Below are 72,089 nucleotides of genomic sequence, written 5' to 3' on the forward strand. Positions count from 1 at the left end.
CCCTTAACATTCACCAATTATCATCAAATATAACATCATCAAACCCACCAACTCCTACACCCTCTTCCGATTATACCCCTTCTTTAGATCAATCCTCCACATCAACCCATTCATCATCCACAACTAACCGCGCATAAAGAACGTTTAAAAGAAAATTCCCCAACCACCCGTTTCCTTCCAAATCCGGAATAGCCCGCGATTATGTAAACCCTGACCACATTAATAGCCCAGCCTTTCTCCAAACTACCCTACCCCTCTTCCCCCAATATATCATTAGTCATTCCGAACCTCACACTGAACAACCTCACTATGTCGATGAGCACGTACTAATCCCTACACTTCACTGGAAATCATTTTATTAATTCACAAATCCACTTTGTATACCACTAAATAACACACTTCACGAAATAGAGAAAAATAAACTAGACCTTTGTAGACTCACCACAGCACTAACACCTAGACAATTCACTCACATAGGATATAAAAAGCTACTTAAAACTTTCACTGCACCCCGAGCAAATGATTTTTCTGTTGAATATTATGATCACAACATCATCCAACCTAACCACGACCAAATTTTAGATGACGATAAATTAGCTAACCCTCAACTAACAGAAAAATTTTTCATCAAAACACCCTACATCTTTACACTATGCTCACTAGATGAAAAACACGCCCATAATATTTCCGAAGCACTAATCGACATCCAAGCTTATGAATCATTTCACGATAAATTTCATATTTCTTCACTAACTTTTCACTTCCTCACTCCAAAAGAACAAGATCTGCACTGTTCACACGACATCATGTTACGAACTAAACAAACGCACACTTACACATACTATAGATTTATTCAAAACCATTTTAATTTGCACACACCTTCACGACAACCCCACCATCGTTTTCAGTTTATTAATTCAAAGTACACTTCACCATTTTTCTTAAATTTTACATATTGCAATAAAAATACTAACCTCCACGGCATCCTCCGCAACTACGATCCAGTTACCCAAATGTATATATTTTGCCCCATCACGAAGACCTTCAATGATGAAGAATCAAGACCCTTCATTATCCCGCACGAATTCATACAATCCATCAAAATACCCATACTAGAGTTTTTTCATAATACTAAATATAGCCATAAAATTTACAACCTAATACAAAACACACCTCACGAATTCGCAGCAGGCACAGAAGAACTAAACACCATCAACGCACTTCAATTGCTTTGGCCACTGCTACAAATTAAAAATAATATACGCATACTAGCCAAGTTACTAACAACATCAGAAATGATTCAAGACATCTTCCCACATGGCTTTTTCCCAGACGATTCAGGTAAATATGAATGAAAATAATTTTGACTAATAAATTCAAATTTTACTAACCATTTTCTATCAATGTTTAATTCATTCTTTAAGTCTTCACACCACAATCATCTACAAAATAGAAAAAACACAAATAAAAATACAAACTTGTTATTTCATAAATAAAACTCCTAAATCTTCCACCCTAAATAATGTAGTAAAATTCATACCCAATGTAGTAATTTCATTTATAAATTATTTCCCCAAGAAGCAGTAAAATTAAATACGATAAAAATTTATAATTTTAAACTTCCCCAAAAGCACTAAAATTCAATTTTGATGCAATAAATTCATAAAATGAGAAAGCAGTACTAACTTTTCAATAATTTCATTCATTCGCACAAGAATTCTATCCAAACTCGCACAGCTCGCCCACGAAGAATTGTTTAAATAATGATTTTATGTTTCGAGTTTTCACTAACAACAACTCAAACTAGCATAACAAGTTTTAAATTTTCCCTTAACCCGGATGGAAAGGAATTATATGATAAACCAAACTAACCAATGCAGCTTACTAAACACCACAAATCATAAAATAACAGCATGAATAAGAAAAGAAAACCAACGGTACCCAAACCGGATCAACCCAGCTTAAAACTGGATAATTTGATCTTTTGAAGACTATTATAAAGTCTAAGAAACAAATAATAAAACACAAAAAAGTCTTAAGACAAACCCAAACCAAAAACAATTAGATTTTTGAAAAAAGGACAGAACCAAAGTAACATAAGAAAGACCAGAAAAAACCACGATAAAATGTTATCACATAACAGGACATTTCAAAGAAACAGCATGAAATTATACTCCCATTCCTGGCCTAACCCACCAGAGAAGGACGTCCTGAGCATGCTTATAGCCGGCCTAACCTACCGCGCTACACACACGCTTTGTGACCACACTTCAATTTTTAATAAGAGGTACTCAAGGGTGAGTAACTCTTCAAAATAACTGAACTAAAATAAAAACGGTTTTGTGAAAACAACTAACTAAGATCATGACTAAAAACCAAATTAACAAAAATTTATAAAATGTAAATCATAATATGCAGCATATAGATCATACACAACAACAAAGACGAACATTCAAAGACTAGACGATCCCATCACACTCGAACAAAAGAATGGCTAAACACAACCGAAATGCCGTCCACGATCACGACTCAAAGGATTTAGAGTACGACTTGACTTCGCAGAAAAGGACTTCATTGAACTAGACCAATGACCACCTCGATGTTCAAGTATACGTACAGATCCGAGATTACAAGGCATCCCTTTCAAACATGATCTTCACGCCATTCCCAGACGAGTCTGCACACAAAACAGTTCTCTACTAATACGGAAAAACCTGACATAGCAAACCATTTTGAAATCGGATTGATTTCATTGGGGATCACAGCCATTGCCGAATGACGTAATAACAATTTCCTATCCATGATTCCAGCGTCCTGGAACGTTCTTCTTCAAGAGGAACTGGATAAGAAAATGATATTAAAGACACTAACTTTCAAGGCATCCTCAGAAATTATGACACCATAACCCAAATGTATATATTTTGTCCACTCACCAAGACCTTTAACGTAGAAGAATTCCGACCCTCATTGTCCCACATGAATATATGCAACCTATAGAAATCCCGATATTAGAATTCATTCACAATACTAAATACAATCACAAGCTTTTTAACCTCATTCAACACACCAGTCACGAGTTTTCTGTAGGCATCGAAGAACTAAACAACATAAAAGCACTTCAACTGCTTTGGCCACTGCTCAAAACTAAAAACATCATTCGCATATTAGCAAAACTACTAACCACGTCAGATTAAATTCACGATTTCTTCCCTCATGGTTTTTTCCCCGATAAATAAGTAAGTGTAATTTAAATAATTTCACACTAATAAATTCAAAACAAAGTAACCATTTCCTAATAAATATTTTTTCACTAGTCTTTAGATCACCATCATCTACAAGCAAGAAAACAGAAAACAGAAATAAAAATTGCAAACTCTTTTCTACATTATAAATTTTTCAAATAGCAAACTCTTTTATTTTTCATAAACTATGATTAACTAACAGCAATAAATGACGCAGTAAAATTTCTTCTCCACAGCAGTAAATTCATCAATAAATTCTTTCCCCCGATGTAGTAAATCTAAATACGTTGAAAATAATTTAATAATTTCAATCCCCACAATGCAGTAAAATTAAAATTTTCAGCAGTAAATTTATACAAATGTTAGCAGTACTAACTTTTTCAAGAATCAATCGCACACAAATTCTATCTACAGTCGCACAGCTCGCCCACGACAAACTGTTTAAAATAATGATTTCAAGTTTTAACTTTCACTGATAACAACTCAAACTAATAACAACACGTTTCAAACTTTCTTTTAACCCGGTTGGAAAGGAAATATATAATCCCAACTAACCAACGCAGCTTACTAAACACCATGAAAGACAAACTAGCAGATGACTAAGAAAAGAAAACCCACAGCACACAAACTGGATTAAACGAGCTTAAAGAACCGATAAATTATTCTTTTGAAGAGTATTGATAAGTCTAAAAAAGAACCCATAAAACACCAAAAAATCGAAAGACAAACCCATACCAAACAATTTTATTTTTTGAGAAAAAGACATAACTAAAACAATAAAAGGAAAAAACCAGAAACAAACACGACACAAAAGGTTAACACAAAATAGGACCCCATAAAAAACCAGCATGAAATCATATCCTCACTCCTAGCCTAACCCACCAGAAGAGGACGAAGTCCTGAGCATGCTTAAAAGCCGGCCTAACCCCCCTTGCTAGGATCCACGCTTTGTGACCACACTCCTTATTTTTGTTAAGAGGTACTCAAGTGTGAGTAACTCTTTTAAAACAACTGAAATAAAAATAAAAGCTTTTGCGATAAAAACTAATAGAAAATCATAAGTAAAAGAAAGACTAACTAAACATTTATTTATGTAAAATACATATTGCAGTAATATAAATCATACACAATCACGAAGACAAGCATCAAACAGCTAAGACGACCTCATCACACACAACTTACAGAATGGCTGAACACAACCAATATGCCGCTCACAACCACAGCTCAAAGGATTTAGAGTACGACTTGACTTCGAAGCAAAGGACTTTATTGAAATAGACCAATGACCACCTCGATAATCAAGTATACGTACAGATCCGAGTTACAGGGTAATCCCTCCAAACTCGAGCTTCACGCCATTCCCAATCAAGATCGAAACATAGTTTCATAGCCGATCAAGAACAGACAATCATAGCAAACCATCTTGAAATCGTTGGCGGTCATAGTCATTGTCGAACGACAACAGACAACGTCATGTCGACGATTCTAGCTTCCTGGAGCTGTCTTCTCCAAGAACGGACAAGAAATGATGCTCGCCAAATACCAACGATCATCATCCATCCTTCATTACAGATAGAAGATAAAAGATTCAAAAACTCTGTAAACCCCGGATGGGTGGAACCTGATCCAAACCGTATATTAGTATTGGTTATAATTTAGATAGTTTATCCCTATAAAATGCTGAAGACTAACCAACCATACTCCATCTAACTAACAACCCACTTATTTGTAAGTGCTGAAACTACTTGTAGTTTCAGCACCAGAGCATTCTGAATTTACCTTACAGCTTAGTTGCCTTTTCCAAGAGACCAACTCGTAACAAACCAGTATACTCTAGATCTATTGAGACTAAGAGATACAAGAGTAAGATTAAGATCGGTATTAGACTAAGAAGTTGCACGAATCTATCCGGCCGAAAATAAGATAGCGTGACGAGCAGACGGTGCACCTTATCTGAAATTACTCTTTGAGTTAGACAATCCGTCCCAACTCAGTAAAGAGCAGTCAATTTGGGTTCAATTTTGACTCTACTTAAGCTAATGAGAAAAATTCTGGCAACTATTTACCCCCCTTTTAAACGTTTAAGCTCATGCGAGTTTTACACTTCATCATGAAATGTTCCCTTTTTGCGTTGAAACACCTGCTGGGTACAACATCAGAGTATGTACTCTTAATTGCACCAACAAATTTTATTAAAATTTAATTGCTTTTTCTCTTAGTTCTTTTTGCTGACATCAGACGTACTACGTCAAAAGTTGGTTGCTATCTATTGTTTATGCTAATTAAATTTAATGAACTGACGTACTGAATTAAATGTCTCGCGATTTTCAAAACGATAAATTTAGACAAGTTTTTTGGTTGAACTGAAAAAACAGCACAGAGGGGACGACAAGAGACTTGCACTATTTTAAGTTACAATTGCATAATTGATTAATGAGGGAGAAATGCAAACGTTATTTTTTGGAGAACTGAGTTAAAGTTGGGCAAATTACAGCAGTTATAGAAAGGGTGGGACTTTTCCTGCCAAATTAGCTCTGACTAAAAGCTCGTTACCATTTCACAAAGGCACTTTTGAATTGCAAGGTGATTTTCAAGGCAATTATACAGCCCCGAATAATCGGGTCTTAAGTGGGAAATTGAGGGCCTATTTGAGCTTAAACCTATTTCAAAGCTCTCAAAAATTAGATAGCACTTTTCAAAAGCTGAAATAACAGTGCTTACCAGGAAAAAAAACCACGTCATATTACCTGAAATTAACCAAACAGCAATATTAAAGCAAAATTTCACTCGGCGTCGAAAAATTAAATCTCTGATAAATATTGATCATTTTTTATAATTTCAGTTGCTTCTAATCTATTTTATTACTATTTCAAGGTAGACTCATTTGCTGGTGCGATAAGAGCTTCAATGAAAAAACCGATTATCATCAATTTTTTATTTGATTCTAGTTATTGCATTGATTAAAAACACTGAGCAGTTTTTCAATTTCCCCGACTTTTCTCGTTCTTTGATTAACTACAATATCTTTTTTCACATCAAAATTTACAGATTGAAAAATGAGAGATTTCTGGGAAGATGCTGCGTTGCAAACACTAATGAGTTTTTCGTGCTAAGTGAAGTGTTAATTATTTCTTCAATTCGCCAATTTGTGGTAACTTCCGTGTTTTCAGAATACAAATAATTCACTCCATTAACTTCCCACAAATCATTTTTTGCCAAATTTGCTCTCAAATTGGGCAAATTTATGCGGTAGTTTGTCAATTATTCAATTTCACACTTAGTTTGAGCAGGTTATCTGTTTTTTTTTCCTCGGGCGTTGTTTAGGAAGCTACTGAGGAAAAGTGGGGGAGGGGAAGGAAGACAGGGGAGGGGATGAAGGTGAAATGATTACACCGAATTTCGCCACAGTAACTGGTCAACTTTCAGATAAAAGCTCTTCCCGCTTCTGTTGTTACATCCGTGCTTTATTTCTCTTTTTCACCAATCGAAATCTTTTTTCAGCCCAATACTATTAGTGCACCCATTTTCCCGCTAATCCCATTCCTTTTTCTTCTAGTTCAAATGAAGCTTTTGTTATAATAAGGAGCTATGTAACTATAATTATAATCTCTGTCTGTGGAAGCCAATCGTTACTAAAAAGACAGTACACACTTATATTTCCGACTGTTTCTTATATTTATGTAAATTAAATTTTAACTTTCGAAAAGGTCAAATATGTAAACGTAATTTGACTGAAACCTTTTTCAATAACTAGATTATAACAAATTACCCAGCTTGATAACTAATCGCGGGCCCGTTGTTAATTTAGTTGTCCCCTCTGAAGTCGCTTCTAGTCTCAGTCTCAGCCCACATCCGATTGCCGCCAATGGAGCCCAATTTAATCATTGCTCTTTATTCAGTAGCTCAACTTTCATTTTGAACCCTACAAAACCCGCTGGTAAGTTAATAACTTGTTCTAATTTTTTCATATTTCTCTCTACTGCTACAATTCAGTTTCTTGTCCTACGCCTTCTTTTCTCAGCCACACATGACATGTATCACTCAGAACTTTGCTCCCCGGAGGAACTATTCATTAGCATTTTATCAGCAGTTTATCTAGTGTCCATTAATTCAAGTAGTGTCTCTCGTCTTCCGAAGGTATTCCCAATTGAAATCAAATTTGAGATTGAACTTTGATATAGAAATAAACAGATAATAATTTGAAAACGACGACATTAGATGGTTGTCATGCAAGTTGCGCTAAATAATTGGATGACAAAAATTAAATTAAATAATTTCAATAAGTAAAAGAAATCAATGCAAAATAAAAAAAAATGCAAAATTTTTCTTGCTATTTTTCCGGCTGTTTCTTTTTTGATAAAGGGTGGCGGAATTAATTTAGAAAACTACTCATTTGTTATAGTTACAAAAACGCAAAAATGGTTTTCATCAGTTTTGCATTGTGCGATCCGAAAATTGATATAAAAATTGGAAAAACTAAAAAAACTGAGACAATTTTTGAAAATCAAATTACGAGGGGGAAGACTTAAAAAAAGACTAGCAAATACCGTTTCCATTAATTCAATTGCAAAAATACTTGTTCTGATCAAGGTTTTTAAGCATTGAAACCATGACAACTTAAACTTTTTTCATATCCTGAAACTTTTCTAAGCAAGACACAGTTTGAGATTTAAAGAAATTGTACCGTGAATTGCATCGAAAAAAGTTTTTTAAGCAACATATTCAAAGTTTTGTTGTTTTTCACAGTTTTGTTGTTTTTCACAACTTAAAATGGTTGACAGGAAAAATAGTTTAAAAAAGGCTGTCGTTCAAGCAGTGAATCTTCTGATTTTTGCTAGCGTGACTACTATAGCTTAGCAAGCTTATGACTAATAAATTTCTAAGTTGTTTCGAAGCATGAATCGATCGGGAAAAAATTGAAAGTTCTTAAAACCCTAGTGATAGAAAAACAAAAATTTGTTTATTCTTTGCTTTCTTAAAGCTGGATTTGTTTCAAGACAAATATCAGAATCGATACCAAGTTTTTTCAAGCAAGCGATGGAGCAATAACTCTTGAAAGTTTTTCAATTTTTGATAAATAACAGAAAGAAAGAAAAGTTAAATTTATCCTGTATAGTTTTATCAACTCATCGTTGATAGTTTTATACCAAATATAGTTTTATCAACTCATCGTTGGTTTTCCTTAGGCATATGACTCTAGAGGATGGTGCCATATGACTCAAAATTTACTTATCTAGGTGTTTATCTATGTTTTCTCGCTGCCAGGAAGAGTAAATCAAAACTTTCTTTTTTTCTGAACTAAAAAATACAAAAAATTTTGATGCATCATTAACGGTTTACTTATATGTGTACAAATAAGGTTACATTCCACATTTTTGAAAATCAAATTACGAGGGGGAAGAATTAAAAAAAGACTAGCAAGCCCGTTTCCATTAATTCAATTGCAAAAACACTTGTTCTGATCAAGGGTTTTAAGCATTGAAACTATGACAACTTAAACTTATTTCATATCCTGAAACTTTTCTAAGCAAGACACAGTTTGAGATTTTAAAACATTGTACCGTGAATTGCATCGAAAAAAGTTTTTTAAGCAACATATTCAAAACTTTGTTGTTTTTCACAGTTTTGTTGTTTTTCACAACTTAAAATGGTTGACAGGAATAATAGTTTAAAAAAGGTTGTCGTTCAAGCAATGAATCTTCTGATTTTTGCTAGCGTGACTACTATAGCTTAGCAAGCTTATGACTAATAAATTTCTAAGTTGTTTCGAAGCATGAATCGATCGGGAAAAAATTGAAAGTTCTTAAAACCATAGTGATAGAAAAACAAAAATTTGTTGATTCTTTGCTTTCTTAAAGCTGGATTTGTTTCAAGACAAATATCAGAATCGATACCAAGTTTTTTCAAGCAAGCGATGGAGCAATAACGCTTGAAAGTTTTTCATTTTTTGATAAATAAGAGAAAGAAAGAAAAGTTAAATTTATCCTGTCAACCAAATATAGTTTTATCAACTCATCGTTGATTTTCCTTAGACATATGACTCTAGAGGATGGTGCCATATGACTCAAAATTTACTTATCTAGGTGTTTATCTATGTTTTCTCGCTGTCAGGAAGAGTAAATCAAAACTGTTCTTTTTTTCTGAACTAAAAAATACAAAAAATTTTGATGCATCATTAACGGAAAATTTATATGTATACAAATAAGGTTACATTCCACATGTCACGTGTTTTCCGTCGCACTTCAGCAGTAATAATCAAAGCAAATTAAAATAAACAAACTTCTTTTCAAGTTTCACAAAAAAAAGGATTTGTTCAGTCGTTGATATCTTATCTTGTAAATCACAATTGTCTAGAAAGCCAAGTTTTGGCCTGTAGGTAAAAACCTGAACCTCAAATCTGTTAAATTACAGGTACAGTTTTGAATTTTTATAAAATTATAGAACTTTCAATAAAATTCAATATCTTTTAAGCTAAGCGCTTCTGCATGAAATTGTTTTTTCACTGGAATCTCAACCCCATCAAAATTTGAATATGGGCACAAAAATCCTTTTTTGTTTTGACCTTTTATCTAATTTTCTACAATTTTCTAACAGATTCGTGAAATTGACCAAATGTAAGAAGCCTTGAGCTTCTTGAAGGTTGATTTTTAAAAATGAAGTTGTGACGTGAAAAATCTCTTTTGCATGCTATTGAATTTTTACCAATTTTTACGAAGTTTTAAAGCATTCGTAAGAAAAAAATTCAAATCCTCTAAACTATCAGCTACAGAAAATTGTCAAAATCTTCATAAATACAAAAAGTTAGAAGTTTCAAATTAGCAGTAGAGTTGCAACCTAAAATACGCTGCCTTTAGCATGCAACCAATGATTTTGGTTTTTTTGGTTTTTACAATCATAAGTTGAAATGTAACCAAAATAATGATTCTCAAAATTTAAATAACAATACGTTAAGACACCTGACATGGATCGACACAAAAACTCTAAATTGAAATTCGTCCAGTCATCTGAATTTAAAGCTAACCTAGCATTCCAGTCCTACCTTCCCTTGTCCCTTCTTGCCCTGCACTCTCCGCCCTCCTTGCTCTGCCCTTTTTTGTTTGGCTCTGCCTTACCTTGCGCTGCCCTGCTCCGCCTTGTCTTGCACTACCCTGACCTGCCTTACCTTGCGCTGTGTCCTGATTCGAGCTTGCCCTGCCCTGCCTTACGCTGCCACTCCCTGCTGTGCGATGTCCCGCTCTGCTTTAAGCCGCTCTGCTTTAAGCCGCTCTGCTTTACACTGCCCTGCCCTGCCCTTCCTTGCCTTGTGCTGCCCTGCCTTGCCGTACGTTGCTTGCCTTCCTTGCCCTGCCTTAGGCTGCCTCGCCTTGCGCTGCGTCGCCGTGAGCTGACTTGTCCCTCCTGGCCTTACGCTTCCCCTCCTTCCTCTGTTCTCCCATGCTTTGCCTCACGCTGCTCTGCCTTACGCTGCCCTGCCAATCTTTGCCTTACGCTGACCCTTTTTGCTCTACTTTGCCCCGCTCTGCCTTACCTTGCGCTCTGTCCCGATGTGAGCTGCCCTGCCCTGCCTTACGCTGCCACTCCCTGCTGTGCAATGTTTGGCTCTGCTTTACGCTCTCCTGCCAATCTTTGCCTTACGTTGACGGTCCTTGCTCTACTTTGCCCTGCTCTGCCTTACCTTGCGCTGTCTCCTGATTTGAGCTGCCCTGCCCTGCCTTACGCTGCCACTCCCTGCTGTGCAATGTTTGGCTCCGCCTTACGCTCTCCTGCCAATCTTAGCCTTACGCTGACCGTCCTTGCTCTACTTTGCCCTGCTCTGCCTTACCTTGCGCTGTCTCCTGATTTGAGCTGCCCTGCCCTGCCTTACGCTGCCACTCCCTGCTGTGCAATGTCCAGCTCTGCCTTAAGCTGCCCTGCTTTACGCTGACCTGCCCATACTTGCCTCGTGCTGTGCTGCCCATACTTGCCTCGTGCTGCCCTACCTTGCCTTGAGCTGCCCTGCCTTGCCGTACGTTGCCTGCCTTCCTTACCCTGCCTTACGCTGCCTCGCCGTGCGCTGACTTGTCCCTCCTTGTCCTACGCTGACCCTCCTTGCTCTGCTTTCCTCTGCTTTGCCTCACGCTGCTCTGCCTTACGCTGCCCTGCCAATCTTTGCCTTACGCTGACCCTCCTTACTCTGCTTTGCCTTGCTCTGCATTACCTTGCGCTGTCTCCTGATTTGAGCTGCCCTGCCCTGCCTTACGCTGCCACTCTCTGCTGTGCAACGTCCAGCTCTGCCTTAAGCTGCCCTGCTTCACGCTGACCTACCCATACTTGCCTCGTGCTGCCCATACTTGCCTCGTGCTGCCCTACCTTGCCTTGTGCTGCCCTGCCTTGCCGTACGTTGCCTCGCCGTGCGCTGCCTCGCCGTGCGCTGACTTGTCCCTCCTTGTCTTAGGCTGCCCCTCCTTGCTCTGCTCTCCCCTGCTTTGTCTCACGCTGCTCTGTCTTACACTGCCCTGCCAATCTTTGCCTTACGCTGACCCTCCTTGCTCTGCGCCGCCCTGCTTTGCCATACCATTCTCTACCTTAAGCTGCCCTAATTATCCTTGCCTTGCCATGCTTTGCCTTGCCTTGCCTTGCCGTACCTTGGCTCACTCTGCGCTGCCCTGCGCCTCCATGACTAGCGCCGCGCTGCTCTACGCTCAAAACTAAGGGAAAATTTGTCTGAACAATTGAACTTCGCCTGAATAAAGACCTTAAGTTGAAATTCATCCAATTCTTGGGTTGAAAAAAGCTTCTAGGTTTTTCATGCTTTTCGCTTAATCATGGCTTTTAATGGCTTTTGTTAATCATTGTCCCCCCCATAAAAATTGCTTGAAACTTGTCCGGAAAAATCATATAAGCACTGTACTGATTGTGTAACCCATCCCAAAAAGTAAAATGCCTTTAATTTGCTTCTTTCTATGTTTGTTAAACTTTAAAACAGAAATTGTTATCTTAAGATATTTTGCTTTAATTGGCAATATCTTTCAAAACATAGTATATTTATCAAAACTTCAAATTATAAATAGCATAAAATGAAACCTGTAATGCAAAAAACATTTGTATTACTAATGAAAACATTGTACCCCTCATTATATTCACGGAGTCTGCATTATTTTTAAAGCTTGGAAAGTAATGTGGTAACTTAGCATTTTTTTCAATGTTTTTGAAGGGTTTTTGTTTGCTCATTTGAATTAAATTGCACCATCAACGTTTTTTAGAATTTTTTTTTTTGAAAAATATACTTTTATCAATCCTTATATTTGACAGAAGCCATATTTTGTCACAAGCTAGCTTTGACTTATTGACATTGTCAAAAAACAATCAGCTCGCAGTTTTGAGATCATGCGTCAATCAGTGTATTATAACTAATCATAACGAGTTCTTCTTCAGTTACAGCTAACGTTTGATAATTAGTGAGTTTTTAAAGTCAATCCAAAGTATTATTCCAATATTGTCTGAAACTTTTATTATCGTACCATTCAGTGTTGCAAAACAGTTTTAGATGCTGAAAATTGTAATATATAGCGCCAATTGAAAAATTTTTGTTAGTTTTATTTAGGCAAATTGTTTAGTGAGCTTTTCTTCAAAAACAAATCTCACCAGCAGCGTTTTTTAGGTTTTAAATGAAGAGTTATCAGTTAATAAAAAAATCAATAAAAAATCACGTTTTCATTTCTACCTAGGGTTAACCGTATGTGAATTTTTTCCGAGTCAGTCGAAAATGCTGTTCTATGATCACTTAATTTTTAAACGATTGCCTCCCTCAGTGTAGCCAAACTTTTGCGCTCTCCTCAAATTTTTTAATGCGGCAATCTTATACTCCAATAAAGCGCCAATCTGAAAATTTAGTTTTCAAAAATTTGTTCAAAAATAATTCCGGAAAAAATGAAGAAAAAAAAACTCTTAGCAAGCACATTACACAATTGCTACCTATATTTGGCAAAATCAAAGTTTTATATGCCATCTGAAACTATTTTCTGAGAATTGAGAAAAAAAGTATTGTTCCCCTCACTGCACCCACGGCATCTGCGCTACCCTCGATATTTGCAATCGCGTTCAGACAATTCGGCCACAGACAATTCAGCCAATTTCAAATTCAGACAATTCAGTCAAAATGAGTGAGACAATTCGGCCAAAGACTATTCAGACAGTTTTAAAGTTTTAAAACGTGCGCGCAAAAACTTTTCACATGCGGCAAAACATCAAAGCTTTCATTAGACGACTTATAAGTAATTCCTTTCAAATGCACATAAAACAATTAAAATTAACAGAACCAAAAATGCCTAAGCATAATAAAACTTTATACAACTCATTATGTTTCCAATTTTGGAATAATAGTTAAGCAAAAATCGAACTCTACAAAAAACTGCGCAATACTTAAAAGTTAACCAATTTACACGAAAGCAGACCCGAAATAGGGAATATACAGGCGGTCAAAAAGGATATCAGTTAAAGGGCTGACCACCCCTACCACGTACTGGCCACACAGTTACGCTGATATTCTTATCATGCCTTAGGCGGGGGAGGGTGCAACCGCCTATCAGGTAATTTGGGTAGTTGATTGAAACTAATTTTATACTTAAACTTTTTTGAAAGATAAACTAATTGCGATTAAAATATTGACCAACCAGAAACCAGTACCGCGTTTAGCGCCTACTTTTTGCAGTTAAATGGTCCATTGACACACTTAACATTGATTAATTTTCATTATCAAGTAGCTTGAACAACTGGTTGATTAGTATCCGAATCATTCTCATTCATTCACATTTAGCAAAAGTTGACGTTAAATGGAATTCGTAATATCTGAACGCGGAAAAAAACATCTTTGTCTCGACGATTATAGATACCGTGAAAAAAACCAACTTAAGAACGGGCTCATTAAATGGCAATGTACATTTGGAAATTGTAGAGCAGTGGGTTATTTGGACGAACAGCAAGAATTTACCTTAAAAACCGAGCACGCTCATTTACCGAGCCCCTCAAAAATTCAAGCCAAGAAATTTGCTAATGAAGTTCGAGAAAAAGCCGCAAACACCGGTAACGCTCCCCGACAGATTGTTTTCAACGCCCAAATTGACCTGCCTCTTTATGCAGCGCCCACAATACCGAGTTACTCAACATCCCTTCGAAGTATAAACCGAATCAGGCAGCAAGCTTTGGAAACAATGCCATAACCAAAAAACCTTGAGAGCGTCGACGAAATTCCTGAAGCAAATGATAAACTCGTTCAAAACGCAAAAAACTACAATCGATACCATATACAGAAGTATTTAAAACTGTGTACCTTCAATGTACATATTTCGTAAAACTTTATGCATAGCAAGTTTGTTTTTCTTCGAAATTTGTTATTTGATGTTTTACATTTCTTTGGTAAACTGTTGAAAGCCTTCTGACTCTAATCAAATTAGAAAAGTTTTATTGTTCCCTTTTATCTTGTCTCTTTAATCTAAATTGGCCGAATTGTCTTTGGCTGAATTGTCTGAGTTTTTTTGTCTGTATTTTAAATCGGCTGAATTGTCTGTGGCTGAATTGTCTCTGCGCCATTTGCAATACTGCGTCAGTTTTATTTTCTGATGCATATACGCTTTTTTCGCTACACTGCAAAAATAATTTGTATCACCAAGTTTATCAAAACTACTGTAAACAATCACTAGGTTCTTTGCAAGCTTTTTTTGACAGTAAGTCAAAAATTGAATTCCGTGAGCTTCTAAAAAATTGAAAACTTCATTACTTACTGTAGCCAAGGAATCTGTCCATTTCGCGTCACCAGGCGCGAAAAGGACAGATTCCTTGGCTACAGTAAAAAATGAAATTTTCTATTTTTCAGAAACTCACGGAATTCAATTTTTGACATACTGTCAAAAAAGCTTAAGGCACCAACCTTTTATTTTTGGCACTGGGTTGACATGTTTTTGTATCGCTTCGCTAGAACAGAAATAATATGCAACAACAGCAATTTTGAAAACTTTAGAAACCTTACTAATCTTGCCCAGTTTGCAGCCCGGTCGAGGGTGTTCGACTTATGTTTCGATTGACTCAAAAAAAAAAGCTATGTTTTGACCGACTCGACGCAAACTGGCTATGTTTCGACCAATTCGACCCAAACTAGCTATGTTTCGACCGACTCAACCCAAACTGGTTACGTTTCGACCGACTCGACAGAAGTAAAAAAAAGCTTTGACTGTGTTCCACCCCAGCGTGCTACGCTTCAACTCCATCTATATGATGTATGCAATTCAAAAATTGATCAACCTTGGTGTTTTTCACCAACAACAACAAAATAAGTTGCTTTTTTGTTCTGACCTAGTTTAAACTTCCCTTTTGGTTATTCAGGTTTTTCAATTTGGCTGTGTGAAAAATCTGAAATCGCTTCTGAACATCTGAATAAATCTGAACATCGCTTCTCGGACTTTAGTCTAAGATCATCTTTGGTCCAATTTTTAAGTTCGACTTTGTTTCAAAACTGTGTTCGATCAAGCTTCGGCCACATTTTGTGCTCCATGTTTCGGCCACGCATTAATATCGACTTATTTTTTGACAATGTTTTGACCACACTTTGTGTTCGACTTTGTCCGCGACTATGTTTTGACCATACTTTGTGTTCGAATTTGCATTCAACTTGGTGTTCGACCATGAATCGAAATCGTGTTCGACTATGTTTCGACCATTTTTTCGACTATGATTCAAAATTGTGTTCGATCGAATGGGCTGTTTTCGACTACAGAATTGGGGTTGGAAAACATCAATATGTTTGATCGAATTCGGTCGAAACATAAGTCGAACAACTCAACCCGGGAGTCCATTTGCGGAAGCGAGAAAAAAAAGTTCCAGTTTTTCAAAACCTTTTGCTCAAGAAAACAAGAAATAAAAGCTATCATAAAAGGCCCGAGTTAGCGAGCGATCTCCTTTTAGAACAATTTAGGAGGTAGATCGTCACTTGGTTAAAGGCATTGCATTCTTTTTTCAGCCAATCAGAGCTCAGCTTTTCGCTTGTTCACTAACTGCTTGCTTTCTTTTGCCTTTTATCTGTAGGGGGTCATCGTATCCTTAGTTTAGGGGTAAGCTGTTCACATAATCCCTATTATTACCCTCATTTCCAAGGGGTCTAATTTCCAAGAAAATTTATCTGAGTTTTGATCTCAAAAATTCTCATCAAAAGATTATAATATATTTTTAGAACCAAAACCCTTTAACTTGATAAGCGTTCCTCAAATAATCTGCATTTGATCAAAACATAATTTGCTCTGATGTCTAGCTTCATACTTCGTTGAGATTATTTTTACCTAGTCTTTTTATTAACAACCGCAAAATTGCCTCTCTCTGCTAATATGACCAATTTTTCTAATCCTCACTTTATTTCTGAAACCGCTTTGGTTCGCTATTGCTTCTATTAGAATAATCGCTACCACGATTTTCACTTTAATTTTCCCAATACGCCTGTTAATACTTTGCATCAACTGGGAGACCATTTCCCAATCTAGCAAAATAGTTGAAAGCTATTAACTCTCGCTACTCGAGAAAATTACCTCGAGATTTGCATAAAATATCAGAGTGTTTCAGGGACATTTTTTTGCTAATGATCACAACAAAATTCTTTGGTGCGATATTGCAAAAAAAAAATAATTGAAACAATTTCAAAAAGCAAAACTCTTTGTTGTAATTTGAAATCAATAAGCAATCAAAACAAAACTCTACAGAAAACAACAGTTATAAAGTTTCACCCGAATTTTACCATTTTTGTAGTTCAGTCTTCAAAAAAGTTCAATCTTTGAATCTTTATCGCCTGCTTGTTTTTATATTTGAAATCACTGCTTTTATTAGGCGTGGTAATCTTCTGAACTTCCAAATCAAAAAGTACCAAAATTCGGCAAAAACATGCCTCCCGTGAAATCAAAAACAGTGCAAGAATCCCGTCCTCCAATGAACCGAAATCCCAAGAAGCAGAACTCCACTTCCTGTGCATCTGTTAAAAAACACGGTCGGCTAGAGAAGCAGGCTTCGATCAATGAGAGCGACAAATTAGTAGACCGCAACAAGAGACCCAAAACGGAGTGCAGTCTGGAAGTGCCAGTGAGTTCGGCCAGAAGGTACTCTTTGCCGACTGCTCAGATAATCGAAGAGGCAAAGGAAAACGCGTACTTGAAAAAAGCACAAAAGTATGGGTGCAACTCCGACTCAAGGTACTCATTAAATTATTTCTGCATTCGAAAGAGGATTAGGGTGGGGTGGGGGAGGGGAGTGCTTTTTTTCAGGGATGCGACTCTCTCACCGCCGTAAGGAAGCTTTGCATTATTTTTTTACCCTCATTTTACCGACCGATTCAAAAAAAACTTTTATAGGTGAAATTTTTTTGTCTAGAAGTCCACGTCGAAGAAATGCATTTTGTTTCAAAATCCGGATCTACCTAACAATTGACCCCCCTTTTTTTCAAGAAAGGGGGGGGGGCAATTGTTAAGTAGATTAAAATGACGCATTTTCGACCAATCAGAATGCAGCAAATTTCTAATTCTCAATAGAAAGCTCATTGCTAATTTACTGCTTTTATTAATAGGGGTGGCAATTCTTAAGTATATACCAAAGGGGGGAGGGCAATTGTTAAGTAGATCCCGAAATCCTCCAAAAACGACGGCGTTTTCTATTTGTTTTTTTTTTCAAAGAGGAAATGAAATAAATGAAAAAAAAAATTGATTTTCATCAATTTTTTGAAAACTCATCTCCAAAAACCTTCAAACGGTCCCTGTATACATTAACGGCGCTGCCTATTTCAGACATCAAAGGTTCTTGCGAGAAAAAATAATGAAACAAAAATTGAATAAACATTTTTTATATTTTGGTGTGTTGTTCCTTCATAATTGACAATAAAAACAATTTGACGAGTTTGCCAGAAAAAACTCCTAATCCAGGGCTCGAAAAGCAAGCAGCCCAGCCATTCTAAATTAACTTTTGCCATTTTTAAAATAGCTTATCTGGGCTATTTTATTTAGTCAATTAATTTGTTGCGTTTTTTGAAGACGGGGAAGTCAAGCACTTCTGTCCAACAGACAGTTAAATAGTAACTACAGCAGCAGGTGAGCCAAAACACTAACGAGTATTAATCCGAATGGTAGAAAAATTAGATAATTGAATGATTAAAAAACGTTATATGCCAAAAGTACCGAACATTTTGATTACATGTTTGTTGTAGTTGTTAAAGATTGATGTTTCGACTTTCGGAAAGGTGACGGAGTATATATGCTTGGGGTCGCATACTTGTTATTCAAACTAGTTTTAATCCGACTGGTCAAAAAATTAGATGAATGATTTTAAAAATTACATGTTTGCTCTTGTTGTTAATCTTGATGTTTCAACTTTCGAAAACGTGACGGATGTTATTCTTGGGTTAGCATACTTTTATTCAAATCCATTTTGGCAATCTTTGTAATAGTTTTTCAGCTTAAAAGTTTATTACCAGTGAATAGATGTTGACTCTTCGATTTCACAATCGAAAAACAATTTAGCTGAGATCAATTTTGATAAAAATTGTGGGAGGGTAAGGGGCTAGGAAAATAGACGACAAGCAAATTAGATGACCGTAAAATAACTGATTTTAGACAATAATTATTTGTGATTTTAGACAATAAAAAATGGGCTAACAAATTTTTCGCATAGGTTGAAGTTACACAAAAACAAAAAGAGTATATTGTAGCAGAACTGATCCTTTTTTTGTATATTATTTTTTTAAAACTTAGATCGAACATGTAGACCTATTTTCAAATGCATAAAATTATTCAATACGATTACGCTACAACTCGCAACAAAAGACAACGCGTTAAAAAAGACAATTCGCAAAAATTAAGGAAAACGACAACTCGCAAAATTTGAAAAATTATTTTTCACTTCAGAACTTCGATTTAAGGTCGAGAAGGGGCGGATTTAGGATTTTCTCGAGGGGGGGGGGGGGGAATTTCAAAAAAAAATTCGAAATTGTTCGAAAATTTTATCGACCTTTTATTTTTTTTATGTCGACCGAATTGATTTTTCGAGCTCTCCCTAAGCACGTTTTGGTGCCTGTTTTGGGCAAATTTTCTGCGCCGCAGGCAAAATTTTGAAAAAATAGTCCAAAAAAAGCGTTCTTATGCACTTTTTGGAAAATGTTGACCAAAAAATCGCGTTCATTTGGCTCGCGCTCCCCCCTCAAAATTAGTATATTTTGGGGGTCTTATGCACATAACGGCCCAAAATCAAATTTTCTACATCGTAAGCTGGAAATTATGCGATCGAATTTGATTGGGTAATTTTAGCCAATCAAATTCAAGTTAGACGGTCAGGGATTCCGATCAACCTTTCCAGCAGATAAAATTATTAGCCGAAATTTCGGAATAGATGGAACTTTGTAAAATAATCAAATTAATTTTGAGTTTCTTGTGAAACCTTGCCCAGACAAGAAAAACTTCAAAAAATGGCTTGACAAAACAAAAATTCATTTTTTTTGTGTCGTTTCGGCTAATAATTTTATCTGCTTGAAATGGCAAAGTTATTTCATTTGAAATGGCAAAAAATGTCGATGGAACTTGCTGGCTAATTAGCCAATCAAATTCACCTTAATTTCAGTTCAAGAGATGTAGAAATGATAATTTTGGGCCGTTTAGTGTATAAGATCCTATTTTGGCGCCAAAGGCGCCTTTAGAAAAGTTTTAGGGTCGGTCGGCCAAAAATGGATTTCTTAAAAAGTACCAAAGGTGGGACCCTTAGGGTCGGCAGGGGGTCGAATCCATGAGGGAAAGGGGCGTCGGCCCCCCTCCCCCGCCCCCTTCCTTAATCCGCCCCTGAGGTCGAGGGTGGGCGCTTCGCGGCGATAACCGGCTCCAAGTTCATATGAAGTCATACCCTCTGTTGGCAAGCTCGCGAGAACTTCGAGCGACTGCGTCGGTGAAACTATTGCGAGTTGTCTTTTGTTGCGAGTTTTACGATACAACTCTGACATTGAATAATTGCTTTATGGGTTGACAACTAGTGTTTACTCAGTCAAAATTTAATTTAAGCCGGTAAACATTTTTCAAGCACGCAAGTTATCGTCTACTATCAGCTGCTTTCTGATGGTCTAAATTGAGTTACTTTCTGATGGTCTAATTTGCTTGTTCCATTCCCTAACCAAATTGTCGGGGTTTGAAAGCAGTATTTTTTGCAATAATCTTGGATGTTTTCAGTTGCGCTTTTAAGGATTTCCCTGGCCGGATTTTCATCGATAAACATCAATTCTTTTGAAATTTTGTCGTTTTCTCTATTTTTTCAAAAATTATCGCTTGTAATCAATCTAAAGAGGGGGGTTAAAAATATTTTTGTTCTAAGTAATCAGTTTCAATTTTTGTTTATTATGATAGAATATTTCAAGTTTTTTTAACATTTTTTTTGAAATATGATCTAACTGAAATTATTATAATCCATTTTAGTCAAACAACTTAATTTAAACAATTTTTGATGTATTTTTATGTGCTATTTTTTATTAGTTCACAATCATTTCAAATTTTAGTCGGTTATTTGCTTCTACACTCAATTTCACTCTTTTTCTGCACAGGTTTTCATTTTCATTTTTTCCCTCAATTGCATTCTTTTAACATTTTTTGTCTGGAACTTTAGGGTCGTTGAAGGCGAGGGAGGCTTTTCGAATGCGACGGTCAGGGAAAAGGTAGCTTTAAAAAGTAGCCACATTTTGATCGGTAGATATCTGCTCAAAGCATTAAATCGCGAAATCAATATCTTTTTGAACTGCAGAGTACTGACTAATCGCCATCCAGAGTTTTTGCATCAAGGGCAGTTATTCTGATTAAATACATGTAATCTAAAGTCTCAATTAGCCCAAAGTTTCTGACCAGGGAAGAATTTCTGTGGGACAAAACTCTGCAAGAAAAATTCCGTTCTGGTATTTGAAAAATTTAAAAATAGAGTGAATTCAACGCTGCTGAAATTAACGCTGCTATTTCAACCAGCAATGAGTTTGAAAAATCTCTGATAGTCAGATTGATCGTTTTTCAATTGAGATACCGGACAGTTGAACGAACTCAAATTACATCTGTTTTCTCGCGATATTTCCAAGTTTTTTAAGTTAGAGACAGTTTTGGTCGGCGCAAAACTTCAAACCAGAATCAAGGAAAAATTTGGATTATTTTAATTAACCGGTTTGTGTTCAATGATTAGATATGCATGTTCTTCGGTTTACTAATTCATGTCTGGGTTAAATAGCGATAAACAGACAATTTTATGAGCGGTAATTTTTTCTCAAATAGTGATTGTAGTAAAACAAAAGGTTCTGAGCACTCGTAAGACAACAGTTTTCATCATGACTTTTCTCCAAATTTTTCTGGTACTTGTCTGAAAAAAAAAGAAAAAAGAAAAGTATATTGTCTGTTTTTTATTTGTATCAACTCAGTCTGGTTGAATTACTTTCTACGGTCATATTTGATCATCAATTTTTTCAAACTTGCATATTTTGAATAAAAATGATCTACTTTTGGTTCAGACGCTCTCAAAACTTTCTGCTCAACTGATGTGCAGGTTCTAGACTTTAACTTTAACGAATTATCTTGTAAAAGTGGCAAAAAAACAAACTGTCTTCAGCACTAGATCAGGAAATCCAGCAGTACAATGCATTAAACAAACAAGATACAACCAGTCCAGTTTTCAAAAAATCTCAAGTATCGATTTTAAGGGGGAAAAACTAAACTTCGCGACACTTAGCATCCTACTTAACCAGGTTGATTGGATGGACTAATGCCGCCGTTCAATGCCTACATCAAATAGAAAGTTATTCATCCGGACAATAAAAACCTGTTTAAAAATATTGTAGCAATTGAAGTCCAGATGTTAGTTATTCTATGGATATTCTTTTCATTTTATGTAGATTATAGATTCTATATTGTGCAACTCATGAATTAGTAAAATTGAAAAAAAAAAATGCTCAAGCTAATATTAAATGTTTGAAAAATTTTGATCTTTTCTACAAGATAATTTATAAGTTTCAAAAACTATCAGAATCATGAAAAGACAAGCAAAAGACCTTTTTATAATATTTCCTGGTGAAAGACAAAATCGATTTCCTTAGTTCTTAAAAACTGCAAATGGGCCCAAATTGTCAACGTATTAGATTTACAAAATGGTTTGAACGCAAAAAAAAAGTAATTTTTAATTGTTTAAGAAAAAATAAATTTTCAAAAACTATTTCCAGGAGAGGAAGTCGTTGCGTGGACACTAAACATGGCAGCAAAGGTGAACTAAATGGGGGCACCACTACCCCCACGGGACTCCTCTCGAACCAGACCCTCCTAGTACCCAGTACAGCAGGCAGACGTCTCTCCTCCCCCAACCTCGCCCCCATGTCCAACAGCAGCAGCAGCAGGAGGGGCAGTTTCGTCGCCACGCTCGGATTGGTTGGCTTAATTTTGAAATTCAAAATAAGATATTTCCTGACTCCTCTGAAGCGTCACAACACAACAAACAACAAACAAAGAAGCCAAAAAAGAGCACGCAACTGCTGTGAAAGTGGCGCAAAACTTTCCGATCACTATTGTTTCTGGGGAAAAAAAGAGAAATTGAGTTTAAAAAAATTGCGGAGAAAAAACAATAAATAGCTTTATTCACAAATAAAAAAAACAAGCAGTTTTTTAAAATTTTTATAGCTCAAAGTATTCAGCATAAAGTTGTGTCTAATATCTTAGTTATAACAAAGTACTCTTCAACCCTCTTTACCAGGGGTTCGTTTTTCAGATTTTTTTCTAATTGAAATTTTTTTTTCAGGTTTTTCACTTCCCAGTTTTTTCTTCTATTTTTTTTGTAGATTTGATGATTTTAATTTTCTAAAATGTCGATCTTAATAAAATTCATTTTTAGACTTTTCTGACCGTCAACTTTTCTGACTTGACAGAATAATTTTGCTCATTTTCACAAATTTCGGTTTTATAGCTGACGTTTTATCAGCGTTTTTTAACAAAATTTGAACGATTTTCGTGCCCTTATAATTTTTTTTAAAAATCATTTCATTCATTGAAACCTTTATCGAGCGTCAACGGTGATTAAATCCACCTCACAGACCACACTAAAAAGAGGCAAGCTATTTGGTTCAATTGATATGTTATTAGATGTGAAATGAATAACATTGTACTTAAAAATCATTTAAAGACGATTTGTTAAAGTCTGAAAATAATTGAATTTTCCAGAATATTTTCTTTTTGATATTTTTTTATGATTAAAAACAATTAACATTGTTTTGCTTTTATACAAACTCTTGTTTCTCGGGGCGGATCTAGGGCTTTTTCGCTGGTGTGAAAATAGCTCCAAAGGGTAGACCCTTTGAGTGGCGAGGGGTTCGAACATCTGAAGAAGCTCCTGGTTTTTTCTCTAGACAGATTTCGTCTTTTCAAACAATCATTTTTTACAGAACTTTTCCCCAACATTCTGAAGACTTTTGCCATTCTGCGCTCAAACTTTTGTTACTGTGACAGTTTTTTTAGCGTTATTTGGGTTTTAAAAATGCAATTTCGGGTTAATTAGTTCGCGCAAAAGTTCCAATTTTCTATTGGTGCCTAGCGTCTGGGCGATTTAATCCAGCTCAGAAACTTGCATTGAAATGAGTTAATGGATCCAAATATTTGGATGAAAAGAAGCACTAACTCATTATTTACATTTTTTAATCAAAATTTTAACCAATTTATTCAAAAGAGTAGAGAGTGGGGAGAGGGAGAGTGGGCGACTTCTCATTTTGGCCCGAACACCTCACTACCAAAAAAATCAACCTCTAGATGAACCTCCCTAAAAGTTTTCTAAGGACCATTGTATTAATTTTGAGGGGAAGCGCTTGTCGACAAAACGACATTTCTTGGTCAAAAGTGCCAAAAAACGTCGTTTTGACTTGTTTGTTTTTAGAATATTCATTAAAAAATAGGTTTTCGAAGTGTTATGGGTGAGCTCGGAAAAATCATTTTGGTTGATCAAAAAATGTTTTTTTTTTGAAAATTCATCATGGACCTCATAAAATTCACTGTGGACCTCCTAAACTTTCAAAACTTTTGATTCCACTGTTCATCTTTGCAAAAAATCCTTGATCTAAATTTTAATTCTTGGTGTGAAATTTTGAAAACTGGGTTAGCTGGTTACTGTGCAAGTAGCACAGAATGTTCCGACCAAAATCTAAAAAAAAAACAGAACTTTTTTTTCAAATTAGGGTCATTTTTTTCGGCGTGGTGTGACAAAAAGATCTGAACGAAAAATTTGGTCTTATGAATATTCGACAGTCATAATAAAATAAGCAAAAATTGTAGAAAAAGTTCCAAAAAAACTTTAATTTTTTGAAGTTTTTGTTTTGCAAATGGCGCTAAAACACACCAATAACATTTTTAATTGAAAAAAAACTAAATTTTTACGGCCTGAATTAAGCAAAAATAAACTATTGTAAGCCTGCTTACTCGAATAATTTGCTCAATTTTAGACTAAAATCAAAAATTTTAAACATGTTTTTCTCAATACTGCGACAACTTCTCAGAAAAATTTTAAAGTCATTCGAATCACGACTGAAACGGTTTGACATGATATATCACTCCCATTCCCATAATCATTTGTACGACCTGATTTTGCGTGGAAAACGAAACTAAAAAAAAAGAAAACAACTAAAGCACACCCGAATACAAAGTTCCTCTCCATTTTTCTAATGGTCGCAACTATTATTTTTTTTAATGGTCGGAACTATTATTGTTTAAAGGGCCGCCGTAAACTTCAGAGCTGATAACTCTTGTCTTGTTTTCTTTCGTTAAAAGTTTTCTGATCTGTTGCTGCTCGTAAAATATTTCATTTAAGCTTTAAAATGGGGTCTTTTCGTTTATAGCCCAATTTAATTTTGAAAAAGGAAAATTATACTTTTTATTGCAAAATTATGATCAATATTACAGTAAAACGCAAGGTTTATATCCATTTGGCCTCGAATGAATTTATAAAACTGCAAAAAGGAGAATTAAAAGGTCATTCAGAACTCATTTGGACTCAATTTTATGATATTTACGAGAAGAAAACGTCAAAAAAGAGAAAGAGACTTTTTTGAGGCTAAGTTAGATGACAACAGTTCGTTTCGACCTGCGCCAAGTTAATAGCCAGCTCGTGTTAGTAATATTGATCAATTTTGCAACAAAAATTTTAATTTCGACTTTTCATCATTTAAGGTGGCGGGGGTTATAACCGAAAAGACCCCTAAAATGAACTAGGTAAATCCATTGTCACAGAGCTCAACGATTTTCTTGAACTTATGAGCTTTAGTTGCCTGGTTTAATTGAAAACTGTCAAGTTCCTTTAATAAGACTGTAACCGCTATAAAATATCCTCGAGCTTCTCCGTAGATTGATCCATGAATTAATACATTAGCAGAATTGACATTTTCTTTATTCTTTTATAGTTTTCACAAATGTTCTTTCCGTAGGGGGTTAAGAGAGACAGCTTCTAAAGAAAGAGAACGAAATTTGTCTCTTAAGGACTACTAAGTAAGAGGTCACATGACCTCATAAACTCTTTCGATTTCTGAATCAACTGTAGATATGTTTTCTCAAATGTAGGTATGTAGTTTTTTTTTAAAGTGACCAGGGGCGGATCTAGGATTTTATCAAGGAGGGGGGGGCTCGGATTTTCAAAGGGGGGGGGGGGGGGCTCGGACTTTTTTTAGATCGACCAAATTGATTTTCCGAGCTCTCTCTCAAAGCTTTTAAAAGGCCCTGTTTTGGTCAAAACTTGAGCGCCTCAGGCAAAATTTTGAAAAAACAGGCCAAAAAAAGCATTTTTAGGCACTTTTTGGAAAAATTTGACCAAAAAATCGCGTTTTTTCGGCGCGAGCTCCCATTTCAAAATTAGTATATACTGGCGCCAAAGGCGCCTTTAGAAAAATTTTAGGTTCCGTCATCAAAAATGGATATCTCAAAATAGTACAAAGAAGGATCCTTTGGGTCAGTAGGGTGGTCAAATCCCTGATAGGAAAAGGCGTCCGCCCTCTCCCCCCACTCCCCAAATCCGCCCCTGTAAGTGACTGAGAATTGCTTAATCATGTGCAAAATACTCATCATTTTTGATGTCTTATAAACTGCTAAACACTAATAAACTGCTGAAACTTGATGTCTTCTTAACGTTTCTAAAGAATGAAATAAATAAATAAATAAATAAACAAAGAAAGGTGGAAGAAAGAATAAATGAAAAATAGTTGAAGAAAATAATACGATATTTCATGAAATTCCTAAACTGTTTAACACCCAACTCTTAGATGATAGAGTAAAGAATCAACCTTGGGATCTACGAAGTGATTCAACCTGTGAAGTGAATAATTTTATTCATCAATTTGTAGGACCATTCTCAGACCAGAACTTTTCTCAGTATAATTTTGAGCCAACAAACCGATTATTTTTATTTGTTATAATTTAATTCAGGGTGAACTCAGCCAATCTTCGGCTGGATCCCGACGCAACTCGGCAGTCGGACCGACTTTTAACTCGGGATCAACAGGACTCCTCGGAGGTCTCTCGTCGGCACTCGCCACCGGATCCACCTCCAACCAGCAGACCAAAAGCAGTGAACCTGCGTTGGGCTTCCTGCCGTCAATAGGCATCGGAGGGGGAGGGGGCGGAGGGAAGAAGGGGGGCAATGAGGGGGGCAAGGGTATGTTTTCATCGTGGATGACGGGCAGTAAAACACAGTCCAATGCATCTCAAAATCTACAGGTTCGTTTCGTGTCAGTGATTCCTAATTTAACTACTTAATTATGTTTGAATACCTGCTAACTTGTTTTATCTATTTTAATCCTATCCAACTTTTATCTATATTTTTCTTTTTTTTTGTCAAAGCAAAGTAGTGGGATTTAGGATGAATTGTAATTTTTCCTAAATTTTTAATGTATAGCCCTGAGATTTTAGGATGTTTAGAGTTTTTTATTCATTTTTCCCTCTTTGAGTGCTCATTCAAATGAATGAGGTGCATTTTAATGAATGTTGTGTTATCAACAGTAGCCACGATAGTACGTGACATGCACTCCTTTTCATGACAGTGTCTCAAGGCTACAGTCCCAAAAAGGGTTGATAAGTCTGAAATTGCTTGAACAAAATTAGTTAGAGGGTTGTGTTTATTTTCAAGTAAAATAATCAGTCTAAGAAATGACGTTCGTAGCGAATTTTAATTATTTTTATCTCAAAGCAAAAACCCAATCTTGATCATATGTGTTTTTAAAGTATGTATATCGAATTGCAAGAAGCGCCACAAGCATGAAGGGAAAGGAACATGAGTAAATTATTCAAAAAACGAAAATGTATACACGCCAATTTAAAAAAAACCTATCTAATCAAAGTTTGGGTGATCTTAAGTGATCGGATTTGTCAATTAGTTAAGACTGAGACACCAAATTAATAGGATAAAAAATTTTGTGTCCCTCTACAAAGTCGAACTCCAGCTCTTATTGCTTTGACCTTTGACATGGGTAGCAGTTCCGGTAACCTTTCATGTCAAGTTTCTGAGATATTTGTCATGTTTTTGGACTCTTTTGAGACGCTCCTGGCAAAATTGCGACACTACTTATCGATCATAGAACCTGCTCATTTGAGAAGGTGCTTAGTGAGCTTACCCGAAATGAACTTAAATGCATCTCTACTTGATACCAAAAAAGCCAATTAGCCCTAAGCTACAGTGGGGTATAAATTCGTTTTCACATCGATTTTTGCTCCTCTGTATCTCCCTAGAATATCTTAGCTTCAAAAAATGACCCTCAGGTCTCAAAAAAGGATGGATTTAAGAGGCTTATAAAAGATTTATCTTGTCAAGGAACAGGATTTCGCTAGTTCAAAAAAGACAAGAATCTAGCTCTAAGACATTTGATATGGTTAGTAAGACATGAAAAATTTCTGAACTTTATGAATAATCTAAGAAATTGATCTAATTTAGCTCAATTTTACGGAAACCTAAATTTTTTCGCATCGCGAATTAAAAATGAAAAACGATTCGAAGTAGATGGGGATGAAATGAAATTTTGCACAGTTGGAACCAAAATAATCCCCATTTTTTAAGCTATTTTTTATACCAATTTTAATCCAATCAGCCTTGAAATGAATCACCTCTGGCACATACCAATAGGCATCAATATTTTGAGTGGAAAACACATTTTTGTCAAAAGTTTCAAAAAAGGCCCAAAAACCTTAATTTGGCATGTTTTGTTATACGTCAATTGGCAACGCTGAATTTCTTGCCAATTTTTTTGATCTAATAGTTGTTACCTTCCGTACACTGCCTGAGGTTCCAAATGCAGGCAGACTGCAGACAATTTAATCTGTGTGATCTTATCTACATCGAAGACACACTTACCAACAGTCTACTAGTGTGCCTCCCGCTTTCCTCGCCTTCATCTATATACGCACAGTAAAATCAAGGTTATAATTCAATCCTTTTCAATCCAGCTATTCTGAACTATAAATTCACGCTTCGCTGATTATTGTTGATCGATGCTTGTAATCTCTTGGTTTTTGCTAATCCTTATGGCTCGTCTGTTGGGGCTGAAAAAGTGTAAATCCCACATTTTGTACAGTTATGGGGCAGAAAATTGCGAGTTTTTGTTTTTCAACGTGCAACTGAACGACTTTTTTTTGCATTTTTTCGTTTTCTTTTCAACTTTTTGATCTACATGGTTCAAATTCTCGCACATGATTGATGCAACTATTTCTAAAATCTGGTTCAAAAACTTGACAAAAGTTTTGGGGGCTTTGGTTCGAATGTCGATCATATCTCAATAGGTGCTTTTTTGGGATAACTTTAACCATTACCCCCCTATGGTACCCAGTAACAAATCTCCTCCTATAGAGAAATAATTTAACGAATAAGCATGAGATTTTGAACCTAGTAACGAGATTTTGAACCCTATGTAGTGCAAAACAACAGAGCGCTGATGATCAAAACAATTTCAAGCTAGTTTTTGAAGAGAAAACTTTTTCGGTTGATGCATAAAGGCAAACCGACAATTCGCCGATATCAATAAAGGGTCGAAAGCAACGATTGGCAGTCTATAGAAAAAACGAATTTTTTTAGAGTCAGTGACAGTTTGTAGCAAGGTATTGACAAGCAGTTGATCGCTAGGCTTCGCTGTGTTTACATTCGGCAGGCAAACAATAAGAGCATTGTTGTTCCGACTTTCGATACGAAAGTAACGGAAAATTTGTGCTCGGGGTGGGTTTTTTTTTCTTCAGACAAAATTCGACTTTTTAACTAGCCATTTTTGACAAAAATTTTTAAATATCACTCGAAAGCTCTTGTTGTTCCTTGCTTAAATTTGAAAATATTTTTCACCTGTGACCATTTTCGTAAAGTTATGGGGGTTTAAAGATTGCGATTTTGGCCAATTTGGGACAATTAATGCGCGATATATTTTGCGCTATTAACGCGTAAGCTGAGATTTAATCCGTCTTTTAAATCGTTCCAAATTGGTTGAAGAAGCTTATTTGCCATAATTGATTTGTTACAAGGAGCAAAATCTATCCTTTTGTACTTTATATGGCGAGTGGGGTGATGTTTTTCATAAAAAAATTCAAATTTTAGAGAAAAAAAAAATCATTTTTTTATTACATTTAATTTTTTTTGTTATTACTGCTCCATAAACCTCAAAAGGCAGTCGGAACATTCAGGGCTTCACCCTGATACGAGCAGTCCTATTCAATGTTTGTATCTATTTCTAAATATAAGAGTGGGATTCTGTTCTGATTTATGAAACGGTGCGACTTGTCGCGAAATTAAAAACTTTTTGTCGAAAAAACTTTCAAAAATATGATGCATGAAACAAAAAAAAATTCTTTGTATAAAACATACATCAATTTGGGCAGATGGAAAAGCATCATATATTTTTTTGTATTTTGAATGTGAGCTTCGAAGTTTTCTCAAGAGAATACGTTCTGATTCTGATTGAAATCATTTAAAATTTCATTGCACAAGTAGTTTTACGCTAGTCATTTAAATTACTGAGAAAAAAATCATTTACAATAAAATTTTAAACCTGTTTTTTTTTCGTACAAGTTGACTTTTGAGCAAAAAGTAAAAAAAGACAGAATAAGCTTCAAGTTTTTTAAAATTGAAATGTTTTAAGGTCGTTTTTGAATTTCATATTATAGTTTTTATCCTCAATTGAGTAGTTTTCAGGTCCATTTAGTTTTGTTTAGTTCGAGCGAAAATGTCTTTAAAAGAAAATTTATCATTCAGGTAGAAAAAAACTTCCTTCTTCTCTTTTTAAGTAGGTTTTATGCAACTATTAGGTAAGAAAAAACTATTAAGAGCTCCCCTGACAAAAAGTTAAAATTCAAAATAAAGAAAGTTATCTATCTGCAAAAATGGGCTTTCTCTTTAGTTGTTTTTCCATTTTTTGAAGACACTTTATTCACTCATGCTCAACTCACTATCACTTCAAGCGTTCGTACAAAATTTTTTGCACCCCGCAAAAGAAAGTATCTACTCTATTATACTTGTGCAGCAACTGGTTAAGCTGGTTTCGATGCATATATAGTTAAATAATCGAAATCCTAAGCTCGAATCAACCTGTTTTAGGACGCAAATTAGGATCTAATGAAACACATCATGTAGTACCACTTTAGATAAATTTCAGTTTCTGGTCTCATTTCCTTTAATCTAAAATGAAAACAATTTGCCAAAAATTAGCTAAAACTCCTATATTATTTTGTTTTGTCCGTATAACAACGTAAGTCAACATTAAAATTTGAATGAAGCAATGGTAGCAATTGATCTTTTGTGTCTTCGTAAAAACAATTTAAAAGACTTTCTTTTTTCACTTGTTTTTATTAAATTGAATTGTGTTTTGTTCATCCGTGTATTGCGGTTTATCAAATGTTCTCAACATTTTCTCTCCAAACAAGTTATATGATTCGCATGAAACGAAGAAAGCTTTAAATTCTCAACTGTTTCATCTCTAGTGGGAAAGGTCTTAATAAAAACTAGACTTTTATCAGAAATTCGTTAAAAGCAATTTGTTTTGTGAAATTTGGACGCAATAGTTTTATCTTTTCATCTTTTTGTTCAAAATTAGGGCGAAAAACAGAGTTAGGGCAAAAATCATCCAAAATTATTATTTTAACATCTATTTATGGCAAATTTTGCTGCCTATTGTAAAAAAATTGACTTCAATAACTTCGTATGAGTGAAATGAGATATGATTCATTAGAAAACGTGTTTTCAAAACAAGTTCTGGATTGTTAGATTTTTTTTAACATTTGCCTTAAGGGCACTGCATATATCTATCCGATCCTTCAGAATGCATTTTATGTGCTGTAGAGCTTTCTACACATGCAAAGCATAGTGTGGTAATACGAAGCATTTTTCCCACTTAAGTTCCAAATAAAAATGCTACTTTTGATGGCACTTGTGAACAGTAAGTCATGCAAAGCATAGTGTGGTAATACGAAGCATTTTTTCCACTTAAGTTCCAAATAAAAATGCTACTTTTGATGGCACTTGTGAACAGTAAGTCCTTTCCAAAAATTTTCCAACTCTGTATGTTTTGCAAAAATTTTGAAATGCATAATTCATACAAAGTTTGGCATTGCTAGGTTAATGCATGCAAGTTTGTGTGGTTGCAATTAGTTTACTACATTCCAATCAATACATGCAAAATTTGTCTTTTTGTGACAACTTCCGAGTCTTTTGACGCTTTCTTGCTTGTGTTTTCTCGCTTGTGTCATGCTATTCGCTCCAAAATGATATTTGGATTACGTCTCAAATGGCATAATTCCCAAATTGCATAAAAATGAAAAATTTCCCAAATGGCATAAATTGAATGCAACAGTTGCTTTGGAAAAATCGAGAACAGTTTTTTCGTGAACAATGTGAGAAAATTAGTCAAATTGTCAATTCAAATGTTGACTGACATTTTATTGTGAAAAACTTGTAGAACTTTTTATCAAAAGCAAGAAGCATAAAGCTTGCGGTTATTTATAAGCTTCTTGTGGTCAACTTTTTTTTACAAATCTATTGCTTAAATTTGTTTGGAAGTAATTAATTCCAAATATTGTTCACATGCTTTCGTTCCTGACAAAATGCTAGAATTAGAAATTGATAGAAAACGTTTAAATTACAATGAAAACTTAAAATTTATGCCATTTTGGAAAAGTTTTCATTTTTATGCCGTTTGGGAATTATGCCATTTGGGAAGTTACTGATATTTGCATCGGTTTTGGCCGGAGTTTGTTTTTGACATTTTGCTAATATTTGATTTTTTGCCTAAATTTTTATGCTGAAAAATTTGCTATCCATGTGCATAAAAAGCGTTGGGTAACATTTTCAGATGCTACCAAATTTGTTGCTGTTCAGACCATTAGAAAATATATGCGATGATAAAAACCGCTATCAAAAATTCACTGACGCAATTTGAGACAATTAAAACTATTTAGAAAATTTGCACCTTTGCAGCTTTGTAAAAATTAATTGATACATCTGCAGTAACTGGAAAGCATTTTCGACATTATATGTTGAGAATTCATACTTTGAATATGGGTTAAATGACGATTACTTTTCAAGAACAACCCCAGCATCAAAGAGTATATTTTAATGGAGGGCTCTCGAAACCCAGAATGAACCGACGCGTTATATTGAACTAATAAATTTTTAGTTCATGCGTACTTATCATTATCATTATCATTTACTCTGTTCAGGCGCGAGCAAAATTTTTTCATGCTCAATGGCATTTTAAGCTGTTCACCGATTATTATTAATGTATATTGCCCTACCTTGCAACATGAAAGTAGATCAAATAAGCCTTGCTTGATTAAGTTTCCTGGAAGCATATTGCATTGATGCTGTATACCTTATTCGGGTATTACTTTACAAAGGAAAACAGCAGAACAAAAGCTGTAAAATGACCTTGGGTGAGAAAGAACAGCGGGAAATTCCGGTGAAAAGGCCGCTGGTGGCAATCGGATCTGTGCTAACAATTTGAAGTCTGGAAAACGCAATCCTTCAAAAAAATACATGAAGCAAAACCAGAATTAAACCAAATAATTGTATCAAATTATGTTCTGATTGACAAACTATCGCAAATTACAGATTCCTTCTCACTGTTTTACAAATTAAAAAAATATATTTTCCAAAAATCATAATGTTTCAAAAACTTTCTCAATAAGGAACGAAAAAAAACGGGAATTTGAACTACAGTTTGTATAATGTTCAAATGAGATGTTGGAAATTCCATCCAAATGCCTTGTAGCCCTTAATCAACTCCCTAGCAAAAAACGAACCGCTGTCTTTGAAATAATCGAAGTGGTTAGAGTTCATATTGCAAACTCATGTTTTAAAACCCCACCATAACGACCTGAACTGACAAAAAGTATTTTGCAATCATTTTTATACAGACAAGGAGGAGATAATTTTAAATTATCGACTCGAATCAACTTCAATTTAGTAAGCGTTGATTCCAAAATATAACTTAAACAATCAATTCCAATCAAAGATGCTCAATAAAGAATTGCAGCGAAAGTAAAATACATTAAAAAAATAACAATACGTGAATTATTCTTGAATACTTTTTTGTGAAACACAATTTTTTCTGCTCAGTTTTTGCATTTTTATTGAAAATATTATTTAGGGATGAAATCAGGTTTGTTCTAATATTTACTAGAAACAAGATTGCTCGTATCAGGGCGAAGCCCTGAATGTTCCGACTGCCTTTTGGTTTTGAGGTTTATGGAGCAGTAATAACAAAAAAAAACTAAATGTAATAAAATAAATTGAAACTTTTTTTTCTAAAATTTGAATTTTTTTTATGGAAAACTACAATAAAGTACAAAAGGTCTATGGAGCAGTAATAATTTGAAAAATTAAAAATGAAAAAAAAATTTCAAAAAAAATCGAGATTTTTTGTAAATACAAAGTGATAAATTTCGCTCCTAGTAACAAATCAATTAAGGCAAATAAGCTTCCTTCAACCAATTTGGAACGATTTCTAAGACGGACTAAACATCCGCTTACGAAAAATTATTGCTCGTTAATTGGCCAAAATGGCAATCTTTAAGCCCCATTTTTTTTTACGAAAATGATCACAGGTAAAATATCTTTCCAAATTTAAGCTCAGGACAACAATACCTTTTGAATGATGCAAAAAAAACTCCGTCAAAAATGGCTAGTTAAAAAGTCGAAACTTGTCTGAAGAAAAAAAAACCCACCCCGAGCACAATTATTCCGTTACTTTCGTTACGAAAGTCGGAACAAGACTGCTCGTATCAGGGCGAAGCCCTGAAAGTTCCGACTGCCTTTTAACGTTTATGAAGCAGTAATAACATTAAAAAAATCAAATGAAATAAAATAAAATGAAAAACTTTTTTTCTAAATTTTGAAATGACCCCACACACGCCCCACACGCCATATAAAGTACAAAACAATAGATTTCGCTCCTTGCAACAAATCAATTATGACGAATAATCTTCTCTCAACCAATTTGGAACGATTTCTAAGACGGATTAAATCTCCGCTTACGCGTTAATAGCGCGAAATATATCGCGCGTTAATTGTCCCAAATTGGTCAAAATGGCCAAAAATGGCAAATTTTAAACCCTCGTAACTTTACGAAAAATGATCACAGGTGAAATATCTTTTCAAATTTAAGCTCAGGACAACAATAGCTTTTGAATGATATAAAAAATTCCGTCAAAAATGGCTAGTTAAAAAGTCGAAATTTGTCTGAAGAAAAAAATACCCACCCCGAGCACAAATATTCTGTTACTTTCGTATCGAAATTCGGAACAATAATAACTCAAGTAAGTAACTACTTTTTCAGGATCATTTTTATCACAAATGTGGAAAATTTGTCAGATATGCTGTTAAATTTATCCAAAAGGCAGTTTATTTGTTAACACTCATAATCTCTTAGTTCACAATTCTTCAGAAACGCTTTCATTTTGTGAATTGGTGGCCTAAATTTTGAGCTGAACGATTGCCAAAAGCTGGCACTGGAAATTACCAAGAAAAAAATTGCCGAAGATTTGTATAGGGAATTTTCATTGGCAGACTAAATTATGGCATCAAAAGCTCCCCGCGTTAAAGTCTACCGCAGTCTAAACCAGGCGGTCCCAGCTATGTAAAGTATTATTGAAAGAAGAATAAGTACTTCAAACAGCCGGGTCTAAAATTTTCACCTTAAATAAACGAAACAGTTTCTCAAAAACGAAACAGTTTTTTTTTCTGGAGTGAATCATTTCAGTTATAACAATAATTAATTTTGGACCTCCGCAAAGTTTGAGAAAATTGATCTTTTCGCTCTTTACCTGTCATTTGGTTTTTAATCAACCCTTTTCTGAAAAAAATTTCCATCTTGAAATTGATTAAAATTGGTTTCTTATACAGAGTTGCAAATTTATACCGAGTTGATACAGATTTTACACAAATTTTATATAGACTTTTTACAGATTAATATTCAAATTTTATGCAGATTAGTTTCAAATTTTCTTCAATTTTCCCGCCTATCAACTCATATTAGCAAATTGAGAAAAAGTTAAGCGGCTATGTTTTGAGCTGTGTTTTGAGGTAATCAACTCTCCTCACGTGACTGTGGCTCATTCCAAAACTAACGGAAATATTTATTGAAAAAAAAACTTTAACTCAAGTTCGGGAACAAAATCAAATCTTAACTACAATTGATTAGGTTTTGAGGATTAAAAAAAGACCGTTTTAGGACAAGGAAAAAATCAGTTTTTAATCTGTTTTTTTTTCAGATTTTGATTGTTTTTTATCATGCAAAAATTCATTTAAATCATTTTAAATCGGTTTTTGGTCATTAAACTCTTTGTTTTTGTATATTAAAAAGCCATTGCAATCCATTAAAATTTATTGTAAACCGATTTACATATACAAATGGCCGTTATACAATCATCTTTTATTCTGTATATATTCTGTTTAAAAGCCTATTTGAATAGATCATAATTTCAGTTTTGTCAGAGCGGGGTTAAAAATCCAAGGGATTCAAATTTGTAAAACCCATGAGTATTAATGCGTAGTTTGACATCCACTAATGTTGCATTAATTGATGAACCGCCGTCTTAGTACTTATGCGTCTGAAAGTGCTTCACCATTCAAAATAACTACATTTTCAAATTAATTAATTTCATTCAAACTAATTAATTTCTTTTTCAAAAGTAAATTTAGAAGTTACATGAACAACCGAGAGAAAAAAACTGTTCTAGTTGTGTAATTCAAAATGACTATCATTAAAAAACGTAGCAAATCAGTAACTCATTATCTACTATGGGCGTTCATAACATTCATGGGGTCTACTTAACAACCCCCCCCCCCTCTTGTATCTACACCCCTGTAATTAAAAACAGTAAGTTTGCACTAGAGCGTTGTATGTAAATTCGAGTTTTGCTGCATTCTGATTGGTTGAAAATCCGCTGCAAGTAGTTTACTTAACAATCTCCCCCCTTTCTTGAAGAGAGGGGAGATTGTTAAGTAGATCCCATTCATGTGTATTTAAAAATCGCGCGTCTTCTCTTTTATTTGAAATATTCGCATGGCACTCCGTGAACTAGAAATCCTGTTAAGCAACTGCATTTTTCACTGCCCGAAATGAGCTTTGTCTAAGCTGCGCTAATTTACAGGAAAGAGTCTTTTAGCCGCGTTTCCTGTAATCGACCTTTTTCAACTTCAATTTAAAACTATTCATTTTAAAGAGAGGACAAAATATGTGAAAACAAGAATTTTAAACTCGGCCATGCTTTTACAACAACGGGAAATGCGCAAATTCCTCCCTTAAAAATTTCGAGGGTTGGTTGACCAAAAAAGTATGTCGTAAAGTAGCACCAAAAAGGGAGAATCATAGGCCATTGAGTATGCCAAACTCCTTAAGGGGGGGGGGGAGAATTGGAGGCCTTTGCTTGAGCTACCAAGATTGAGCTGAAAAAAAGTTCAGCAAAAAACTGAGAAAATCACTTTTCACTTTTTCCAATTAAACGTTGGTTAAATTACGAAACGATTTTCATCCCAGCAATTAAGGGTTGCTTAAATTTTAAATGTTTTTTTTTGGGATTCCACATGACGGTTGAAAGAAAAGTTTTTATTGTGATGTCACAATTGATCCAATACAAGCTCTTTTTGAGGTATAAAAATTCCACAACAGGTCCTTCTCACTTCGTGAAGTATTCGGAACAATAACATAAAACAAACCAACAAGATCAAGCACCCACCCTCATTGTTTCTATTTCACGTTTTAATCACCTGTCTAGCGGTGAAAAAACGAATGAAAGAAATCATAAGTACAGCTTTTTTCGACATTGAATCAATTTTTTAATTATATCTTATGTAAAAAGTTGAATCACAAATAAAAAGCCTCAATATACTAATATTATCAGAGCTCGTACTTCGCACAATTATAATACTTGTTTTTTCATGAATAGTATACATTATGAAGTCACATTTCTTTCCCACTGAAAAAGTTATCGGATTGATATTTTTACAGGCCTAGAATGGTAATTTACGTTCTGATATTTTTTCAATTTAAAATTCGTCTGCGCTCAATAACTAATCATCAACCTAATTATTTCACAAGAAGGAAATTTCTTAGATGATGCCATACAATCTTATTTTCGTTTTTTTTAAATCTCAAAATAATGATAAGTTTCTTCTCGCTTACGTAGCATCCTCGTTAATTTGTCAAACAAAAGACGGAACGGAGGAAGAGGTGAACGTAGAAAAAAATTAGCTAATCTAAATCTTTGGGTGGCTAATTACGCATTTTTTAGCAGAACATTCGGCAAAAAAAATCATAAAGAATGCAGACCGAGAAGCACAATTTTGTTTTTGTTTGGTAAAGCTGCTTTTTAACGGAGAACAATTTAGAAAAATATCAGAAAATCAAGCAATATTGGCAAAAAAAATTTTTTTTTCTAATGTGATACGCTTTGGTGGGTATTTTGGTCTATATCTCTAAAATGAAAAAAAAAGTGTCATAACCGATTAAAAATTGACTCAATTCTTATTATTTTACGCAAAAAAAAAGTTTTTTAATCAATCATAATCGATTATTTTCAAATTATCTCGAAACTTGTTTTTCCAAAAAAGCAATCCACTTTAAATGAATGTATACGATTTAGAACCTTTTTCATCTGTTTTTGTCATTTGTTTTTCGTTGTTTCTCGGGTTTACGTCCATAGAAAAAAAAACCCTTATCATACGTTTTCATTTATTGCATCCCAGGAAAAAATGCTTGTCATACAATTTTCATACAAAATTTAAAAACTGTTCTAAAGGTTTTTGAAACACATTTTTATTACTTTATTACTTCTAGCGGTGAAAAAACGAATGAAAGAAATCATAAGTACAGCTTTTTTCGACATTGAATCAATTTTTTAATTATATCTTATGTAAAAAGTTGAATCACAAATAAAAAGCCTCAATATACTAATATTATCAGAGCTCGTACTTCGCACAATTATAATACTTGTTTTTTCATGAATAGTATACATTATGAAGTCACATTTCTTTCCCACTGAAAAAGTTATCGGATTGATATTTTTACAGGCCTAGAATGGTAATTTACGTTCTGATATTTTTTCAATTTAAAATTCGTCTGCGCTCAATAACTAATCATCAACCTAATTATTTCACAAGAAGGAAATTTCTTAGATGATGCCATACAATCTTATTTTCGTTTTTTTTAAATCTCAAAATAATGATAAGTTTCTTCTCGCTTACGTAGCATCCTCGTTAATTTGTCAAACAAAAGACGGAACGGAGGAAGAGGTGAACGTAGAAAAAAATTAGCTAATCTAAATCTTTGGGTGGCTAATTACGCATTTTTTAGCAGAACATTCGGCAAAAAAAATCATAAAGAATGCAGACCGAGAAGCACAATTTTGTTTTTGTTTGGTAAAGCTGCTTTTTAACGGAGAACAATTTAGAAAAATATCAGAAAATCAAGCAATATTGGCAAAAAAAATTTTTTTTTCTAATGTGATACGCTTTGGTGGGTATTTTGGTCTATATCTCTAAAATGAAAAAAAAAGTGTCATAACCGATTAAAAATTGACTCAATTCTTATTATTTTACGCAAAAAAAAAGTTTTTTAATCAATCATAATCGATTATTTTCAAATTATCTCGAAACTTGTTTTTCCAAAAAAGCAATCCACTTTAAATGAATGTATACGATTTAGAACCTTTTTCATCTGTTTTTGTCATTTGTTTTTCGTTGTTTCTCGGGTTTACGTCCATAGAAAAAAAAACCCTTATCATACGTTTTCATTTATTGCATCCCAGGAAAAAATGCTTGTCATACAATTTTCATACAAAATTTAAAAACTGTTCTAAAGGTTTTTGAAACACATTTTTATTACTTTTGGCTCTTTTGAAGCTTTCTGATCATGTAAGAAACGATAAACAATTTTCGATGGAAATGCTTATCATACAATTTTCATAGATGAAAATTGTATGACAAGCATTTTGTTATAGAATTGTTTTTTTTTTTCAAAAATCTCTCTGAAAACATGTTTCCGTAATTGCAATTGAAATTTATGAAGGCTTCCAATTACAAAAAGCATTTTAACCATCAAAAACTTGATTTTGGTTTCGTTCGAAAAAATGCTCATTATATAACTTTCATATATGAAATTGTACAATAAGCATTTTCTAGAGAAAATTTAGAAAAATTAAAAATCAATTGAAAATTTGTTTGGGCAATTTTGAGTGAATTTAATAGGATTTTTCAGTGATTGAGATCAACATATTGTCAAACTGATAATTTAATTTTCGGTCGGAAAAATGCTTATCATATAGCTTTGATATATGAAAATTGTAAGATATGCATTTTTTCATAGAAAAAAGAACACAAATTTGAGGTAAAAAGTTTTCAATACCTTTTTTGGTTGCATATACTTTTTTTGGTTTTAGTATTTTTTTTGTGTGTTTTTTCATAGGAAAAAAACACAAATTTGAGGTAAGCAATTTTTAAAACATTTTTTTGTGTTTATAACGCAGTCCAGGATGAGTTTTTCACAGAAAAAAAATCCAAAAATCACAAAAAAGTGTGTTTTGATAAACACGATTATGATTTTTCGTTTCATATGATAAAATAAAAATGTAACAAAAAAACAAGCCTTTTTTCTCAACCACCAAAATTTGCAATCTAAAAATTATCTAGCCATTTACAAAAAGTTAAATTTTTGGTATATAATTGCATGCAAAAATGTTAAAATTAAATTACATGGCTAAAATTACCAAATGCAGTTTATCTGAGTGGTAACTGCCAGTTACACTCTGGGTTCTTAAGACAAAAAGTTTTTGGTTAATGTTTCGGATGAAACCTAAAAATTCAAAACAAAACCGTTTTGTATTTTCATTTATGAGAAAAATGATTATCATACAACTTCATAGTATGGAAAAAATTATTATCATACAATTTCATAGAACAAAAAGTAGTTTTCGCTATTTCAAAATATTTTGTGATGAAAAGTATGGCAGAACACCTGTTATTTAATTCCACAATGTTGCAAAAAATGCTTATTATAAATTTTCATAATATGGAAAAAATATTTATCTTGCTATTTTATTAGTATTTGTTTTGATGTATGAAATAGTATGATAAGCATATTTTTCATTATATGAAATAGTATGATAAGTATTTTGTGTCAACCCAGGTTATTGTCATTTTAATCATAAGTTAGCTGCTGTTGCCTCATTTCATTCACTTCACAATTTTCTAAAATTCATTCGTGTTTGAATAATAAGCTAAGCTTTTTTGTCGTTCTTTGATTTCAACTTTTTCGCTGGCGCTACATTTTTAAAACACCTCACCCCTACCCTTACTTTGAACTGTTGCCTCACAGTTGCCTATTCCCCTTCCTTACGCTTGCCCGCTTCCCATTCTCCATTTTGAACATGAGGGGGAAGCATAGTGGGATAAAATTGAGGGAACGTGGTGGGCGGACGTAATGGGGTGGCGTGGTGGGTGGGGGTTGTGGGGGGACGTGGGAGGGGATGGGTTGGTGAACATATGGATGAACGTGTTCTTCGGGAAACATTCATACATATTTGTTGAAATATTTGTACAATCTGCCTTTTTTTACTATGATTATTATCAAATATTAAAAAAATGGTTGAATTATTAATAAAATGGTTGAACCTGAAAATATTATCCTACATGTTAAGTTTATTACTTTTTCGAACGACGTTTGAGTTTTATGGTCTGAAGCATCACTTTTGGGCCAGAATTGTAAGAATAGTTTTTGTGTGTGTTTTAGAGTGGCATGGGAGGCTCCCTTTCATACCGGTCACGCCTGCAAGCCTACGCTGTCTGTCTAGTCGCCGGCATGATCGTCGAAGTACTGGTAAGTGATAACAAAAACGACTTCTTCACAATCAATCTCAATCTCGATTTCAATTTCAAGAGTTGCCTGTTTGAATTCAATTTTTGCATCACTTCCGATCTATGCAAATCCAAAGATACGTTAGACCTGTTCATATATAACTTGCGAAATCCTAAATTTTACAAAAACTACTGGTTAGGGGTGGGGGGACTGCGGATCCGTACAACAAAACCAAGTTCACTCCCTCCCAAAAATATTTTATTTTATAAAACGACTCTTTTTACTTTTCCCTGCCGATTTCTAACGTGTAAAAGCTTTGCTCACAATGTCGAATTGGCCATCGATTCAGTTCAGAAGTGACAAAAAACATTTATATCTATTTTTTTAACTCTCAACTTAACCTTTGTTGACCTCTGTGTGCAGGGTGGTGCGAGCATGTTTGTAGAGGTGAACAAGAGAACCCAGCTGCTGTTTCTTCTTTTCACTTTACTTGGAAATCTCGCTATGGTTTGCAGGTAATTCATAGTTTATTTTAATAACAAAAGGGCGCAATTATATTGCAAAAATAATTTTTTGCTATGTGCTTTCAAAAATCAGCCTGATTTTTTGTTAGAGCTGGGACCTGCATTCCTTCAAGAAGTGCTCAGAAATCACTTCATTTATTGAAAAAAAAAAACGAGAATTAAAAAATTATTAATCAGAAATGTCTCCGTTTCGAAGTACATACCAATTTCGGTTTTTGAAAATCTTAGCTTTGAATCATTTGCTGCTTGTAAGTTTCAAAAAGTTCTCGAACATGAATATTTTTCTATTAAATCGAGTCTTCATTTGCAAGAAACGGTTTTTATTTCCAATTTGACATCTTGTTAGCTGTTCAATCTTCTAGCTGTTCAAAATTTATTCTAGTCGGAATATTCGGTGATACACGCTTAGCAACCGGTCACAACGAATGGTGTAATAGTTTTTTGTTTCTGCACCGTGCCTTCTTGTATTTTTAAGCATTTCTTTGAAAAATTAATAACTGAAAAAAGCTGAAGAAATAATTTGTTGTTTTTGCAGCACGACGTTCTTGGCCAGTTTTGCGATCCAGAAGCGTCAGTTGATGGAGGAGACGAGACTGATATCCGGACTGATCTACTTCTTAGCCCTGTTCCTCTGCTCAGCCGTGGCCCTAGTACTCAAAAACCCCCCTCTGGTCATGCTTGCCATATTTGCCAAAGATTTCTCCATCACGTGGTAATTTCCACAGTTTTTCCCCATATGACCACACACCACACCCCCCCCCCCCAACTCACCCCCGGTAACACACTCGAAAACATTATAGGCGAGGTTTTAGACGCGCTCTTTTCTTCAATAGCGCCCTTCAATTACAGTATAAAAATAAAAAACATCTTTTGAAAAAAATTCTTGGCATTTTAATACTGAACGAAGACGGCCAATATGCTGCCTTTCAAAATATGCTGCAAAAAGAAGCTAAGTTCAAAGAAATCAGATTATTCAACTTGAAATTTCTCCTACAAATGGCTCTAATTGTCTTGAGGTGCTGCCATTTTGATACCACCAGCTCCATTTTTGAAGCCTTTTGTCTGCAGAAACCAGTTTTTCATCACGAACGAACAGACATCTAAAGCAACCCTAAATTGAATTATAGCGACCTCTCTTTGGACAATTTCACTTCAAACAACTCAACATTGGTAACTTGAGTGAAATAATCAGTTATCAAAGGTTCATCTATTGAAGTTCGAATGAAACTTTTAATGCAAATCGCATCATAAGTGCGCCAATTTTCAAAAAAATGCTCTCAGGAGAGTTTAGATATTAAAACGCCCCCGTTTTGTGGTTAATTGACTTGAAATTCCCCCATAAGTTATAAAAATGGGTTATAAATATTACAGAGTCTGCCAAAAACGGTGAACTAAGTTAATAAAAGGATAAAGGTAAATTCCGCAGCTTAAAGTTCAGTTTCAAAGGGTAATCTTTTTAAGTAAAAAAGATGTAAGGTTATGTCCTTTACTCATTCAATTAGGGGGTTATTAAGTATACGTCTCAGAAATCTCTACCTATTCATGATGGTACTATATTTACCCAAAAAATTGCCCAACTCAATGGCTTCGTCAAATTCATGGAAGGCCTTATTTCAGTCATAGACGTCAAGGTTTTGCGACAATTAAGTGACAAGTAGAGGATGCGTATCAGGAATTCGCCTCCTTCAGTATCATTTGGGGCTATTTTGGGACATCAATTACTGATTGATCACCCTCCAACGTAATAACGAGGCCAAATTAAGGCTAGTTCAACTAACACCCAATTAAAGGGGACGTGTTACTCGAATTGAAATGATAAGAAACGAAATATTTTAGTACTAAATTGAAATTCTGAAGTGGAAGTTTATGAACGTAGAGGTTACTTCATCATGAATTTACGTCGGTGAAAAACAGTATAAAGCTAACGCGAAAACTGATTTTAAGTTTCTTGTCTAATGAAACAAAAAGGTCTCATAAGATCAAATTTTCAAGTCTTTTTGAAAAAATCAAAGCAGGCAATTATAGATTCAGAAGTAGAAACTTCAAATCATTAGATAAGATTTTTGAATTGATTTTTTTTTCAGCGTCAAAAATTTTAATTTAGTTTTTTTTCTGGTTAAAAACAGTCATATCTCAATATTTTTGATTTGAAACGATTTTCAAGGTCGTTGCAAAATCAATACCTGCCAGGGAAAATTCTCAAAAAATGAGATGCCTTAAATTCAAATTTGTTCAAAATTTACCTCTCCTCAAATCTAGGGCATCAACAAAAACAAAGTGCTCATAAATTGATTTTTTTTTTAATATTTCATATATTTCATGAATAATTTTTTTTTCAATGCTGGTATAGTTTTTTGCATTATCTGCGACATTTTGAACTATTTGGATTTGAGTTTTAGCATTTTGCGTTTTTGGAAAAAGTTCCGATCTTACAAATTTTTTTGTAAGAAATGAAGGTTAGATAGTTGTGGGAAAAAAGTTAAGCCTACAAAATTTAATCAATGCGTTTTGATTTGTAACTCAAAAAAATAAATCAGCGTAAATTATGAATGAATTAATATTTAGGAAAAAAGCTTTCAAAAATTGGAAAAAAGTTGCCAAACGGAGAAATGCTCCAACAAAGACATGCTCCGAATTTCATGGTGAAAAACTTTTAGTAGGATTGTCAACCCAGTAATATTTTAGATCGGTAAAATTTTGCAGAGAAACTTTTATTGAAAGAAAATTTAGCGATTTATTGTACAAAAAGTTCGCATTAAGTAAATTATGAAATGTTTAATTGTAAAGTAGATTGTATTCAAAAAGTTTTGGGCTTTAAAAACTGCAAAGGAAAGACTGTAAATTGAGTTGAGTTGATTATTTTGATGCATTAAATGGATTATAAAGTCTTTTTTAGAGTTTTTTTCCTCATTTAATTATCTTGTTTTACTAACATTTTAGAATATTTTTTAATAGTATTTTTCATTATATAAACAAACTTTCAGCTAAATAAAACATGAAAACCATTTAGTGTATTTGCTGTATTTCAGGTATTCTCTTACATACATCCCAGTTGTTCGTTCAGCTATGCGGCAATGCTTGGCAGCATGATAACAACGACGCAAAACTTCAAAAGTTCTAAACGATTTAAGAAAACTGAACTGAAATACTTTTGCCCTGATTTTGGATTTGCATTGCAATAAAAATAATTTTATACCAAATTTAGCCTTTTGTGGAAGAATTGATAATTTTGTTTGATGACAATTTGAGCATTTCGAAAAGATTGAGCGATAAGCTAAGTTGATTCGCCACGAAAGAAATGAAGTGCTTAGATATAGTCACTTATACTACTTTTTATTTTTATTTTCTATGACTCGACTGTACCTGACCTATGTTTCGACTCTCCTGACCAAATATGGATATATTTAGACTGTGTTCGTCACTTTAATTTACTTGTCCGAGTTGAGGTGCTTGGTTTTTGTTTTATATCTTTTCGACCAAAAATTTTTGTATCTCAACCGCTTTGACCAAACTTTGGTATCATTTGACCGTCTCGGCCAAATTTTGGTTTGTATCATTTTTCTCGAACAAAAGTTTCAAACTATAATTTGTTCAACCGCGCATAAAAATTTCATTTTTCTCGACCTAAAAGGAATATGTTTCAGTTGTCGCGACTCTATTGACAGGAAAAAGAGTTCAAAATTTATTTGAGCCAGCTCAGATGTTTCAACCGGCGGAACAAAAAATGAAACTAGTTGTAGAAATCCGACAAAAATCACTCTTTCATTTCTATTTTTTGACTTCTCAACCAATGTTTCGACTTTCTTGGCCAAATCTTGTATATTTCGAAAATGCTCGACCTTTATTCTGAATTTGCTTGACCTATGTTTTGACTTTGCTCGACCGAAGATCGACCTTTGCTCGACCTAAGATCGACCTTTGCTCAACCTAATTTAAACTTTAATCTAAAATTACTTTAAAACTTTTCAAAAAAATGCTCAAATTATGAAACTGACAAAAAATCCTGCGCACGGCAAGGCCTCCAGACTCTGTCAAGCATGCAAATTTGGTAGTGTGCTAAAAGAGAGAAGAAAAAACACCCTTTTCCAAAGCATTTTTGGATGCTCTATTTTACACAAATTTTAGTAGAAAATTTTGTCAATGATTGCTTTAGTGCTGTTATTTCGGAGCATTCATTTTTGGACAACCCATTTGCATTTGGCTCCAATGACCTCTAATGTTGATGAGAAAAACTCGACGAAAAACTCGCTGGATTTGAAATGCGATCAGTTTTCATAATTAAAGATGTCCTGCTTCAAAATTAAAGATGTCTTGCCTAAAAAATTGTCGCAGAATTTTTCAGAAAAAAAAGCCACAAAGCAAAAGAAGCTCCTGCAAAGGCCTTCTTTAAACTATTTTTTTTGCTTGGTTAGGGATTTCAATCCTTATTATAAATAAACATAAGAAATTGTGTGCCTTTATTATTAAAGTCCAATTTCTCTACACGAACTGATCAATGACTCAAAAAACTCAGTATAGACATCTATTCGCTGTTCAAAACTGTTTGAAAACAGTAAAAGAGTGCTGAGATTGAACAATATCATCTCTTATATCTTCAAAAAGGTTTGTTTAAATGATTGAGTAAAAGTTCATCTGCTAAACTCAGGGCGAATTTCTTAAAACCCTTTAGTCCAATTTTTTGTCAACTTTGTGAAAAAAATAAATGTTTTTTTTTCGGAATCTGAATCTTGACTTAAAATATTTTAAAATGCCATTTAATCTGAATGCGTTGCGTAAGTTGCGGGATAATACAATTAATGAAAAGCGTAAAGTTTTAGTGAACAACTACAATTGTCTTCAAAAATAAAATAAACAAAAAATGAAAAAAAAAATCAAAAATAAATTGATTAGTTTTTTTTCCATTTTTTTTGCACTTAAAATTTAAAAAATTGTGAAAGTTTTTATGCCAGAAAAGCAATAAATTAGGCTTCGAAAACTAGTTTTTCTTTCAGTAAAACCAAGTTTGTTTAGCCTCAGTTGCTAAATTTGTCAATAACGAAGGTTACTCGATTGCTTTTCTCGCTCAAAATTACTCAAAAAATCAAAAATTTCAAACCAGTTTTTATCAACACTGTAATATGATATATGAATCAAATCCGTTTGATTTTTATTTGAGGTGCCTGACTTTGCGTGGAAAACAAACAAAACTAAAACACCCGAAAGCAAAGTTCCTTTCCATTTTCAATGGTCGGAAAAAATAGAACAACTGCAGAGCCGTTTCTGAAACAGTCAAAATTTGATCTAAACGTTAGCCTAGATACAACTGAAATAATTATTCTGATATCAAAATGAATAACAACCAAATATGAAACTCGGAAACTTCGAATCAACAGAAGAAAAGAACTTTCATATTCAAACGGGCTTACCCGCACCAAAGTTTCATGGGTAATAATCGATTATAATGGATTTTCCTTGACTAAAATGTTGTCTATATATTCGATTATTATGTCAAATTTAGACCACGTAATCGATTTTTAATCGATTATAATCGATTATTTTGGAAAAATTTAAATCCATTAGAATCCATTATAATCGATTATAATCCATGTTTGTTTTCAATATAATGGATTAATTTTTGTACATAAAATCCATGAAAATTGATTCAATTTTGAAGATAATGACTCTCATTTTTGCAACTTTCTGCAAAACTCGAACGAACGCGTTCATCCAGGGGCGGCCAATTTGTAGTAAATTTCAGATTTTACAAAAAGTGCCCGAAAACAGCATTTTTGACCAGCCGCCCCAACCCCCCCCCCCCGCCCCAACGTACCCCCCCCCCCAACGTACCTCTTGGCGTGGGATCTATAGGTAACTTTTGTAATTTTTCATAACTTGATTGAAAATAGGAAAAAATGATATTAAGCGAGAGAACAAAATAACTAACTTAAGTTTAACAAAGTTATGAAAAAATGAAAACAATACACAAAAAGCTTTGGATAAATAGATTATAATCCATTATAATCGATTAAAACGGATTATTTTTCTTTTGATAAAATTTTTTGAAAATAATCGATTATAAGAAAAACTCACAGCTCAGAAATCTGGGAGACAAAGAACTGTGATTCCAGTAGTAGAGATTACATAGTCCTGGGAAAGCATAGCAGAGCACGCTCTAAACCAAAAAAAGGGGCATTTTTAAATAAACAGAAACAATTGCAGAGAAACCTTGGGCGGCGTGGGGGAGGCGAATTGACTAAAACCGAACAATGAACAGCTGAAGAAGTCATAACTAGCTGGATTGAAAAATCGGTTGAACGAATTTGCTTAGGAGAGAAGCAATATCATTAGAACCTGATGCAGACAAAAGAAACAACACAAAACGATCAAATTGATTTAAGGAAAAATCGAGAAAAATAGCAGCTGCGGGGGAAGTTTAAAGAGGCACTAGAGCGATCGAAAGCAATGAGCTACAAGCGTCAGGAGCATAAGAGAGCAACTCACTAGTTTCTCAGCACAGAACTTGGTACAAAATATTACCACGAGGTCCAACAAAAAAAAACAATTAATACCACTAAAAAGCATTAACTTAAATCAAAACTCGATTAAATGCGTTTCCATGATTAATAATCGATTATAATAGAAAACTGTTTTCTAAAATGTTGTGATTATAATCCAATAATGTTGCAAATATAGACCATGAAATTGAATATATTGCCATCATAATAAATTTGTTCCGTAAAATCTATAAACTAAAATCCATTATAATGGATTACAATCAGGGGCGGATTTAGGGGGGGGGACGCCTTCTTCCTCAGGGATTCGACCCCCTGCCGACCCAAAGGGTCCCCCTTTTGATACTTTTTCAGAAATCCATTTTTGGCCGACCGACCCTAAAATTTTTCTAAAGGCGCCTTTGGCGCCAATATATACTAACTTTGAGGAGGAGCGCGCGCCAAAAAAAACGCGATTTTTTTGTCAAAACTTTTCAAAGTGCCCAAAAACGGCTTTTTTGTTTGTTTTTTTTTCAAAAATTCGCCTGCGGCGCAGAAAATTTAGCCAAAATAGGGGCAAAACAGTGCTTTGGGAGAGCTCGAAAAATCAATTTGGTCGACCTAAAAAAAAAGTCGTCAAAATTTTCGAATTTTTTTGAAAATCCGCCCCCGCACCTCGAGAAAATCCTAGATCCGCCCCTGATTACAATCCATTCAAAATCCATAATAATTTCTCACGGCCTACTCGCAATCTAAACCCACTCAATTTGATATGAGGCATATTTACTGCTAGGTTACTGCCCCCACGTAATCCTAGCCTCACCCCTCCCCCAGTTTACAGCCCCCACATTTACCACCCCCAAATTATTCCTCACTAACCAAATTTTAGAAAAATTTACGAAAAAAAATTATAATCCATCATAATTGATTATAATTGATTAAAATTGATTTTATTATGTGACAAGAATTACGACTTTAATCCTTTTTAATGGTACTTGACGTTTGTTTTTGAATTTTTTGGAGACTGACAATGAGAATCCAATATCATTGATTATTATCCATGGAGCTCTGGTGCGCACTGGAATTTGCAAAGAAAAACCAGGAGTCGAGTTAATAGTATAACTTTTGAATAAACTGAAGCAATTTTCAGAGATTAAAATCAATAAAAATTATTAAAATTATGTTTTGTTTAAATAAGAAATGTTACACAGATTAGCGCTCGAAAATGAAAACCCAATCAATTGTTGACGTTTTATAATGCATTTTTTATACAGAAATAAATGTCAAAAATATTTCATACATGTGGAGCAAAATTGCAAAACTGATACGAAAAAACTAAGTTGAGTTAAATAAAAAAAATTAATCAAACTAAACCACTATCTTCTTTTTTGTGTTATGTTGTTAAATTATCACACCTGGGTAAAATCCACTAATTTTCATTTATAATCAATTATTATCTCCTTTGTTTGGGTAGGTCGACAACTCGTAACAAGCGACTTTTCATAACAAGGCAATGGCAAGTAGAATTTGCTCCGCTGCACTTATTTCCCACACGAGAGAAATAATGCGCGTGAAAAAGCGTTTCCCGCATAATTGTCACAAACTTTCGTCTCTTACGAATTGTCACCTGTTATGAATTGTCGCCCAACGCTTTTCTCAAGATATTTTTATGTTTTTTGTTTTCAATGTATTCAATTTCAATTTTTTTTTCAATCATTTGTACGCCGCCTCCACCGCCCTCTCTTTTGCTTACCCTCTTCCTCTCTTCCATAGTCAATCAGGGAGAGTGCTGATTAACGCGGCATGTGTTGGGTTGGGTATGGGAAACTGAGGGTGGAAAACTGGGAAAATGAGGGTGGGAAACTGGGGGGCCGGGAGGTAAGCGGGAGACGTTGGGCGGTTGTTCCAGTGGAACCGGGACGCTGAACTGGGGCTGGGGAAAGACGAGTTGAGGGCGGAGCGTTGGCTGGCGGGGGTCATGGGGGGTAGGGTAAGGTTGGTAAACACTGGAACATGGGGACAAACGTGACAAACAAAAATTGTAAAAAATGGCTATAATTACAAAACATATCGTAAGAACAATTTAATAAATTTTCTAAATCTTTTCCTATTTTTTTGCTTTTCTTTTAAATTTTTTGAAGTTTTTACAAAATAACTTAAGTTGAGTAAGACTAAGTTTTCACCAATTAGTTTAAGCCTAAATAAGCTATTGTAAGCCTGCACGCTCACTTTATAAGCTCGAAGTTAGACCAAAAATCAAAATTCAAACCGATTTTTCTCGACACTAGAAAAAATGTTAGAAAATTTGTTAATGTTGTTCAAATGACGACTGAAAAGGTTTTAGTATGATATATCACTCAACCCGGTGCGATGATTATTTGTGAAAATTTGTGAAAGCAAAAAAAAATTTAAAAAAATACACCCAGATGCAAAGTTCCACCCCAATTTCAAAAGACGGAACAAAAAACAACAAACTAAAACATAGCCAAATACAAAACTCATCTCCATTTTCGAAACAATAGGAATATTAAAAGTCAATTTTAAAACATTATAATTGGTTTTTTTTTCAAAATTATTGATTATAATGGATTAAAAATTCGTCAGATGGTCTATATTTGGCACGATAATCAATTATCTAGACATCATTAGGCAATAGGAATCCCTCATAGATGATTTTTACTCATGAAAATTCCTTTTACTAGTGCGGGTAATACGAATATTAACAGCACAAAGTGTTTTAAATTGTTTCCAACGCCGCAGTACCACAACAAGGCTGCCCGTATTAGGGAAAAACCTTAATTAATCCTACTGCCCTTTAACATCGGCGGGAAAAACGTAGAGTTAAACGTCAAATATAAAGAATTAAAATTTTAACGTGTTCGTAGGAGCCGATTTAATGCATCAATTCGATGTGGAGTATTTTTATTCACCGTTTAATTTTTAATAGAACGTAATACATAGCGCAGTAATGTCCCAAACTGGCCAAAATTGTCCAAGTGCAAATCCCCTTTTTTGCGAAAACTATCACAGGGGAAATAAAATTTCAATTTTGAACGCAGGGTTGTATTTTCAGAATGTATAAAAAAAATATTGGTAAAATAGTTTTGTTTAAAAAAAAACGATTTTTTTAAAGTCACCCCTCGCACAAATATTCCGACAGTTGGTTATATATTCGGCACAATCACCAATGATTACTCGAGTCTGCATCTAGAATTAATGACACTTTTTCTTGACAGTTTCTATTTTCTTTCGCAAATTGAATAATGGCGTGAAGAATCGCCTCGAGCCAAAGTTAGTAAGCTTGTTATATGCAATTTTGACAAAACCCGTTCTATAACCTTGCCAAGCACTCATGTACACGCGTGTTTTGCGAGGTTGTGACCAATTTTCTTGCTTGCAAAAATCCATAGACCATTTATTATGTTCTTCTGATTTCCAGAGAAATGAAATTGATTTCGACGGGATGATATAATGACAGTCAATTACGTAATAAGAGTAAAGAGTCATTGCAGGTATTGTATTATATAACATTGCATCTAGTGAAGATGTGGCATCTGTCGCAAATTGGTTGCTCACGCTTTTCATTTCCAGCGTGAACATTAAAACATTAGACGTAAAAGTTCCAATTGCTATCTCCGAATCCACCATCATCTTAAGATCTTGAAGGATCTGCATTGCTGAAAGTTTGCTAAACCTGAAAGAAGAGAAATTGCTATCGCTGAAAGTTTTTTGAGAGAGAGTTGAAATTTGCAAATCCCTGGAACCCTCGCGTTCTGAGGAATGTTTGAAATCAACAGCATTGTGATACGAATCCGTTGCTACCCAGCAACGAGCCATCTTTTTGCAGCTTTCGGTTTTGGCCCCTTTAAGCTCACAAATCTTTTCGAGGTACCGCAAATAGTCAGAAGCTGGGAAAATTCTAGCTTCTGTATTTTTATCGGTGCTTCGAACATGCACGGCGGCAAAACTGTTCTCCAGATTGTTTGATTTTTTCAGTTCCATAACCGAATTCTCGATAAATTTCGAAAAACCGAGCCCATGTTTCATTATAACGCCTGAATACCATGCAGAAAGGTCTTCCACGCAGTATTCAAGGCTATTTTTGATTCGCAGCGGTACTCGAGGAACCGAACAGTGTTTGAATATCTGCGGGCTGCCATCTATTTGATATGAAAACTTTGGAACTCTTTTGGCTTGAGGACAAGTTTCCATCGCGGATCTGAAGTAAAGCCTCAAGTTTCCTGGGTCGTATTGAAAATAAGTGTCGTTAATTAGACAGGGTTTGCCAGTCATTATAGCTGTGGCGAAGCAGTGTGACATTCTGTGAAGTAAGCTCCCAATTCCCAAATCTCTGCCGTTAAACTCGTCATGGTAATACAGAACTTCTGTCGCTTTCCGACATATTTGACCCTGTTGGGTTTCAAATATGAGTTTGGCGATATTTTCCTCCTCACTCGTCATATTTTTCCTACAATTCTTGTGGTAATTTTCGGTTCTTGTCAAATAATCTTTTTTCAATATTTCAAACCAATTTCCTATTTTGTTCAGATAAACATTGAGCTCCGCTTCGGGATTGAAATTAAAATCACCATTCCGAAAACTGCTGAAAAGGGTAAAAAATTGGGCAGCCGCGCCCTTAGAAACAAACGATATGTTCACAATCCGTTCTTTCGCAAACTGAAGAGCTGAATCGATGTAGGAGACTCTAGTTTTTAGTTCTTGTGGTGTTGCGGCGACATAAGCAATGCTTTGCTCCACCTTCCGCAGAACATTGAATTCTTCGAACTGTTTTTCTAAGGATGAGTCAGTTTTTTCGACTTCTAAGGAACGATTCGCTCCAATTTTTGTTAAAAAGTTTAACACTTTATGGTTTCTTTCATCGGAAGTCTGTATGTTTTTTAAATAGAAACTTAATAAACAAAAAACAATTATGAATATTAAATGCTTTATTGAGATCTGCATTGCCGAAAATAAAACTATTGAAAAAACGCTCAAATCTGATTGCGTGATGCAACACTTGCAATGTTGAAAGAAAACACAATTGACGGGTCACAGAATCATAAATATGAAACAAAATTTTGGTACAATGGAAAACTTAACAATAGAACTCATATAAAGAAAATTACAATAGATTAAATTCAACTGTTTTATGAAGCTCATCGTTTTTGTTAGCATCAAGTTTGCTAGCCGGCAATGAGTTTTTTTGTAGATAAAAATAGTTCAATTCAAATTTCACTACAGGGAACTCTGCTCGTCTTAGTATCAGGAAGGAGCCCACCGGAATACTCTGAATGCCCCTTCAACTTATATCTGATGCAATTTTTGGAAAAAAAAAAGATAAAAATTTGAAAAAAAAAGTTCTAATGCTCCAAAATTGCATCGGGCCGCTAGCCCGCTTAAAACAGAATGCAATTGCTCGAGACTTTCGTTGATCTGCTGTTTCCGAGCGAGAAGTTGAACTGTTTTATAGGTCTCATTACTTTCCTTTTAAATTCCGTCTCAATCGCGTCTAACATCCTCGGGTAACGAATTGTTGAAAGGTCCAATTGCAGTCATCTCTTACGCAGTTCGTCCTCAGCAAGACACAACTACAAGTTTGATATTAAAGTTTGTTCGCAATCCAACCAGTTTTTCCCGTCCACATCCGGCGGCAAAGCAGTAATCTGGATTTCTGTCAGCGTGACCGCGAAAGAGAGGTTCTTCGGGTTTATCGAGTGCTTCGCTACCATCCCCCACTGGAATATGTTCAGCCAAAACTCTCATAGCATTGGCGGGTCGTTCCATTTCGTTGGTCAGAATCCAGTTATACCAAGTGGGTTTTTCCCACCACTTGTAACTCCTGGCTGCGCCATGTTAAAACGCTTGCTTGTTCAATAAGTAAACTCCGACAATAAGTGTAACCTAATCTTACAAAATTAAATCCAAGAGCGATGATAGAGGTCAATCAAAGGTGACAGACAGCACCGAAGGCCAAGACCTGTCAGGAGCTAATTAGCACCACAAATGACAGCTGATTGATAGTTAGAACTAGAAAACTCCCATGAACTGAATTAGCACCATATGACAGACTCGTGGCGTAAATTGTTGTCAAGTTGCTTATAAATAAGAAAAGATTTTTTTTCTGAAAAAACTAACCAACCACTAATATTCTGGTTTGGTATGAAAACCTCAGCATGCTTTTTTTATTTCTTGAGAAAATACTTCTTGTACAATTCCATAGACGTCAAAATTTGTCTGAAAACAGCATCATGACTCACATTTTTCTATTACTGAACTAGTATGGCAAGCATTCTTCTTCCACTAGAAAAATTGTGTGACTAGCATTTTTTCTATAAATTGAATTGTATGACAAGCATTTTCTCACAGACTGAAATAAGATTTTGTGTGTTTTGCTTTATACTTTTTTGTGTTTTGCCCTGAAACACAAAAAAAAAATTTTCTCAGATGAAAAACGCATTGGGCTAAATAACGTAAAAGTTCCAGATCAAATTATCTACTATGATATGATGCGCAAGTAAAATATAGTAATTTATTTCAAAAAACTGCCTTTTTTGTATATGGCAATAAGGCCTTTAGTTTGAAAAAAGCAGTAGTTGAATGCGGAAACTAATTTGGCATATTTAGTATTAGATGTCTTTATGTAAAATCGATTAAAAAATTTTTAAAAAACTTTCTTTTCTGTAATAAGACTGGATCTGGACAACGTGATAGGCAAAAAAAATTCGAAAAAATGTCGCCTTTCTAAAAAAGTAGATGAGCGTTTTGTATATAAAAACGCTGATGATACAGTTCAAATAAAGACAAGACTGCTCGTATCAGGGCGGAGCCCTGAATGTTCCGACTGCCTTTTACGGTTTATGGAGCAGTATTAACATACAAAAATTAAATGCAATAAAATAAAATGAAAAAAAATCTAAAATTTGAATTTTTTTAAATGAAATCATCCCCCCACACGCCATATAAAAGTACAAAAGAATAGAATTCGCTCATTGTAATAAATATATTATCGTGATTTAGCTTCTTTCAACCAATTTAGAACAATTTTTAAGACGGATTAAATCTCTGCTTACGCGTTAATAGCGCGAAATAAATCGCGCGTTAATTGTCCCAAATTGGCCAAAATGGCAATCTTTAAACCCCCATAACTTTACGAAAAAAGATCACAGGCGAAATATTTTTTAAAATTTAAGCTCAGGAATGGGGGGGAGGGTTCTATACTTGATACTAGCGTTTTATTGCGTTCCCTGAATACAGATAGCAAAACAAAATTCAAAAAGAGCCTTTGAATGTTTTCTGTGTAAATTAACCATTTTCCGGGGGATTGAGAAATTAGATGATAAGCAAATTAGACGGAGGTAATCAAAAGAAAATTAGACGATTTTGCAAAACTGCAGTTGCGAGAAAATAGACAAAAATGAGAGAGATTAAAATTTTTTGCAGACAAATTGCGTGAGAAAATCAAAATATTTTGCAGACAACAGTTAAATTTCGGTGGCCAAAAACTTTACGAGTCAATCATGTATAGTTTATTCAATTCAAAATTCTCCTCTAATATTCGGATTTGATATTTTATGTTCATTTAAACTAATTGTTTTGATAGGTATTGACAATTTATGTTCTTTTGTATTTGTGAAACTTGGCTCCTACGAAAAAATGTTGTTGGCCCTTTCTTTTTCATAGCTTTTTCGTCTAAAATACCAGATCTCTAAAAAAAATTTTACGTCTAATTTCGTTTTTGTAGCATCTGTCTAATTTGTTTATCGTCTAATTTCCTATGCCCCAATTTTTCCATATTTTGGGGAAAAATTAATTGGCCAATAGTTGAACGGACTCGAATAAACCAAAAATGACAAATGCTATTTAACAAAAATGAGCTATAAAGTTCTGAAACCCAAATTTTCAAACCTCTGGCAACAGCACAAACCCATGAAAATCTAATTTCTCATCTCAAACGACGTCATTTGAAGCATATAAACCAACAAGACTGCTCGTATCAGGACGAAGCTCTGAATGTTCCGACTGCTTTTAAGGTTTTATGGAGCAGTAATAACATTAAAAAATTAAATGTAATAAAATGAAATGAAATTTTTTTTCTTTTTAAATTTGGAATTTTTTATGCAAATCATCCCCCACACGCCATATAAAACAAAAGAAGATAGATTTATCCCCTTGTAACAAATCAATTATGGCAAATAAGCTTCTTTCAACCAATTTGGAACTATTTTAAGATGGATTAACGGGGGCTATTCTCATGCGCGAAGGACCGAATGGGCGAAAAAAGTTGTAGGCCAAGGACCGAAGACAAAATTAGCCGAAGTCAATTTTTAAACAGAAACAATTACCATTCAGTTAAAATGAATTAGATGAAGCAAAATTTTGCTACTTTTTTAACGAAACCCTTGAAATGTAAAATTGTCCCACTTTTGCGGCATTCAATGAAAAATTTGAAGATTTTGCATTATTCTGCCGTTTTTAGATTCGGCCAATATCAATACTCCAGTCCCTGGAAATATTTAATTTCTTTCCAAATTTTAGATTACTGAACTCTGATTGGCTGATTTTTGTTTTCGCGCATTCGGTCATTCGCGCATGAGGGATTTCATCGGATTAACTCTCCGCTTACGCGTTAATAGCGCGAAATATATCGCGCGTTAATTGTCCCAAATTGGCCAAAATGGCAATCTTTACACCCCCATAACTTTACAAAAAATGATCACATGTGAAATATCTTTTCAAATTTGAGCTCAGGACAACAATGCTTTTTTAATGATATAAAAAAGTTTCGTCAAAAATGGCTAGTTAAAAGGCGAAATTTGTCTGAAGAAAAAAACCACCCCGAGCACAAACATTCCGTTACTTTTGCATCGAAAGTCGGAACAATAAAACATAAACGGCAACCATACATGAACCGGAAATAATTACGCTAAATGATTTTCCTCAAGCAAAAAGTACAAAAAACACAGAAATTTACAAAAAGATTTTATTAATTGCAGGAAACGTTGTTTAAATTAACGAACAGTCCACAATGGGGAAAGTTATTTGAATTTATTAAACAAAAAAGAAGTTATTAAACTATTAGAAGTTATTAAACAAAAAAGCAACCCAATGTTTAATTTTTTTGGAAAAAGTGGAAACTGTTTTCGATTTGCAAAAAGTGCAGCTTCTGACCCTGCAAATATTTCCAGTCATGAACCCGGACCTTTGTCTGTCTCAGTAGCTGGAACTTATTAACAGGAAAATAATTAAATTCGCCGAATAAAATACCCTTGGTTATTGCAAAAGTAGAGAGTTGCTTTAAACGTTGATCATTATTTTGTTCAAAAGTTGAGAAGAAATTGCAATGAAACAGAATCAAATATTGCAAATTGGACCTGATAACTTAACTAATCGAGAATAATAATGATATTCTAATTATAACAAAAGTTTCTTAAATAAAACTAAAAAGCAACATTGTTGAAAAAAAAATTGACTTACAATATGAAAGAAAAAAATTGTCCAATAAATTCTTTAGAAGAGTGAACTTTTTGTTTAGAAGAGTGAAAGTTTTTGTTTTTGTTTCATTCTTTAGAAGATTGAAAAATTTTAGAAGAGTGAAAGTTTTTGGCCATTGGCCATTGGCCAGACTCGAACCCTGACTTTTGTCCTTCTTTTCCGTTTTTTTTTGCGCCAGGTAAGCTACGTTAGGAGCTGCAACTTGATAGGCTAAAAAGTAAGTTGATGATTTTGTCACCAAAGTTGTTGAAAGGAAAAAAAAACTATTTCCCGGCTGCATGCCTTTGTTTATTGCAAGGGTAAAGAAGTTCTGTAAGACCTAACACTGAACTAAATTTTGCAATTTTTAAAATTCTCATGATAAAATAATGTTCTTTTGTTCTTCGTAAATTTATACCAAATAGATCTTTCAAATAATTCGAAATCTTATGAGGTGTTTATTTTGGATGGTTCAAAAAACTCTAAATGTCAAGGAATGAGTATTAAGCCCAAGAGTCGATTCATTATGTATCTTCAGAGAAAAAAAATCTGAATGTGCGTCCATATTGCAGACACACCTAAATTTCAGGGCGGATTTAGGGGGGAGGGGAGGGGGCGCACGCCCCCCCCCCCCCCTCAGGGATTCGACCCCCTGCCGACCCAAAGGGTCCCCCTTTGATTGATACTTTTTCAGAAATCCAATTTTGGCCGACCGACCCTAAAATTTTTCTAAATTTTTCTAAATTTTTCCAATATATACTAACTTTGAGGGGGAGCGCGCGCCAAAAAAAACGCGATTTTTTTGTCAAAATTTTTCAAAAAGTGCCCAAAAACGCCTTTTTTGACTGTTTTTTTTTCAAAAATTCGCCTGCGGTGCAGAAAATTTAGCCAAAATAGGGGCAAAACAGTGCTTTGGGAGAGCTCGAAAAATCAATTTGGTCGACCTAAAAAAAAGGGTCGTCAAAATTTTGGAAAATTTTTTGAAAATCCGCCCCCCCCCTCGAGAAAATCCTAGATCCGCCCCTGCTAAATTTCATGTTTCCTGTGATTCCAATCAGTTTTTGATCAGTTATTGCAATAGGGGGAAATAGTTAACAAGGTACAAAATTTCTATACGCTTACCTGTTCACTTCTTTCTTTATAGGGGGGGGGGGGGGTTGGATTTTCGTTACAAGGTACCATAGGGGGGGGGGGGGGATAGTTAACAAGATCTGTTTTTGGAATATGAGAAGTTCGTATTTTAGAGTAAACATTTATCCTTGCATCCCCGAAGCAACTTTTTCATAAATTGAATTAGTTTATGTTTATAAGAATATCAAGTTTCGAGCACTAATTTGGCTCACTTGCCCTATACGCAAGCCCTTGAAATGTCAAACTTCCAGAATTTCAAGCCGGACAAAACCTGTATATTTTACAAACCTGAAAACTTTTTTTTAAAAAAAAATTGTTTGTCAGACCTGTGGTTCAGACTATAACTTTATACTGGCCTAATCTCTGTTGCTTTGAACGGTCTTCAATTAGTATGAAAATTTTTAAGTTAGAAATTTCCGAGCTACAACCCATTCAGTTATGTTTAAAACCGCTGGCAAAGTATTCGAGCAAATTTTAATGCGAAATGACTAATCTTCAAATAAAAAATTATACAAGGCTGTATCAGGACAATGAAAAAAAAAGAAACATCAATTTTAAAAAAATTATTTTTTGATAATCATCCTTAACACGCTACTTAAGCTAAAAAATGATATATTAAATATATAGTAACACATAAATGGAACGAGACTGCTCGTATCAGGGCACGCACCGAATGTTCCCACAGCCAATTAGCTGGTCTCGAACGATTTTTGATGAAATTTATGCATGAAATATTGGCAAACTATAACTTTTACGCTGATAATATCAAATTTTGAGTGTTAGAAAATTGAGTCGTATATGACATTAAAAAACCAAATAGCCTGTTTCAATTCAATTTGGAAAAATTTTGTTGTGAATGATAATTTTCCACAATGAAAAAAACTGCGTTGATTTTCAGCCAAAATATAAACGAGTAATGCTACACTCGCTTCAGCTTGAGCGCAAAGGCAAAATAGTGGTTTACGCCGTACACCACGTATATACAAGGAACGAGCCCCAAGTTAACAAGAAAGTAAAAAAACTCATAAAAAATTGCCCCAGGCAAATATATTCCTCATTTTTTCGAAAGTCGGAACAATAAAAAGCATGCCTCAATTCCATTTGGAATTGTTTTTACGATGGATTGAGCCGCGGCTTGCGCCATATTAGCAGGAAAAATATTGAGCGTTAATCGTTCTAGTTTGGCCAAATTGGCTATCTTTAAAACCCACAGTTTTAAGAAAAAAGATCACAGGGGAAACCTTTTGATACGAAAATTACGCAATATTTGTGTTCGGGGTGGGTTTTTTTTCTTCAGGCAAATTTCGACTTTTTAACTAGCCATTTTTCAAAATTTTTTTAAATATCATTCAAAAGGTATTGTTGTCCTGAGCTTAAATTTGAAAAGATAATATTTCATTTGTGATCATTTTTCATTAGGTTATGGGGGTTTAAATATTGAAGTTTTCGCCATATTGGGACAATTAACGCGCGATATATTTCGCGCTGTTAACGCGTAAGCGGAGATTTAATCCGTCTTAGAAATAATTCCAAATGGGTTGAAGGAAGCTTATTTGCCGTAAATTTTTTGTTACTAGAAGCGAAATTTACCACTTTGTTCTTTATATAGTGTGTGTGGGGGGGGGGGGGGGAGGGTGATTTTCTTAAAATACTTCACATTTTTTTACAAAATTTTTTTCATTTCATTTTCTTTTTTTTCATATAATTTTTTCATGTTATTACATCTTCATAGACCTCTAGTTCCGCTAGATATATTTGGTTTGGAGAAATAAAACCACCCCGAGCACAAATAATCCATCAGTTTCTTCAAAAAGAGTCGGAACAAAAAACAATGACCAGATTAGGCCAATTTTTATCATGGAAAGTTAATCGGCAGAGTTTAAACTTAGAATAACATCTTCGGAAAATTGAAAATTAAAGTTAAGCACGTTTTTCGGAATCTATCAACGAAAACGCAAAAATGGCATATTTCAAATCAAGGAGTACAAAGTTTGACCGAGTTTTCTAAACTTTCAATTAAAATCATAATTTTGATTGCCTACATTGTTCAAAATAAAAACACCATACGGTTTTTTTCATAAGTTAAAGTTAAAATTTTCATACAAACACTTTTATAATACTATGCAAATACTTTAATAGATTGAACTATAATTATTATAAAAGATTGCAATCTTAGTTGTGTCAATGCGGATAGTTGGCCTAATAAAGCATCAGATTTATACACACCTGCTTTCTAAATTTTTCTAGCTTTTTTCATTCAATTTATCAATTGTTTGTATTTTCTTTTGGATGTTGTAAACAGGCACCAAAAACCTTCTTCCTGTGAAGTTTGCAGCCTCATTATAGAAAACTAGGACAAACCCATTTCTATTGTTCTGCCAGGCGCTGACCAAGAAAACCCTATTGATGTCAAGATCGGCTTTCCAATTACGTTGACTGCAAAAATCTGTTGACCACATACGATACTCCTCCAATTTCCAGAAAAACAAGTCCTCTTCCGCGGGAATGACGTAATTACAGTCGATTACGTAATAGGCGTGTGGGGTCATTGAAGGTATAGTATTATATAACATTGCATCTAGTGAGAACGTGGAATCAGAGGGAAATTGGTTGTTCACACTCTTTACTTCCAGGGCATACATCAAAGTGTTGGACGTGTAAGTTCCAATAGTCAGTTCGGAGTCTACCATCATGTTTAGATCCTGAAAAAACTGTATCGCTGATGATCGGATGTATCGGAATCTTGAGTAGTTTTGATTGTTGAAGCTGTTTTCAGAGAGCGTTGAAAGCTGAATATCCTTGCGACCATGAAGGCTCATGGTTTTTTTGAACTCTGCAACATTATGGTAGGAGTCCGTAGCGATCCAACAATTCACTCCCTTTTTACAACTTTTCAGTTCATTTCCGTACAGCACGCAAATTGTTTCTAGATAGCGGAAGTAGCTCGATGCTGGTAAAATTTCAGCTTCTGACCCTTTGTCGGTGCTCCTAATATGAACTGCGGCAAAATGCTTATCCATTTTTTTCATTTTTTTCACGTTTTTAACAGATTTTTTAATATAATCCGAAATTTGTAGCCCATGTTTAAGTACAACACCCGAATACCATGCTAAAACGTCTTCGACGCAATACTGGAGGTTATCTTTAACATGCAGCGGTACTCTTGGAAGTGAAAAGTCCCTAAATATTTGAGGAGATTGGTCAATTTTGTATGAAAATTTGCTGACTTTTTTTGCTTTGGGGCAAATTTTCATTGCGGATTTTAAATATAAACTTAGGTTTCTGGGGTCGTATTCGAATGAAGTATCGTCTATCAGACATGGTTTTCCGGTACTTATAGCCGTCGCAAAACAATGAGACATTCTGTGAAGTAAGCTCCCAATTCCCAAACCTCCTTGCTGAAACTCTTTGTAGTAATAAAGAACATCAGTAGCTTTCTGGCATATTGTTCCCTGTTGCGTATCAAAAATAAGCTCGGCAATTTTTCGCTCTTCATTTTTCATTCGCTTCTTGCAGTTATCGTGGTATGATTTTGTCCTTTCCAAATAGTCTTTTCTCACAAGCGAAAACCATTTTCCTAATTTCTCTAGAAACGAGTCGAGTTGCTGTTCGTTGTAAATTTTAAGATCATCGCGGGTTTTTCGAAGCAAGTTTGTAAGAAAGACGAAATCGTCTAGCTGTCTATTGGAAATAAAAGGGACCTTTTCAATTCTATCTTTCATAAATCGAAGAGCTGATTCGAGGTAAGAAACCTTAAATTTCAAATCTTTTGGCGCTGCAGAAACGTATGCAATGCTGTGTCTTACTTTTCGTAAATTATTGTATTCTTCAAACTGCTCTTCCAAGGATGCATCTAAGACTTTGATTTTCCGTGAATTATTGATATTTGTTGCTTTTTCTAGCAGCTTCAGCTGATTTAAGTGTTTCCGGCTATCAAAGGGCGCGAAAATTGAAAGCAGGCATAACCAAACAAAACTAAGAACGAAACATAAAATTTTTCTTTCCATAGCAGTGGTAACAGCGAGTTTAATAATCTAAAAGTTTGTTGTCTTCCAAGCCAGTTTCAATAAAAAAAGCCGCAGCAGTACAATAGCTAGAAAATTGAATTATAGCTAATTTTAAGAGACAGATGCGCCAGTAAAATAGTATTATGAAAGAAAAAAGCTCTAGCTATTTCTCCTTTCTTTGAAAACATGACACCGCAAACACTTATTAAAACACTCTTTTGAATCGCGATGAATAGTGATTTCTAAATCATGAAACGAAAGCTATATGACATTATTAAAATGTACTAATTGTCATAGCCATGACTTTTGTTACCTTGACTTTATTTAGTTTCGAAAAACTATGTAGTAGTTAGAACACATTTGAAAGATGCCCGAGGGAAAAAAGCCCGGCCTGGGGGCACGAAGTGCCCAATGGCGGTTCTGCTGCCCTAGGCCATCCTCAATTATGTTCTACCTGTTGAAGAGTATGTTTTTGCTCTTTCTGAATGTTCAAAAATTGTGAAAGAGCCCGGAAAAAATCGCGAAACTATGCAAATGATTTCTTTTTTCATTCATGCGTTCTAATATTTCATTTTTCATTCCTCCCTTGTCGTGAAAGAACATGTGAAAAACAGCAAAAACCTACTCTTCTACATTCAAGAACTAGTTTTGAAAACTTTATAATGATGGAAGTTTAAACGGTTTTCCCATTTTTTGTCAATGTGATTTCCAACCAAACACAAAGAACAAAAGTGAGCATTGGAGCCTGGAAAACAATTATAAATTTCGTTAACAACTTTCAGGTAAGTTGTTGTTAAGAAATTACCCTCATCAGAATCATGAATTTATTGAAATGCCATGTTTTCAAACAGGTTTTGGACATTCAGAACTACCTCTATTCCTTTTCCTTTATTTTCGGTGAGCTCTACATCGAGAATCAGACAACACGAAGAAGAACAAAAGAGTTTGAAAAACTTCTTTTTCCAGTTCCATTTATTGGGCGCCAAACTGTAACATCTTTGTCTATTTGCATAGTTACATTAGTTTTTTAAATTGTCATAGCGGACTTTTTTTCGTCTTCTATCCTTCTTTCCATATGCTTCAGTTAATTTTCTAAAAAAAAACTAATGTAGCCATGCAAATAAACAAGGATGTTACAGTTTGGCGCCGCAGTATTGGAACTAGAAGAAGGAGTTCATCTCGACATGACGGTTGTTTTCTAACAATATAGTTGAACAAATGGTTTGCTTTAAACATTTCAATTGTTTTTTTTCGGCCTCCTTCTGCAGTGCAGAAAAACTTTCGAAAAATCGAACTCACTTTACCTTTGAACTGATGAAAACTTTCCGGAAACATTTCCTTTAAACACTTTTGCAAAAGTTTTATCTGCAAATTTAGGTTTTATGGTTAAACTCACTGAAATGGTAACACAAGTACTTTTCAAGCTTGCCTTCAAAAAGGTTAAAGCAAATCATCTACTCAAATGGTACAGAAAACACATTTAAAATTTTACAATCAACATTTTAATTTCATACTGCAATTTTTTTCCATTTTTCTTTCCCTTTCCTTTCCAAATTTTCAGACTTCCTTGGGGTCTTTGGGGAGCTGTTATTTTTACGGCAAAAGCCCTCGGTGTTTGTCTTATGGCGCTGTTTTTTTTTCTTGTTAAGACCCTCAGAGCTTGTGTTGGTGATTCTGTCTAGTTTCCCTAGACACCGGATACGTCTTTTTAGGGCTCTGTTTTTGCGACTTCAAGAACCCTTTTAATTTCAAGTGACCCCAGTTTTTGGGTTGGTCCCGCATTCGCTGCAGTTTCTCGAGGGCAAACGTAGGTCAGATTTTCACAACCTCTTGATAAAAGAACCACAGTAAACTTAGCACCCTTTGGTATAAGCTGGTGGGGGTGTAAGCTAAGTTGTAGTGTTTAAAATTGGCGTAGTCGGTGGTGTTTTGGCCCTAAATTACAAATTTGTGCTCATCAATTTCTCGCAATAGCTATGTTTTTTCGTATTTCAAACTCTAGATTAAACGGAAACTTCCCGTTTTGTATTTAAAACGTGTTAGTTTTAAACCACATATACATTTTAGTGTTTGCCAAGGCTTTATGCTCTACAGCCTAAACTTTAATTCAAAAATTAGAATGTGTTTGTTCTAAAGCTCATTTAGTTTTAGCGTTCGTCAAGAATGCACACACTTTTCATTTTAAATGGATTTTCGGGGTAGAAGAGGTGGGGTAAAGTGGTAAAAACGATTTTCCAAAACCGTCAAATTGTTTGTTTAAAGTAGGTGGTAAGTTTTCGTTTTCAACGTTATCGTTGCTATTGATAACGAAACTCAATTGAAAGATGTCTCAACAAACGTCTTCTCTTAAATGGGACACAGGAAACTCAACGAAAAAATCAATTCCTGATACAAGTTCACATGAAATACAGAAATTACCTTTGCAAATAGAACATTTAAAAACTATGTATACCGATGAGGTTGAGTCTACAATAGACTTTATGAGCACTTGCACAGATGAAAACTTTAGCTATACGGGCATCACTGAATCAATTGATGCATTGGTCGCTGGTAAAAACAAACTAGGAGAAATAAACTCCTCAGGCCTGAATTCTTTTGAAAACTTCATTTCAATGATTATTCGCGTTGGCTATGCCAGCAAAAGGAAGCAATTTGAAAATGTTGCCTCGATTTCGATAAAATTGAGGCTAATATCATCGAAAAACATTAACAACAAAACATTTTCAACAAGTATCCAAAATCTACGGCTATCAACTGATGCCCCTATGTCGGTTTCAAATGAACTGCATTCCTCAATCGTTATTGTGGCTAGTTCTCCCTCAGAAGGAACTTTTCCAATAAATACTCATCGCAAAAGTTTGTCAGTTCCGAACCTGACAATTTAACTACTTCTGCTCTCGAAACACCGTCTCCAATTTTTGCGCCTTAACACAAGATAGAGTCTTCTGAATATGGTCCTGCTCTTGGATCAAATCAGAACTGTTTCGTGTGGAGTTCGAATGACATACGGACAAATCTAACTGGTTTTTACTCTCTTGCATCCCCATTTGAACATTAACAGCATTCATCACTTTTCAAAAACACACAAGTAACACAGTCGAAAATCAAGCCGACTTTGCTCACATCACAATCACTCCTTGCTTCAAAAAGCCAGTATCTAAGCTACATACAGACTGCAACTTAGGACGGTGATCCTCAATGATGGCTACATTGGTTCAGAGTGTTTATTCAATCATCGATCGAGCACCGATGAATGATACCGAAAAAATGATTCACTTACAATCACTACTGAGAGCGAGGCTGCACAACTCATCAGTGGTTATGGTTGCAACGGAACTACCAATAAAAAAGCCATTTTGCGTTTATAAGAACAATTCAGCAACCCACAAACAATAGTTAATCCTTTCCTTGATAAGCTAAACAACTTCAGACCGCATAGTCGCAATCAACCGGAAACTTGCACCAATTTTGCAACGTTTTTTCAACTCTAGGAGCCAACTTCAAGAGATAGACTTTGCTCTTGAAGTTTGTTCTACGATAAACTCACAAAAAATGGTTCTCACAAAACTTCTTAACCCAGTACGGCTAGATTGACTTAGATATTTTTTCTTAATGCGATATCTAAACCATATCTTGAACATTTATCAAATTGGATGCGCATATATGCACAACCCTGCAGGGAAACAAGAAACATTTTTTCACAGACTAATCAAATAACTGGAAAGTAGCAAATTGCACTTGTTCCTGTTGAATTGACTTCCGGAGACCGAAGAGACGAAACATACCCTTACCCTGACAGTGGATGCTGATTTTGGAATCAACGGCACAAAAACTAGGCCTTGAGCTAAACGATTTTGCCTCAAGGTTGGTCGGGGATAAAAACATTACAAAAGATATCGCGTGTCAGTGCAAATCCACTCTTTGAAATCTCACTCTGGCAAAAATAAATTTGAAAAAAAACATTGCAGTACGATCTTTCAAAACGTCCCCAGTGCACACAACACATCTGAACAAATTGTGCCAAGGTCACGAGTACTTACGACACATTACGTTTCCGAAAATGGAGAAAAATCGTTTGCTCTAATTATATGCATCGATAACATCGAATTTATTTAATACAACGAATTTCTAAGGGGACCTAAAAAGTACTCTTTGCTATTAAAACATCTCTCGGTTGGACTGTTGCTGGCAAGCATAGCGTTATACATGACGATACGTCAACTTTGAAATTGGCACACATACATCAGCACCTTCAGCTGCACAAAAGAGTTCACGGTTGGATGAAAATAGACAATTAAGGAATCGGTTCAACTACTTGCATGAGAACATAAGCTTTAATAATGTATCATAGCGGATTTATTTCGTCTTCTATCATTCTCTCATCAATCTTCAGCTTACGGTTTTTCAAACTCTTTTGTTCCTTCCTTTTCGTGTTGTCTGATTCTTGCTGCAGAGCTCACCGAAAAAATAGGGAAAAGAATTAGAGTTAGTTCTGATTGTCTAAAACGTGTTCTTTTATTACTGTATAGAATCACATTCAAGGTTAATGTGAAAAGTTTTCTAAATTATGAAAAAAAATTGTTATGTTAGAATTCATTTTATAATAAAAACATGAATCATAAGAAACCTGCGTGGTTTATAAATCATATTCACACAAAATGTTTTCAAATGATTTTTTAAACATTTTGATAAGTGTTTGCAGAAAATTTCATGGTGAAATTGAAAGTATCATTGGAAGTTTCTGAGATACAATAACCACCCTTGTGAACAAGGTTAAACTTAAGTTCAGTTTTTCTTTTCTAAAATGCCTAAACTCGAAGATTCTTTCGGACAACATTCACTTTTTGTCATAACAATTTTTTTTTGCAACGGCTTAGAGCGAATGATTTTACATATCTCTATAAACTTCTCATTACTTGAATTTGATGATTAGATTTATAAAATTTACGTTAATTCTTCTGGATTTACAGTTCTTGATGGAATGGCCTTTAAAATCACAAGATGTACAGATTGCATCCTTTGCCGGGCATATAGTGAGCTGACCCTTTACATTTTCCCGCCACATTTCATACATGAGTTTCACCTATCTTCAACGAGTGTTAGTTCTCGTTTGTTTAAAATCTGTTGGTTATTTTCAAATTTGTTATGTACAAGATAGGAGGTATAAAAATCGTTTGACATTCTCAAAAGATCTGAGATTTCCTTCTCGTTCATTAAGGCCAATATTAAAGCTTTCTGAGGTGGGACAGTTTCAGTTAGTAGTTTCCTTTGAATGTCGTAGTTCTTCATATTGTAAATAAAAAAACCACAAAGTCATTAGTCTTCTCCGCTAAAAAAATCGCTTTTATCAGCCATTTCTGCTAGCGCGCCCTAAAAATGTTCCCAGTTTTCTCTATCTCTCTGGCGTCTATTTAGTGGCTTGTGGCGTTCGTATATCACGTTTAGTTTTCTGATAAAAACTTCGCTTAATTAACCCTAAAAAGTAGCGAAGCTTATCCGAAGGAGATTTGACCTTAGGAATCATTTGCTCGAAGATGCGTTTACCCCTAACGCCGAGTTTCAAATATACCAAAAAGAAAATCTTCATATCCGCTTCTTCCATGCGCATTCCATTGAATATCTTGGTTTCAAATTTGATTCTAAATTTTTTCGGATTCGTCAAATTTTGTCTTTTCTCCAATTTCTTTTCGCGATCTTTTCCGCTTTTGCCGCTGTCGATTGTCTTTGTGGTTTCTCTTCTAGTTGTATGATTTCTGGTGGTAAAGTATACAACGGATTTAGTAAGTTTTCTCATTCGATGTTCTCTTTGGCTATTCATGCCAGTTGGAACTTATCCCTAAGTCCTTCCATTGGGTAGAGGGGTTGATCGGGCGATTTTTGCCAAAATGGGGGACTCTCCTCGAGTCTGATTCGTGATAAGATGACTGCGTCGTGTATATTTATAAATAAAATTATTTAAAATAAACTAACAAAGATCGCCAGTATTAGTCAAGTTCATAAGAGACCTGTAAAGATAATTGAATGAATCAAATGAAAAGACAAACAGAACAGACACCACTCGTCAAATTGATTTCCTATAACCTCCAAAGTATTTTTTCATATTCTAATTACGTTTCACTGGGATATTTTTTTGCTTAAAAATTAAAATAGTGTTTTAAAACTTTTCATGAGAAAATACATACCTTATGTTCACTATCTGAATGTTTTAAATGCAAAAATCATAAAAAAATTAAAATTTTCAAAATTAATGTTCATCTGTTAGTACTATATATAAACACATTCAAGGTAAGTAAAACAAAAATTTCTGAAGAGTATGAATTTTGAAAAAACTGCGTGATTTATAAAAATGATTTTTTTAAAAATTTTTATAAGTGTTTGCAGAAAATTTCTTGGTGAAACTGAAAGTATCGTTAGAAGTTTTTGAGATACGATAACTACCTTTGTGAACAAAGTTAAGCTTAAGTTCAGTTTTTCTTTTCTAAAATACCTAAACTCATTTAAAATACCTTTGTCATGTAAAAAAAAACTTTTGCAACCACTTAGGGCAAATGATCTTAGATATCTCTATGATTTTCTCATTACTTGAATTAGAGCAAATAACAATTTATACGGGTCTGACGAATCCAGTTTTTAACATCGTCCATTAATTTTCCAATGAAGTGAAGAAATTTGAAGACGCAGAGAAAAGGTAGTTAAAGGTTGTTAAAGTTCCAAGTAAATTTTGTCCAAAAAAATTTCTGAAGCCAGACATTTTAAAGTTGAAATATTGAATTTGCATTTGGTTTGTTTAAGCGAATAAATAAAGTTTATTGGTAGTTTAGTTTTTGGTGATTCAACGTGATTTTTTGGCACTAATCAAAAATCTTGTCATGTGTTCTGAAAAAAAGAAAAAAAAACTCAACCAATTTTCATGAAGCCTGAATTCTCGTACCACGGTAAGACCTCGTATGTACCTAGTGTACTTAATTTTAAGCCTCAAACAACTTTTTTCAAAAATTTTTCTTTTCTATCTTTCGCTAAAATTAAACGGCAATATTTATAAATTTCACGCTGCTGACACAAATTGAATGCTCAATAATTTTTGAGTTAATGTTAAGCGGGGTCAATTGGCACCAATTGTTCAGCGTCACTAAGAAGCTGGAAGTTTATCACTGATGGATGATCCAAATATCATGCTCATATAAAAATCATGCTCAAGTTCGAGCACTTAAGACTTTATTTGGGTCCGAAGATTTTGATTTTCAGCATCAGCCACAAGTTTTTGAAGAACTCAATGCTTTTTTGCATCAGCAGTGTAAAGCTAGTTTTTTGTTCGTCTTTAGCATTATCATTGAAAAAATTTAGGACAGAAATTACTAGGTTGAGCCGTTTTTTTCTTGAAACTGAACGCCGCTTGGTTACTTGTTCCGGTTGTGAATTTCAGTTTCACGTAAGGTTTCGGAATTGATAAAATAAATAAGAAAGTGAAGAATAGAGTTCGATTAAAAAGTGTGTTATTTCTTGGTAACTCGCATTCACATTGAGCTCCCTTACTCCAGTGGAGATCGCTAGCTGTAGTTGAGACCATAAAAGACCTGTTAAAATAATTGATTAAATAAATTGAAAAGACAATCATAACACTTCCCCAACTGGGAAAAATTAAAGTTCAACGAATATAAAACGTGAGTGCTCCTTTTCTCCCACTGAGTGGGAGCGAATGTTAATATGAATCACAATTAACTATACCACGCATAATAGCTTTTTTTCGTGAAAGGCATTTAAAAAATCTGTAATTGCGAAGCTTACTAAGACTACCTTTCCAATTTTTGAATTTTTCTGACTGCGTAAGTGGCGTATTCAACACTCAATTTCTAGCATGGTTTCTAGCACTATGAGATTATGAAACAAGTACTTATTTCTACCGAAATAACGAGATATGAGAATCTCAGAGGGAGTTGAGATACTCAACAGGGGCTTGACACAAAAAACTTTCATACAAGCACTGCTTAGGTGATCAAAGAAGTGATTAGGCTAGGTAATGTCTAATGATTCACATCTACAGAATGTATCAAATTAGAGCTTAGGAACGAAACGAACTTTTAGTTTTTAGAATCAGAAATGAAGTCCTTTAAGTACTGGTCAAATTGTTTCATAAAGTCTAATTCAAAGTCTGACATGTCGAAATAATCTTCCACCACTGAAGGTGTAAGGGAGGTAAGTAGCTCTTGTACTTCTTCATCGGAGAATTTCGTTGTTTCGGGAGTTACCTCCGCCGGATCAACCGAGAACGTAGTGCTAGGTTGACAAACGGATTGCGGAAATAGAATGTTCTGCAGTCTTTTTTATTTTCCGAAATGATGTCATTGACTGTGTCTTCGCTGAAGGTAATTGGGTTCTCTGCGCTCCCCAATGTTTGCTCACCTACAACAACCACCAATAACTGTTCACTATAAAATTTTGGTGGTCTAACATTTCGTCTTGGTCTGGTAAAAAAATAGCGGTTACGTTCTGGTGAGTGTCACACTTCTTACACAGGGATGTCTGTCGAAAAATCGTCGTCAATTTTGTGAACTATCGTTTTTGCAGGGCTTGTGTCTCCAGATGGTAATTGTTCTGTTGTAGTGCCATAAAAGTCAAATTTTTAAGGTAAGGTGGTTCGATCTGTTCTGGAGATCACAGTCAGATACGGTTTTGGATGTGAGCGGGAATGCTGCTCATTGGGCGTTTTGCTAATGGACCCTGAGAATTCCAATCTCAATCTAAATTTTCCAAACTAGTTTGATGATCCGTTGATAGGAGGTCATTGTTAAGATGTGACATTGAATTGTTATGATCACTAAAGAATTTTTCCCCCTGTACTTCCTTACAGGGAAAACCTTGCTGCGCCCACATAGATTTTTAATTGAACGATAGTTTTTTTTCCGAAA

The 72,089-nt window shown here is 34.6% G+C and overlaps 1 protein-coding gene across 1 annotated transcript; it reads left to right on the forward strand.

Moving 5' to 3' along the window:
• The first annotated feature begins 16,316 nt into the window (after nt 1–16,316).
• LOC134846647 (uncharacterized) lies at nt 16,317–45,316 on the forward strand. Its single transcript, XM_063864032.1, has 8 exons — nt 16,317–17,446; nt 18,278–18,334; nt 22,468–22,669; nt 26,693–26,983; nt 41,515–41,601; nt 42,004–42,095; nt 42,640–42,816; nt 45,134–45,316. The coding sequence occupies exons 1-8, from the start codon at nt 17,142–17,144 to the stop codon at nt 45,192–45,194; spliced, it is 1,272 nt and encodes a 423-aa protein (XP_063720102.1). The 5' UTR covers nt 16,317–17,141; the 3' UTR covers nt 45,195–45,316.
• The last annotated feature ends 26,773 nt before the right edge of the window (nt 45,317–72,089 follow it).

Source organism: Symsagittifera roscoffensis, chromosome 5, assembly GCF_963678635.1.
Source record: "Symsagittifera roscoffensis chromosome 5, txSymRosc1.1, whole genome shotgun sequence".
NCBI classification, from domain to species: Eukaryota; Metazoa; Xenacoelomorpha; order Acoela; family Convolutidae; genus Symsagittifera; species Symsagittifera roscoffensis.

Coding starts and splice junctions, on each gene's coding strand:
- LOC134846647 (XM_063864032.1), top strand. CDS start 17,142: ATGCCTCCCGTGAAATCAAAAACAGTGCAAGAATCCCGTCCTCCAATG. Junction 17,447..18,277: donor GGGTGCAACTCCGACTCAAG/GTACTCATTAAA, acceptor CGTTTTTTGAAG/ACGGGGAAGTCAAGCACTTC. Junction 41,602..42,003: donor GCATGATCGTCGAAGTACTG/GTAAGTGATAAC, acceptor CTCTGTGTGCAG/GGTGGTGCGAGCATGTTTGT.